Source organism: Pyrgilauda ruficollis, unplaced genomic scaffold, assembly GCF_017590135.1.
Source record: "Pyrgilauda ruficollis isolate IOZ18807 unplaced genomic scaffold, ASM1759013v1 scaffold15, whole genome shotgun sequence".
Lineage (NCBI taxonomy): Eukaryota > Metazoa > Chordata > Aves > Passeriformes > Passeridae > Pyrgilauda > Pyrgilauda ruficollis.
In genome coordinates, this window is record NW_024513654.1 from 4,890,979 (window position 1) to 4,963,067 (window position 72,089).

Below are 72,089 nucleotides of genomic sequence, written 5' to 3' on the forward strand. Positions count from 1 at the left end.
GTTTGGAGATGGGCTCACAGATGTTACAGAAAATGTTACTTAGAATGTTAATTCTTCAGTGCATTTCATAGATCTTGCCTGGCAGCTCATGAATCCAGAGCCAAAAGCCACTTAATTTATTTTTTCTGGTAAAATTACTACATAAGATACATGCCTGTTTTCTTATGTACATTACCAGGTTAATAATGATGAATTATAGTGTAAAAGACCACAAAAAAACCTCCCTCTCCTAGTAGATAAATATAGGTGGGAAAAAATACAATAAGAATTCTTCCGATCTAATTTGACTCAGTTTTGTTTTGCTCCCCAGTTTGGAGATGGGCTCACAGATGTTACAGAAAATGTTACTTAGAATGTTAATTCTTCAGTGCATTTCATAGATCTTGCCTGGCAGCTCATGAATCCAGAGCCAAAAGCCACTTAATTTATTTTTTCTGATAAAATTACTGCATAAGATACATGCCTGTTTTCTTATGTACATTACCAGGTTAATAATGATGAATTATAGTGTAAAAGACCCACAAAAAAACCTCCCTCTCCTAGTAGATAAATATAGGTGGGAAAAAATACAATAAGAATTCTTCCTGATAGCTTTTGTAATTGATATTTAGAAAATTAAACATGTATTTTCAATCATAAAAAAAATCTGTGGGGTGAGAAATCCATATCCAAATCATAAAGCCAGAGGTTGTCTCCTAGTTGACAGTTTAATCACCAACCTATCCAGAGTAATGGATTTTTGACAGGGAAAAATATAATTTTCCTCTAGCCTGATTTCCCATCAACTTGAGATTTAATTGAAGCATATATTTCAGAAAGAAAGAGACCTGATGTCTTCAACTAGTGATGATATTACTTACAATAACAGTAATTAACAATGAGAAAACATTAGGAGTACATCTCTTCACCTTTTTTCCAGTTCAATTATTTGGGTCAGAATTTCCACCAGGAGTTCTTGGTCCAAGTTTGATTTTTACTTTAGAGATGCTTCAGCTTTGGTGTCATATCAGATTTTAGGACTTTCAGCCAGGTTCTACATAGGAAGGGTTAAATATTCAGGGTTAAATATTGACCCCAAATATAATATTAATAATATTTATCAATATAATTATTATTGAATTATTACAATTGTTATTAATTTATTACTATTAATATACTAATATAATATTAGTATGTTATATATTATATAGTATACGTTTTATGTGTTATATAGAATTAATTATAGAATATTGATATTTAGAAATATAATTATAGGTAATATACAGCAGTACTACATATTAATATAATAATTATTATTTTTAAGATTTTAATCCTTTTTTTCAAGCCCGTGGCCAGGTAAGTCTCTCTCTGCCAGCACTGAGGGAGGTGTCAGTGTGTGCTGTGCCAAACATGTGCTATCTGGCAGGAAAGATTTTGGAAAGATCTTCCTGCCAGCAATAACTGAGCTGAAATGCTGCTTAAGCTGCTCTGGAATGCAAGAGCTGCCCCATCACAGTGATTGCTCTGCCACTGGTCATTAAAATTCACCAGTAAATATTACTGTTGGCTACTTAGCCAACTTTTGCAATTAATTGATGGATTTTCTTTCTTGGGTGTTTCCAGACTTGTCACTCTGGGGACTTAATTTTCAGGATATAATCTAGGTTGGATAATTCAGGCCAAATTAATGTAGAGGAAATAAAAGCTGATTGTACATTAACTGCTGGTAAAATCTCCAGAGGTACAGAAGCGCCACTTAGGAAGCCAAAATTTACAGCTCCTGCCAAAACCCAGCTGGTGCTTTTGCTGCCCAGGAGGCAGAGCCCCTGGAGCACAGGATGTCTGTGCCCAGCCTGCCCTGGGGGCTCCAGGCTCCTCAGGGTCTTCACTTTTGCCAACCCTTCCCTCTCCAGAGACACAGCAGAGATCTATTTTCACAGCACCATTCAGGCTTTCTCTGAGTAGAGCTCACACAAGCAGGCCACAAAATGTGCTGCCATGAAAATGCCAGACTTTGAGTAATTAGTTTTGGTTTTATGGAGCGATATTCCCTTTAAAACATTCTGTTCTGGTGGTCACCTGAGAAATACTGATGTCACCTGCAAGGGTTGACTGGAGAAATGGAACATTTGGTTCCATTGGAACCAAATGGCTTGGTTCTGTGAAATTTAATATACAAGAAAAAAATAAATTAGAGATGCCTTATTTCTAGTGCAGAGGTACTCAGCCAGGTACTTCCATTCTGCACTGCCTTGTTTCCTGGTATTTTATTTTATTTTCTCTTCATTTTAGGCTTTGCCAGGTATTTTACAGGTTCAGGGTCAGATTTCCTGCTGCAGTCACGTTGTACAACACTATTTGTACTTCACACATTGCTCTGATTTTAATTTTGGCCAGCAGCTAGAGAGACAAAAAGAAGCCAGCTTCACCATATCCTCAATGGCCTGGAGCTGGGAGCCGGGGAGTCACTGCAGGACATCCATCCAGCCGGGCAGAGACACATCCATTTGCAAATGAGCAGCCCAAACTCAGTCTGCATGGTTTGAGGGATGGAAAAAGTTTGCAGGATAATTTATTCGTGTCATTGTCTGCAGCTTTCCAGATGTTCTTGTCCCGGAGCATACACAGAGGAGAAGCTCCCAAATACATCAATAAAATAGTTTAGAGATGTTTTTCTGCTAGGAGGCATGAAGCTGGAAAAATTAAAGGTGTTCTTCCAGAAGTGATTTAAATTAATGAAGGACTTCAGATCAAGGCCAGAGGGAGGGAAAAATGTCAGCACAGCCCTTCCTGCTTGTATCGAGGTAGAGCAGGTCTCTAACCACTGCTGCATGCAGGGAAATAATAGATAAAAATAATCAGGTAATAAATAAAAATATTTTTAAAATAATAAATATATAATTAATAAATTAGATAGAGAAAATTTAAATTAATTAATTTTAATTTAATTTTGATTAAAATTAAAATTAATAAATAAGATGGATAAAAATAATAATAGATAAAATAATCTTTCCCATGGGATAGGAGATACTTCCCTGAATGCCCAGAGGGATAGTTCTGCAATGCTCAGTGCAAACAAATGCTCTCTAAGCTGATGATATTCATGCAGACGTTGTGTGAAATACTGCCACTCATCCAGCACGACACAAATATTTTCCTTAGAAAGAGGAAAGTGTTTTCACTGGGCTCGTTTAAACAAATAATTGGACAAAGAATGAACCAAAAACCAGCTCCTGCCTGTTGGATTTTAATGCCAGGAGAGTGAAAGGAAAGATGAGAGCTGCTTTCATCCCTCCAGCCCTTTCATGTCCTTTGGATGGTATCAGGAATCAATAAAAATCAGAAAAAATAACCCTCATAGGTAATAAAGGTGATTCAAGGCATGTTCAGCCCAGATGAACATCCATCCCCCACCTGCATTTACTGGGTAGCAGGGAAGAGTGAAAGCCTGTATCAGGCCTTGAGTAGCAGTTTGAATAACTGACATTAAAATTTGTTGAAATGGAACCATTTGACTGACCCACTTTTGTACTTCATGAGAGTTTATCTCACGTAATGAACTATTTTCAGTTTATGCTGATGTTTTTAGGAGCTCTGTCATGCCTGCCAGCTCACCTTCCCACAGACAAAGTCACAGAAAACAATGCACAGTATTAATGCCAGGATCCCCCAACTTGATTTGTCCTCCACTGATTTCAGCAGCGATCAAAGGAAGCTTTTTCCTAATCACCACATCAATTTTAATATAAACTTTTCACTGTCAGGTTTGTAGGCAGATATCTGCATTTGTCCTAATCAGGGATTCACTTGCAGCTGCAGGTTTAAAACTTCCTCTAGAGTAATCTAAGTACAGAGTTGTGTGTTGGCTATAAAAAAACAGCCCCTAAACCTCATCCAAGGGCTGATGTTGACAGAAACCTGGCTCAGACCCCGCTCACATGAGCCAATTCCAGCATCTCTAGGTAGACCCTGAACTGCTCAGCTGTGTGCCCTGCACTGCTGAAAGCAAAAAAAAGAAACCATCATTTAACTGAAAGAGTGAGAGCTTGAGGGAGAATCTCACTCTCCCAAAGAATCACCTTGGGGGGTCACCGTTTAACAACAGGGAGAAATCACTGCACACTAGAGATACTGAGAGCCCATTTTAAAAACCTCACACCTAAAAGCTCAGCTTTCAGACTTTACCGTGTCGCAGCCCCAGCTCACAGAAGTTGCTGGGGGCACTAATGCAAGGGTTTAGAAATGACCCAAAACATAAACAGACAATTTAGCCTGAAGAAAAGCACGGTGTGTTTCCTGAAAGCACATCACCAGACCATAAAACAGGAGTTGTGATGCTACACTGGGGGCAGGGATAGAAGAGAGAAGTGCCTGTGAATCTCTCTCTACTTCCCTGAACGTTGTGTGATTAGCTGCCCCCTTTGGACCTAACCTTTATTCCTTTAACAAATCCAGAGAGTCAATTACACCTCTGCCTCACTTTGAAACTAAGTGAAAATACATCAGGACAGGAAAGTGACAGAAAAGCTTTTAGTCTACTTCAGCTGACAACAAAATGTATTTTTGTCCCTCTCTCTCTCTCAGCAAAGCCATTGAAATTCAAGTCAGGGGATGGTTTTAGATCCTATTGCACCTGTTAGTTCTGGTGTTTAAACAAATTCTTCATGATGCTGATGTACCTGGGTGAATATCAGCAAAGACAGAGCAGAGGAAAGCAAACTCAGCCCCTCGTGTAGGATTTACCTCCGCAGGTTTGGAGAGGGCTGCAGATCAGGCAAAATGCTGTAATATTAATTATTGCACTGACTCTGGCTATTTAGTGCATTATCACAGCCTAACGAGGCACTCCTGCCATGATTTACCTTGTAAGCACATCTCTTCATGGCTGCATTTACTGCTTTGTAAATGCTTCTTATTGCATAGCCATTACCAGTGCCATTAAACCCATCTGACCATGCTCTCGCTGCTGGAGTGTTACAGAAAGATGGCAGTAGAAGTAGTGTAACTTTTCCTCTTTATTTCTGCAAGGACAGCATTATGGATAAACATGTATTTATTTGCATAACAGCTCTTTATAACTCCTGAGAAATCTAAGTATTAAATACTGTAAGTATTAAATAAATGTGTTCAAAAACCCAGTTGGCCTCTTCAGTGTAATCACTTGATAAAAGGATGGAAGAGATTAATAATATTGATTGGTTTTAAGCCACTAAATCTCGAGTTAAAAGCTAGCCCTTTTTAATGGCAGATAGGAGAACACAAACACTGATTTGAAGGAAAAAAAAAGCTGAAAAAGTTTCTTAGGTGATAATTCTGCTTCTCCCTGCTGCAGAAACCTCTGACAAAGTAAGGGCCATACAGAAACAAGGTCGATATTTCTGCTCCCCCCTTTACCCATAGCACAGAAGCTGCTCCACAATTTCTCCACATTAAACCTTGCAGTCCTTAAACTTCACAAATTCCCAGCTGGAATGCACTCACAACTGATTTATTGCTATTTGCTTTGGGAAATCCCAAATACAGCAGAGGCTGCTTTCATCACCCCATAAAAAATGTAAATCCACTTACTGATAATGAGCTCCTGTGGCATCTCTTCCTGCACCACCCACGAGCTCTCTGTGCCCCCCCTGCCAGCTCTCACTCAAAATGTTGCTGCAGCTGGGTTTTTGTGTGCTAATCCTTGTTCTCTTCCTGCACCACCCACGAGCTCTCTGTGCCCCCCCTGCCAGCTCTCACTCAAAATGTTGCTGCAGGAGCTGGGTTTCTGTGTGCTAATCCTTGTATCCCATTAGCCTGAACTGAAAACTTAGATCAGCTGTTCTCACCCCTTTTGGGGCAGTAGCACAGGAGTTTTCTTTCAGGGTTTAAAACGAGGAGACTTCTGCTGATGCTGAAAATAAAGTGGTCAAAAAATCAAAATGAAACTATTTCCCATCAGGACAATTCACAGAAGCGGAGGTGTTGCACTGAAATTCCAAGGAAGGTTATTCAGACCAGAATGGAATTAGGAAAGGGGCAAATTAGGAAGGAGTAATTACCCACTCAAGAATAACCCTGTTTCTCCAGGCATTTCTTGACATGAGAGGGTTGGAAGCCTCAAAAGAGCAAGGGTGAAAATCATTCTCCCACAGGCTGGCAAAAGTCTTTATATACTGAGATGTAACAAGAGATTAAGTTTTTCCATTAGCATGTTCTTAAAATTATGAGTTTTGTTAACACATGAAATTAAAAATATTTCCCAACCTCTGTGAAACGGAATTCCTGTTTCCAAACAAGCCTCAGAAATGTGATCTCTCTCCCTTCACCTTGTGCAAAGATTTGTTTGAAGAAGCCAGCTCCAGCCTTTTCCACACTCAGTGATAGAGGATGTTTAAGCTGCTTTATCTTTGTTGAACAATGCTGCAGATATGAATCCCATTCACTCCCTAGACAAGTTTACACCTCTTAGATTAGAGTGACATTGTGACATTGCTGCAATGTTCTTTTCCCCTTCCTTTTTTACTGTGTTATATTGGTTTCAGCAGGAGCCCACATCTGAAACTTTGATTGTGGCTTCAACCTGTTGGGCTGGGAATGAAGATGAAATGGTTTTTGTATACACAAATGCTCTGTAATGCTGATAAGGGGTGATGTGAACAGAATACAGAATAACACAACAGATTTGTGTATTCAGCCTGCCTGGTAAAGGAGATATTTTTCAACAGTCTGTTAGGTAGCAATAAATGATTTGTAAATATCACCCTCAATACAGTGGGGACTCCTCCTAATAACCCTGACACACACAAAAACAATTAATAAAAAGCTCAAGGAGATTTTTGACAATAATCTGCCTCTTGGGAGCCTTCAGAGCCCCTCCTCTGTGTGTCCAGCAAGGGGCGCTGGGCAATCCTGTTGGAACTAATAAATCAAACTTTCCCTGGCTTAGATCTCTTCCAGCATTATGTAATGGGCTTGGATCTTAATTAGCAGCTCTTCTCTCCTAACCTGAATGGTGTCAGAAGGTCACTGAGAGTGATGCTAACTAGGATGTTTTGAGTTGCTGTATCCAAACCAGACGTGTGTCAGGGCACTCACCAGACCTTCCCAGATCAGGTGAGAGTGTGCTCAGCCTCTAACCTGAGAAATGAAGAACAGAAATCTGCTTTTGCTCCAGCTGTCAGTCAGGGGCAGAATTCACTTAAATTCAGGAGTGAAAGTGCATTTGGAAACTTCCCTTTACTGACTGCCCTTTCTCACTGCAACACTAAGAGCTGTAAAAGCCTTAAAATTCTTTCAATGCCCTTTGGCTTAAAAAGTGAGAAATTCTGTGTATTGGACAATGGCAACCTGAGTTCTCTGGCTGGAGCTTGTCTGGATTCAGTTGGGCAATTCTGCAATGACACCCGGTCTTTTTTGGAACTGCACTCTGTCTTGTGGGTGAATGTTGCTTATATATAAGCGCATTAATTACACTTGGAAATCTAATAAAGATGAAAGGGAAGGAAGGCAGACACCATCCAGAAGGTGTGTACATGTCACCATCAATTCTCTTCCCCAGGAGAGAAGCTGCTCTGCAGTTGGAAAGAACCAGGGACCCAAAGGAGCTCAGAGAGCACAGTGCTGTGGGTTGTAATTGAAAATCACAATTACATCTGTGAGCAAGAGCCCAAATAAAAGCAAACCATAGCTAATCACTGTTCTAAAAAACAGAGTGTCCTTGTGCCCAGCCCCATCTACTCCTAGAAATAAACTTGTTTCAGACCACATTAAAATCCAGTAGAATAATGCATGGCTGCTGCAAATCTGCCAGTGAAATTAAGAGCTTTTTTGGCAAACTAGCAGAGACTCAGTCCAAAGGTTTAAGGCTTCTGGAGCTGCTTCAGTTGTGTTTCATGCTTGACTTTCTGCAGTCCTCCTGAACTGGCTGAAAGCATCTCTCTGTTGTTTTCACCTAGACAAAGCACTGAGAGAGGATTTTCTATTTCATACCTTGCTATTCAGATTATGTAATGTGGGTTATCCTAAATGCCTCTTGCTTTTCCCTTTGGAAAGTTTTTTTTTTCAGAAAATAATAGATCTTCACTTCTGTAACTTCAGCACACATCTGCTGCAGCTCAGATGTTTTTATTATACTTCCCTGGGTTCAAAGTTTGGACCTGTCTGAATGCTGATTTTTTTTTTTAATTATTTCTGCAAGTTTCAGCAAAAATCCTGTAGCATGTGCAAAAAGAATCTCAATTAATTCAGTGCATTTGGAGTTACCTACACAGTCTTGTCATTTTAATTTTATATAGGTTGAGCAAATTTTAATGGCAAAATTATAATGCTTTTTATCTGTTCAGGGCAAGTTCCTGAGCAGGGAGTAATTTGCACACCTGTAGAACAGGAGTTCTCTGTATAATAAACTGAATTAAACTGGGTGCATCCCAGTGGAAACTTCTAATTTAATTTTAGCCTCTTAGGGCAGCAATGCTTATTTCATTCTGCTTATCAGATATGTATGCAGTGTACTCTGATGCAGGTGAGACTATTTATCTTATAAAGATGAGTAAGAGTAATACGAAATTTGATTTCAGATAATGCCTGTGGCTGCTACTCCTAACTGTCCAACAACATGGTCCTGCTTAGCAATTTTAAGACAAAAAATCCATTTAAAGGCTTTATTCCACCTACAGGATGTGATGTGCTCAGTGATCCAGAGCAGTTCTCCCAAAGTCATTAGAATCTCAGTACCACAAAACAAAAATATGGCTTTTTCATAGGTTTGGGGTTTTTTCCCCCCCAGTCCACAGCAAAGTATTTTTTGCCATGGATAGAAAGAAGGAAAATGAGGTTCTCTTTTCACATTAAATATAAATAATTAGTTCTATGCACAGGGAAATAAATAGAGGGCCAAATTAGAGAAAAGCAACAAAATCTGAATGAATCAGCACCAATGCTCTACTCCTAACCCAGTTCCTGAGATTTCAGGCACTGTGGGGACACTTTGCTGGTTGCCAGTCTCGTGGTTTCAGGATATCTCTGCTGTGTTTGATTTGATATTGTCCTCCTGTTCTAGCCTAACCACGTTTGTTATTAAATATGGCACTTGGAGTATTATTTGGGGTATGGAATGGGACCAGGGGAAGGGACCTGTGGGGTTTAGCTGGGTAACAACTGCAGAATTTCAGCCTTGCAGAGTTACACTGCACCTTTGCCTGGAGGAAAGCTGAAGAGCATTATTTTGGTTAAAGGAGGGAGGCTGTTCCATTTTAACAGCACCAGGAATGACTCTTTGTCAGTAACACTGTTTCTTTAGGGCTTTCTTTGTGTGTGATGCTCTACATGCTTTATTAACGAGAAAACAGCACCAGGAATGACTCTTTGTCAGTAACACTGTTTCTTTAGGGCTTTCTTTGGTGTGATGCTCTACATGGTTTATTAATGAGAATAACTGCTAAATTATATTCTTCTCAAAAAAATGATAACATACAGATGTACAAACCCACATTCATGTGTTGTTTTATTGGTGCATTACAACATTACATTTCCTTCACATTGAGAAAGCATGAGATTAAAATACATTGATCCACAAAAATGCCTTCCCTACGCTGACTTTGCACTGGTGATTGTGGCACACACAGATCCCTCCACAAGTTTCGTTCCATTAAGTCTTTCATATTTCTAATTACATTTTAATCAAACCTTTTACATTGTCTACTTTATGACTCTCAATTTAATTATTCCCATTAAAATGTGTTATTCTTTACTGGTCACCAATTACTCCTGCAATTTCAGTTTTTATGCTGTATTACACTTCATGTTCCAATCCTTTAACAGCCACTTGAGGGCTGGATGAGATTTTCCTCATCCCAAAGACAGCCTGCCTGTACCAAAAGCCATTAAAATACTAAGAATGTGTACAGCACAGTTAGAAGGCCCCACTCCATTTTGAGAATAAGCCAGATCTATATAAAAACATGCAAAATGCTCTATGCATCAGTATTAAACTTCTAATTTTGATTGAAGATTTATTCTTTTTTTAACATTTGCATATAAGCTGGAAGACTAGGGTTCCTGCTGAAAGAAAGAGCTAATGGCTAAGCCTCACCCTGGCTCTGGGGCTCTCAGTAATCCTCCCACATGAAGTGATAGAAAACTGTATTTGTTACAGAATTCTGTAGGGTGGTTTAAAAACTTTGTAGGAAGATTAAACCTCGGCATTGAACTCTGTGGATTTCTAGAATAAGATCTCAACCACACCAGAGGAGTGCTCTGTCAAATCCAGTGCAAATGCCAAGTAATTCTGCTTTGCTGATGCTGGTATTGTGAATTACTGTATATTCACCAGGAAAACCACAGCTAAGTTCAACTGCCTCTGTTGTAGAGCTCAGAATTCTGTAAGTGAAACATCTTTCCTCTGATTCAGTTAAACTGTACCAGCTTTGCAAGGCCTGATTTCCACAGAGCCTCCTGGGTTCACTCCTGTTACCTTCTGTTCCTTAATGTCACTTCCTATTTATAGCCATTTCCAAATATCATATAAATTTATACACAGCAAGGTTGCATCCTCTTGTACACAGTTATTAGGTTTATTTTTAAAGGGACCCCAATTTACTTGCTTTTTATAAAAATTCAAGTGTTGCCAATCAGGAAGCAGCTCTTCTCAAAAAAAAATCTACAAAGCTTAGCTTTGAGGAAAGTAAATGACAAGCCTTACATAAAGACATTGAGCTGTTTGAATCACAAAATGTCTACTAGGCTGATGCATATTCCAACAGGAACACAGAAATTATAATCATGGCAGCAGTCTCCTCCAGTCTGAAGCACCGTAATTGTGGGCGTTGATCAACATTATCTTGATTGCTCCAAGAAATGTTCAACTGCCAGGGTGTGGTCTGGAATATTTTGCCTGCATTTCTCACAGGATACCTAAGGAGAAAAAACCTGGAATCTGACATTCTGCCATCCAAAGGTACATCATCTCACAGGAATGTGATGTATACTGCATAGTGCATACGTAACAAACAGAATCCTACTGATAATAAATTAACTTCAGTCACACACTTGTCAACCTTCTCCCCACCAACAGTAGTTTGATTCAGGTGAGTTCCAATTCAGGTACCAACCTTGGCAAGCACCATGACCAAGAGCATGGTGAGCTGAAAATGTGGGATGGGATTGGTGGAAAACTGTCTCCAGCCTTCCTCTGGATATGTTACAGTGCTGGAAACCACCACAAGCATTCGTGGTTGTGTGCCCAAAGTCACGAATGAGAATCTTTGCATTTCCTCAGGTCACCAATGCTGCAGTGAGTCACTACACAAGAATGAACATGGCACAACGAAATCCACAGAAAACTTTGTGTCTCTTTATCCTCCCAGTGTGAGGGGGTTTAAAACATCTGTTTGAAAGACTTCAGCTTGTTAAATGCAATGGGTGTTCTTTTCTTTCAAATTTGTTTTGATGGTAAACATTACAAGAGTTCTCAAAACTTGCTGATGGTGCAATAGCAATTTTCTAATCCATCCTGTATGTTGTTAGTTGGCAATTTTAACAGCATGGAGTTTCTTGAACATGAGAATCATCCTGTGGAACTACAAATGCACAAGGCTTGGATCTCACAAGCACTTCACCAGCCACACCTTTCGCCTTCTTAGTCATTAGTAGCTCAGAACAACCTTGGCAAAACTTGACAATTAATACAAAGTTCCACCAGCATGTGGAGATTTTTGTTAATGTCAGAAGGCAGCAGGATAAACGTAAGGATGATGCCCTAAATTATCAAATTACAGATGTTGAACACCTGATGAAAAGTGCTCTGTGTACTCGCCACCCATCAAAATCAATGAGTGCTGAAGATGACCAGAACTTTGTAGAAGATACTCAGTACTTCAGAACATCTGTTTCCAAATCTAGTATATGCCCAACCACATCTCAAAAGTACTCTCTTAACCATTCTCCACACGAGATTCTTTTTAATAATGTACTTTCCCCTTCCCTTGAGTAGTTCTACCTGCATGCAGTAGACTGAAAACAGATAATTCAGCAAGTGAGTATGAACTGAAAATTTAACTTTAAAAGTATGATGGTACCATGGCATTAAAAATAAAATATTTCAATTCCCTTTATAAAACGGAAAGAAACAAAAGAAAAAAAATGTACATTAAGAACCACCGTTAAGAGACCAGTTTGGAGGAAATGTGAGAAGGCTAAAAGTTCATTCTGCACATTTCTCAAAGTCATACGGGACCTTCAGTTATTCCCTCCAGAGGCAGCCCAGTAGCATTGTCTGCTGTGGGTCTCTCTTCTTTCTTCACTGAGCTCTGATCCAGCAGGCTGACATAAGATTTGTGACAGGCTGTATTGCCCAAAGGAGGGTAGTGCTGTCTGTAGCAAATATAAGCAAAAATGAGGCCAATGACCCCTCCAACGAAAGCATCTGCAGGAAAAAAGCAACAAAACCAGAAGCACGTCACAAGGGGAAGGGCAGCCAGGAGTGAAAACTGCAAATAAAAGACATTTGGTTGATGTAAAAGTGTTTAGCATGGAAAATGTGGATTTTGAATTTTCCTAAAGAATTTGGAACCAAATACCACAATTACACCGGACACACAAAATCCATCCTTGGGGACTTGTGTAATATTTTGAACACCCAAACTGTAGATGGTTGGATCATTTCTGGGAGACAAACACTGGGAACAGAATGGTCTCCACGGGGTATCAAACACTCCTGATGTTCCAGATCACAGATGACCATTTGTGGGTGGGCAACCCATGGACCTTCACCCATTTAAAAAAGCAGACTGACAAGAAAAATGTATCAAACACTCCTGATGTTCCAGATCACAGATGACCATTTGTGGTGGGCAGCCCATGGATCTTCACCCATTTAAAAAAGCAAACTGCTAAGAACAATCTCAAGCTGGATGAATTCTTACCAAAAGCATCTGAGAAGTCAAAGACTAAGCATGCCTGTTAACTTAATACCTTTTGAATACTAAGAACAATCTCAAGCTGGATGAATTCTTACCAAAAGCATCTGAAAGGTCAAAGACTAAGCATGCCTGTTAATACCTTTTGAATATCTTTCTTTGATGTTTTTTACTATCCCATACTCCTATCAGAAAATAAAGTAACATAAGTAAGGCTATTGGATATTTGCAGCACTCACACTTAGGCAATTTAAAGTTTTCTATAGAGGATTCCTTCTGTTTCTGGTTATTAAAATAACCGGAAAATACTCACCTCACTAAAATACTCACCTCATCCTGTGTTTCATTTATAATCAACAAGAGAAAAATTTCACTGAAAATAGAGACTCTGTGAAAGCCTCAGATTTAACATGAAGAATAATGAAGTGAGGCAAAAGGCACTGGTTAAAATGACCTGACAACACATTTTATTTTAACAAGACTGATTCAGCACCACATAATCTGTGTATAAATGTGTTTCCATTCTTTCAATTTGAAAAAACTCAAAGTGTAATAAAAATGGTAAATCATTGAGTTTATTGGCAAAGAAGAGTAAATCAATGCAAATTATTTTTGTCTGAAGTCCTTAAATACAGATTAAATACCCTGGTTTGGCATTGTAATTTTTATTAGAACAAAGACATTGTGGTTCAATTTTCAATGCATAATAGATGGTTTGTAATCATCAGAGAAGTGAGATGCCTTTTATCAGGAATGGCTAGGGCAAGAAAACCTGAAAAATTTAAGAGTGAGGTGGATAAATCTAAGAAATGCGACTGTAAGTCACATTTGAGGAACAGGACTACATGGAATGACCCAGGGGATGCCTTCTAATCCTGATCAGGAATGGCTAGGGCAAGAAAACCTGAAAAATTTAAGAGTGAGGTGGATAAATTTAAGAAATGTGACTGTAAGTCACATTTGAATGACCCAGGAGATGCCTTCTAATCCTATGTTCTCTTCCTCCACACAAAAGGACAAGATGAATCTATCACAAATTAATGTAACAGGGGCTCAAGCGGGAATTTAAAAGGTGATTGTGTGCAGACAGTACCCACACTGGAAGCTGACTGATTTCATCAGCCTGCCTCTACCAAACTATAATGGTATTAAAGGTACTGAGGGCAAGAATTTTCACTGTACAGCATCAATCAAAAACTTAGTTAAACTTGTAAAAAACTTAGTTATTGTGACAAGATAAATTTTCTATAAACCTGTGTTGGGTGCAATTCTCAGATTATACTACTTTGACTGAATAGTGTTCCATCTGCTTTTTTATTCTGCTTAACACTCAGGTCACATCTATGACTATTTAAATTACTATTTTTAATCATGGAGAAACACCAGATTTTTGCCAGTCCTCTTTAAGATCCCTGGATTTTAAGGCTTGCTGAAAACTTGCCCAGATAATTTCTTTCAAAGCCTTTACACAAATTATGCAGCTCTGGACCTCAGCCTGGGCACCACACTAATACAAATTCACTACTTGATTTATGCCAAAGGTCTCTATCTTACTGACCTTGCCTGACTGGGGTTAATAAGCAAAAATCACAGGCAACTTTTTTAAACTCCTGTTTTTGAAAAAAAACAATTCAGTCTTTTGTTTGATTTCATGGTAGAAATAATTATCCTCTTTTTATTCTTTTCCTTTTTTCCCCACTTTGCCCATAAAGGAAAATGAATATTCTTTCATTCTCAGCACTTAACTTTACCTTCTTCCATACAAAATTCTCCTTTATTCCATGAGTAAATTAACATTTTCAGAATTAGAAGCCTATACAGGGAATATATATATATTATATACATAACATATATTATATTACATATAACATTATAGATAGATAGATAGATAGATATGTATATGGAATTGGTATATTCAGGATTCACAGTGAAATATCCTACTATCCACTAATACCAATACTAAGGCCTTGAATATCACTCTCTCCAGCCAAATTGAAGGGAGCTCATGAAGTTCTCATAATATTGATGCTGTAAGCACACTCAATGGATTTTTAATAGAGGGACACTCCACTCCATCTTTCACCTGCTCTGTGCAAAGTCTTGGACTCAGAACTAATGTTCCTTTTTCATTTCCCACAGCATAGTAAAGGCTCCATCACAAAGCCACCACAAATAATTTAGCACAATTAGCTGACTCTGCTGAGCAGAAAAGCCAAAGCCTGAGGTTCTGGGCTGTGCCCAGAGGGAACCAGTCTCTCCCTTGGGAGCACAGCTCTTTCAGGGGAAAGCAGAGGTCACTTGCAGGACAATGTCTGCCAGCACTGCTCTTGGGAGGAGATGAGTTTGTATTGCAGGAAGGTAGAAAAATCATCGAGAAAAGCTTTATAAAATCAGGTCTGCTCTCCTAGAATCAGTGGTTGGCCTTGTCAAAGCTAGCATTTTGAAAGTTCCCATGTGAAAGCAATTCTGTTGGGAGCAATTTGTTAAAAAAGCAAGCTATTCCTGGGGAAAAAGTAACTTGCACCTGTATAAACTGCTTTTACACAGTTAGATAGAAAAATGAAAACTGTCTTTCACAACCAGCTTCCCTGCATGTAGACACTGACAGCTTGAGTGACCAATCAATACAGAATAACAACTTGTTACTGACCAATAAAGGTAATTGGCAAGAAAACTCCTAACCAATTAGAGTACCACACGAAGTCTGTGAATCTGTATAAAAATGAAATATGTGTATAAAGAATGGGCCCTTTCCACCATGAAGAAAATGGAGTGCCATGTAATTTATTCCCGTAAGTTTGCAGCTCCATCTCCTTAAAATTCAAAGGCAGAATAGGAGCAGCTGTGATGAACTGAGTCCCTCCCCCGGGTGCAGTTTTCCTCCACTATGCACAAAGCACACCACCATCACCTGCCTCACCTTTCAGCCCATCAATAATTCTGGCAAGGGACAGTTCACTCTGCAAACACCTGTGCCAAACTCCAGAGCAAACCTGTACTCTCCACATTTCTTCCCACTCCTCCTTTTCTCTTTAACAGGGAGCTCAAGCCAAGTGCCAAATATTTTCTGTGCCTCCTGCCAGCCTGTCCAGGCAGCACCTCAGGCTCAGCAGGTTTGTGCTGGAGGTTCTCTCCAGCCCCAGTGCCACTGAGAAAAGGAGAAATGGGTCCTGAAACACAACAAGGCTCTGCTGGAAAGCAGGAGGCTCCTCAGAGAACATGTCAAGGCTAATGGCTGGTGATTAAGCAGCTGCAGCAGCACAGCAGGGTGAGAGAAAGCATGGCTGAGATGGGTTCTGCTGCTGGGTAGATGAGAAGGAGCTCAGGGGGACAGAGCAATGCAGCAATTAATTGAAATTATGTGAGGAACCAACAGAATGCTGTGTCTTTGTACTGAGATCTGGGGCCAGGTTTTGTAGCAGAGGGAGCTGCAGGGGTGGCTTCTGTGAGAATCTTCTCCATGTGCAACAGAGCCAGCACCAGTCAGCTCCAGGATGGGTCTGCTGCTGGCCAAGGCTGGGCACAGCAGGGATGTGGGAGCACCTCTGGGATAACAGATGTAAAAAACTGGGAAAAAAATCTGGACAACTGCAATAGCAGCTGGAGAGAGGAGTGAGAATATGTGAGAGAAACAGCCCTGCTGACACCCAGGTCATTGAGGAAGGAGGGGCAGGAGCTGTTCCAGGCACTGTGACAGCAGCTGCTGAGTGATCTCTCCCTCAACTTATTTTGACTCATGAACTTTTCTCTGCATTTTCTCTCACCCTTCCAGCTGAGGAGGGGAGTGACAGACCTGGTGTCCAGCCAGGGTCAACCCACCACAGTGCTGGAAAACAGGAAACAGCATGTAACCAGTATGGAACTGAAATTTCAGGTAATTGAAAGGAGCACTCAGGACCTTGAGGGGAGTTCAATTTGCAAGGCCAGCAGTACAGTCCAGGCAATACCACAGAAAGCCAAGGTGACCTACATAACAGCATCAGAAATACCATGCATGGTATTTCTTCTAGGAATTCAGGGACAAATAGGGAAAAAGAAATTACAGGCTGGTTTACTTAGCAGAAGAATGAGTGAAAGCAAGGAAGCTACAAAAGTGGCCATAAAGAAGTCAAGAAATGGTAAAAGAAATAATTGATGGCAGGGTTTCCTGAATTGTCGCACGAATGTGTAATTGATAAATAGCACAACCTTCTCCATCAGTTACAGAATTTTGAAGCACTCTGAGACAGCAGTGACAGATGCAGTGACCTGATGGGTGTTGCACTCCAGAAGTGTCTGCCATGAGGGAGGGGAGGAGCTGTGGCAGAGGTCTGAGGCTCTGAAGGTCAGTGCTAGCTAATCCAGCCTTGCCAGGAAGCCCCAGCATCAATCCAGGAGCAAGGAAAATCTATAGCACAGCATGGTGTTTTAACTCACACCACGTAGTGAAACAGAAAAAATCAAAGAAATACATGGCTAACTAAGAAAAAAAGAGTAGGACAAAAGAGCACGTCCGTGTCTCACCTTGCCAGTGGTGTTTGTAGTCACACATCCGTGACAGGGCGATCATCATGGCGCAGTAGAGGGGCAGGATTGCTGCACAGAGCCTCCAGCTCTTCCCTCGGCCACTCTCCGTGAAGCAGTGCAGCTTTCCAGCCAGGTAGAAGGTGGTGAAGCCAAGGCCTGAAAATGCAACTGATAAAGCAAAGCACATCACTACAGTGAACTGTAATTAGGGCTGGGTCGGTTGGTTGGTTGGAATTTTTTTATTAAAGCAGTCATGATCTTGCAGACTTTAAAATATTACATTTTTGGGGAAGTGAATGAGAAAATACATTCTCCAACAAGATCCACAACAAACATGTATTCTCCACAGCAGTGGTGTTACCTATGGAGCAATGCAAGCAACCAGGCAAGGGAACACTCAGAAGCAATTTGATTTTTTTCTAATATATACACTCAGCTTTCACATAATCTGACATGTCTGCAAACACTGTGCTGCCTCTGACATTCACCTATTCCATAGAAATTTAAATTTTTTCTTCCTTCAGCAATTTACCTTTTTCCTCTGGGGGACATATCAGACACTAAATTAAACATTTAAGCAAATTTTTAACTTGAGTCACAAAAGCTTTTTCATGCTTCAACCTTCAGCACAACTTTCCTGATTTTAGACCTATTCTAAAATGTTAAGGTTCAAAGCAGAAAAGGATTCAGACAGTTTGCACTGTAATTGAATTACATTTAAATGAGATTTTTAGGTTCCATTACCCAGTTTCTATAGAACATGCACAAGTAGCAGTGACAAGAGAACTCAGGCACCAAGTTTCTGCACTGAACTTCTTTCCTGTTGCAGCTCTTACACCTTCCAGAGGGACAGTGGACAAGAAAAGGACTTGTTTGCATCATTTCATCTTCCAGATGAGTAAATGGAGTGATCAGAATGAAATTTGTCTTGGATATGCAACATCAAATGCAATCCTGAAGCAAAAACTTTCGCATCCCAAAAATATTTTTGTCTTCATATTTTTTACTTTTCACCTTGAGTTACTATTTTTTAGGTGAACTAAAAATCTGAAGGCATCATTCCCAGGCAGAAGAATCAATTGCTTTTTGGTTTCATTTTCAGGCAATCTACAATGCCCAGCAATATACTATATATACCACCTATTGTTTTTGGTTTCATTTTCAGGCAATCTACAATGCCCAGCAATTTAGAGGGCTTAAAGGAATACTGCCCAAACTATAAAGTAGGTGTTCAGCTCACACAGATTCATATTTAGGATTACTACCATTTACCAGACAATTTTACCAGCAATTGTCAGCATGGTGCACAGCAGCAGCAGATGTAGCTAAAAGGACTTCAGAGAGAATCTGGTGGTATTTTCAAAATACTATTTCCCCCAAATTTGTGGGGTTCTTTTCAGGGTCTGTCTTCCAGAAGTAGGTGTTCATGGAAGAACATGGAAGTACAGCAGGATCTATATCTGTAATAAACACAAAGGCTGATCTTGCCTTAGGAGGTGGATGTGTTCCCTCAAACTAAAAGGCAGAAAGAAGAGAGTCACAAACATTCCTCTAGGGGAACCCACACCTAATAGAAGAGGGAAAAGAAATATATAATACTCTAAAATACAGTAACATATAATGCTAATATTGTGGCTGTAGAACAATGTGCAGAGAAGCCTTACACTGCAGAATTTCAGATTGACTTTCCTTAACCTGGAGTGTGCAAATCCAGAAAGAGCTGCTTGACCCAAAAGTCCCAGTGCAGGCAGAGTCAGCAGCAAAACCCATGGAATTAACAGCAAAATGCTCTGGGATGTGGGATATCCATTATAAAAGTAACTGCAGAATTCAAGACAGCTCAATTGCTGTGCACCCCATGTGGGCAGCTTTGCCTGATGGCTCTGTTGTGAAGATGTCAGTCAAGAACATAAAGAAAAACAATTCACTCTTCAAGAATCCTGGGCCTAAAGGTGATATTTACACTGAAGAATTGGTCTTCAGTAGAATATATTTGAGCACTTTTTCCTGCACCAGCTGGAGTCAATACAGTACTGAAGCATGAAGGAAATGCAAATCCACACATGCCCTGAAGGGTCACACTCTGCCTACTGTCCTAGTAAAAGTTATTAGAAAGATCCCAAAGATTCAGCAGAACGATACAAAATCACTTCTAAGCTGCCTTTTTCCAGAAAATAAATCAAACTCTCTTTATCTAAAGAAGGGAAAAGCAATATACAATACCAACCAGCCCTTTTTGGAGACATTGATGTAAATGAAGACAATATAAATGAGTCTGATTTAGTTTAAAACAATGTTAACACAAGAAACATGTTGATACAAATTCCAGACACAAAAATGCAATTGATTTTAAATGTTGTAAGAGGAGAAAGGAAGGAGCAAATGAGATATTTTTACCAATTGGTGTAGCTAACTTAAATCAAAATGCTGATGCCACAAGTTGCTGAACTCAGGAAAAAACTCTCATGAGACAAACCACAGGTTCTATCACGGCTTGTTAAAATTCTTTAAAATGCATTCTCATTACTTGAATAAATAAAAATACCATAGACTCAATTGTTCAGTTTGTTTCTATGATGTTCTTTTTAAAAAGTGAGTTCAGAAGGAATGAGGATGACAGCACCTGGAGACACCACAGATCCCATCCTGACACCTGATTCCCTCTAGACAGGGGATTCGGGTGAGCTGGAAAACCTGTCTGTACAGACCAAACCAATTACCAAGCTGAAATGCATAAGGTGAGAAACTGTAAACAAGAATCTGATCTAAAGCACCCCAAATAAATTATTCATTTAAAGATGTAATTGCTTTTGTGAGCATTTTTCTGAAATTTAAACTACCCCAGGAGGATCTTCAGCCTCTCAAGTTTTAATGGATGCTTTGCTAAGCATACAATAAATGACTTTTTTACATTAAGCAGTTTTTGAACTAAAGAAAACCCCTCAACTTACTTAAGTGACATCAAATTACAAAACAACCATCTGAATGGCCTCTTTAAGGATCAGATAAAATGATCCATCCCTTTGTCTGCAATGCTTTATTTTTGCAGTGATAACTGTACATTTCCCAAGTGCAAACACAGACTATTCATCACTGGAATTGCTAAGCAGCCTACTGAGGAATTCCAGCAGCTAGGGCTACTGCTGAATGTTTTCAGTTTCACACTGTTCAAAGACTGAAATATTTATCTTTCTTGAAGGAAAAAGTATGATACCAAATGAGTGCATAAATTTTAATGCTGAAATTCAACTCAAAGAGCATTTTATAGAAGTACAATTCCCAAAGAATGTTATGAGCTTATTATCACAAAATATTTTTAAATTCTTTTTTTCCAAGTGGGACAGTCAATCACCTTCCCGTTGGCTTAGCTTTATTAATTTCTTTTCACAGAGAAAGACAGTTCAGCAGAAGCAACATGAAAAGCACATCACAAACTACAAATGCATGCAGGGGCTTGGGAAACAAAAAAGGGATGTTGGAGACAGAGACATGTTAGAATAAAAATAGACTCATTATCTGAAAAGCAAGAGCATTACTCATTAGATTGTTTTTGCACCACTGTCACAGTGAATTCTTATGAACTTTTTTGGGTTTTTTTGGTGACATGTGTTTTTATGTACCTTTCCAGATACCTCATCTCACCTGAAATTCCTAGGTGGCTTCAGGATTTATCTCATTGCCACCAAAAATGAGAACTAAGTTTTGATTTGTTCAGTTCATGACGCCTTTTACCAAAGTCCTAAAAGCAACATGTTCCACAGCCTACTTTTCCATTTCTGCGGGTAGAAACCTTGAAAATATCCTCCTTCTCTGAGAACATAGTAAAGAGAAGATTAAACCAGCTCAGATCCTGGAATTACTTTTTATTTCTCTTTTTAAGCACAGCCTAGGTACAAGTCTTAGATCACTGCCTTTTCAGCTCTAATACAAATTATGGCCATGGGGGCATTTATGAGATATTTAACAACAAATAATCCCTACCAAGAGCAATTTTGTCTTCCAGGTCAACACTGGGAGATATCAAATTCCAACCAATGGGTAACTTCTTGCTTTCCTGTTTTTCTGTAATCATATCATCAGCAACATCCTGGATAAGGATTACATCCTGCTCAACCTCTTGTCATGCCAAGTATTTGCATCACTCATTCAGGGATAATAATAATAATAAAACATAATTTAAAACTTATTAGAAGGAAATTGGCCCAAGCATACAGACTAGCATGTAAAATTCAGTTAGAAGACAGGCTGAAGAGTTTCTCCATGGATAAAAACTTTTTACAGTGGAGGATCAGAATGCTTCTGTCAAACTCATGATCAGCAGTGTCAAGGAGTTTACTGGAAAATACCAGTTTTAGTGCTGCAAATAATCCCCTTAAATACTTCCAAAAGGAACTGGAGAAACCCCAGGACTGTGCCCAACCTGAGCAGGAAGGGTTATACAGAAAATTACTTCTTCTCTTTTCATGGTGTGACACACAGCGGGAATAGGGAAATGTTATTTATTCCTGGAACACTGCAAAGTGCAAAGCAATGCAGCCTGATCTATCCACCATCTGCAAGAGGAACTTTTCATTGGGATTTTATGGAGAGAAGTAGAGTTTGGACAGAGGAAGACAAATTACTTTGAGCCTTTTTCACCCTCACTTTCAAACTAGGCCGGGACACCAAGGAGGAAGTGGCTGCACAGCAGGATTGTACTGTCACTGAACCCACCGGGCTCCAAACTTGCCAAAAACTCTCGAGAGAGACTTTTAAGTAACTCCCTTGGAAAAATCAGGGACTGGAAAATTGGGCATCTTCATTCCCCATTCAGTCTGGAATGAAGTTTGCTGGCTCAAGACAGCAAAACTAGAGTTGCTCTCTGTTATGGAGCACACAGTAGATTTGGGATTAACACCTTTAAACATACAAAGAAAAGGGAGAAAATATAATTTTTCAAAGTGCTAAATAACTGCATGGAGAAGCATGGAGAAGACAAGGCTTGAGGGCAACTTGGTCTGGTGGGAGGTGTCCCTGCCCATGGGAGGGGGTGGAACTGGATGATCTTTAAGGTCCCTTCCAACCCAAATCCCACAATGGCCCTACATCCTTTGTGTAAAATAAATTCATTAAAATGTTGGCCAGGTATGATAAATCCCAGTGAGTAACCACTTCTCTACACCTCCAGGATTCCTGTATTAAAAACTCACTTTTTTTTTTTTAATTCAAAAAAAAAGGAATATCTTTTTGAGGTATACACATAATGTGAACCTCAAACAGGCTCGAAAGAGTTGATTTATAATTAAGGCTGGAAAACTGAACATTAAGGAGTTCATTTCCCAAGCCCCTCATGAATTCCAACAGCCCTTGCTGTTGAGTATTCACAGGTAATTATGTCAGAGAAGAGGTAGAAGCATTAAACATAACCATTCCTGAGTGCACTCAGAGTTTGAATTAAGAAGCCAATAAACCCCACAGGATTTTTTTTTTTTTTTTGCTTGTGTATCTAAGAAATCTGTTTCATATTTCCCTGGATTCTTTTATAAAAGAATGAAATATTTCAGTGAGACAGTGCCATACAGCTGTTAATTAAGAGATTTATCTTGAAAATAGGAGAGTAGCAGCAATTACTGCCAAAAACCTGTGGCTTGCAGCTCATTTGTTACCTAAAATGTTCATTTTCAAGTGAAGGAAATATGATTATCCTCCATGAAATTGCTAGCTAAAGATAATTAACAGTTCAAATTTAGATACCCAACTATAATTACAAGTACTGAGGTAATATTTTATAAAAACTGTCACAGGATAGCAAACATTTTTATTGAAATTCAATAATTTCTCCATTCTGAAGCACATAAATCACTTTAATTTTTCAAACAAATGGGTGTCTTTTAACATGTAAAAATATTTTTGTTCTTACAACTGACTTTTTAATCATTTAGTGGAAAAGGAGAGGAGGAGCTGCCTGTCCTTTCATTCTAATGACAACATATTTCCCAGTCACCTTTTTTCTTTGTAGTGGCACAGCAAGAAACACCACAAATGCCATGTTAATTTAATTAGTGCTTCATCAGGCAAGGCTAGAGCATAAATGATATAATCAGCTTTAGTATCTCTGATGGTATACAGTGACAAATACTGAGTGGGGCAGTCAATTGTGACGAGATAAGAGACAATAAAATATTAACAACCAGCCAGTCACCAGCAAAGTGCTGGGATGTTCTGAGAGTTCTGCTGTAGAGTCTTTACCTGGCTGAGAATCCACACCCAGGCTGCTGTCACAGAATTTATAACTGGCTCAGAGAAGCAAAAACCAAGAGATTTCTCTCTTCTTCTCCCAAAACTGAGGACGGGGACTAGATAGAAGCCTAATTTAGGAGTAATCCTGAGAATGCTTTGAGCCCAAATCAGCAGAGCACAGCTGGGGGGAATGGGGCACATCCCAATAAAGGCAGCACTGGTCTGTGAAGCAGTTATCAGGACTATAGCTGTTAGGGTAAATCCCATTTCCCAGGAATACCATAGAACAACAGGTATAACCAAGGCCAGATCCATGCATATCCACATCCAAATAATTCTCCTGCTTCTCATATTTAACTCCTACCCCTCACCTGCCCTGCTGCAAGAGGCATTTCTGCACACAGTGATGTTTTTCATTGAGATTCCAGCCTCCTTGCTATAAACAATAAACGATACCAGAAAGTGAGATCATATCCTACTGTGTGACATAAATATCTTTTAAACATTGCCTATTATCAAATTCAGGGTGACCCTAACATCTGGGAATGATGTTCTATTCTCTATTGATTTAGAAGGCTGAACAATTGCTTTATTAAAACTATACTATATTACATTAATACTATATTAAAACTAGACCAAAGAGATAAAAATATACTATATTACATTAATACTATATTATATTATATTAAAGAGATATATACTAAAGAAAAACTCATGATTGTTTCCTAACAGCCAGGACACAGCTTTTTACCCAACAGGCCAATGAATATAAACAACCATCACCAGAATCCAATTAAGAACTCCCTCCAGGTAAACAATCTCCCTAATATATTCTACATGTGCAAAAACAACAGGAGCAGAGAACAGAGATAAGAATTGTTTTCTCTTTCTCTGAGGTTCCTCACTATGATCCCCAGGAAATATCCTTGGGAGGTTGTGCCTGCCTGCTCTCTATGAAGAGAGCTGTGGCTACAGCCTATTGACTTTTTTGATATTTACATCAACTAGTTGTGCAATTTGCTCAGACAGGCTCTTCCTGTGTTCATCCACACAAACCTACTGATTTCAACAAGTAATGAAGGCAGACAGAGCAGGGAACGTGGAGAATAGAACAGAAAAGGGCAGAATATTTCAGTTGGAAGGAACCAACAATTATCATCTATTCCTACTGCCTGACCACTGCAGGGCTGAAAAAGCTTAAAAAATATATTTTTCAATTCTTTTTTAAACCAAATGAAATGAATATTAATTTAAAATTAATTAATTTTAGTTAATTATTTTAAAATTATTTTTTAATTTAAAAAAATTACCAAAAGCCAAAGCAAATTTTTAAGAGCAGTGTCCAAATGCCTTTTAAACAGTGACAGGCTTGAGAAGCACTGCCCAGCTCTCTGGGAAGCCTCTTCCAGTGTTGGACCACCCCCATGGTAAAGAGATTATTCTGATATTGAGTCAGAACCTCCCCTGACACAGCTTCTAATCATTCCCACGTGTCCTGTCACTGGACCCCAGGGTGAAGAGATCAGCAAAGACAGGTCAATAAAATGAAGAATAAAATACCTTATCACATGGTAGAAAACTTCTTGCATGACTAAGCAAGTGATGTTTTAAATATTTAGTGATACTTAAATATTTTTAAATAAGACTTAATACAACTCAGCAGTCATACTAAATCATATTTAGTCCCAAGTGTCTGTGGAAATGCTATGATAGCTTAAACATGGGGTCAATCATTCTGATTGCTATTTTCTCATTAATTCCCTCAGTAAAATCATCCAGAGATTTCTTCCTTCCCCCCACCTCCCCTGCAAGTGATTTTTTTATAAATACTTCCTGTGTTACTTCATCCACAAATGCAACTTGCATTGCCTTCCAACATGATTAGAAACACTCAATATAATCATTCTCCAAAAATTCCCAATTACTTATAAAAAAATGTAGGAACCAGACTGAGAGACTTCTTAGTTCAGGCTGAAACAAAGGAAAACTGAAAGTCTCAACAAAAAAAACCACCAGTCAAATCAGTAATTTTCAACAAAGCAGTATCAGTTTTAAAAATATTTTGCATAAATAATTGTCATGTAGGTTTTCTTTGAGAAAACACTGATGTCATTATTTGCTCAGTCTTCTGCAGAAGGAAGAGGAAATAAATTACCTAATAACTCATGTTTTCTATGTGGAACTGACAGCATTAGCAAAATCCAAATTAGGCTTCTGCAGGTGCTTTTTTTCTTTCTGGCATAAATAGTATACTTGATTTCCTGCATTCATCTCATAGCTTTTATCTCAAGAGCCTTTTAATATCCCCTTGCTTTCAAGAGACCTAAATTAATGTTTTCAGAAAATGTTATGACTGAGATTTCTGCAGTTTGATAAATCAGTCAGCCACCTCTAAAGGAAGCTGCCTGGCATTTTAAGTTTATCATTCAATTTCAAGGGTTTTATTGAGTTATTTTTCTTTTGCTTATAGCAGAATTGTAGTTGGTACTCCTGATTTTAATGAAATTATTCTGGATTCGGAGTTGTTTGCATTAGAAGAACATGATCTTGCACGAGTCAGGTGTATCCCTTTTGCTGCTCAAAGGGGATTTGAGTGTGCAAGGATTTGGAGACTGATCACAAATAATTCTTTTAGGGTGGAAAAGACCCAACCCAGCTTACAAAGGTGAGTGCTCAGTAGGGAGTTTTAAAGTCCTCATGGGCACAGAATATTTGAGTTTACTTGCAAGTAGCTCTAATACAGGTAGAACACTCTCCTGCATATTCTGATTTATGTGCTCCAATGGCAGTTTCAAGGAATCTCAATATTTGCCAGCACTGGAGTGAGATTTCTTCCTTAAAGATGGTCAGAAAGTGAGGTGCCAGCCTCCCCTGAGTTCACAGCCTTCCATTTTCAAACCAAACCTGAGCTTTCTGACCCATTTCACTCAAGAGAAGAGCTGTCACCACAGTTCACAGATGGAAATTGATCTTTAGATCTCTGCTGTGACTCAGAGGCCTTTGAACAGATAAGGTCAGGCAGAAGAGCAATGGTCTTTACTTTAGATACAGCTGAAATCTACAGCAGCACAACAAAGTCTTCTGCAGCCTGTGAAACCAATTCCTTAGGCTTAGCTTACAAAATTTGCCTAAAAAGCTAAAGTTAGGCAAAAAGAAAGGAAGAATTACACTGAAAGGTAATTAACCTCCTTTCCTGCACAGATGAAAGCAAACTGAACAGATATAATAACTAAGAAACAGCAATATAACAACCCAGAACCAGCAGCAGCTGCTGGGAAAACTGGTTTATTGGAGCTAAGATCAGAGATTTACTTACACTTGCAGCTCACTTTTTTAACTTCAGATTTTTCCATATTTCCATTTTGTCTGAAAGTGTAAACTACAGCTCGAAAGGCAAAGAAAATTATTTTCTTCTTCACTTCTAAAGAGCAATTACTTTCTCAAACACACCAAGACACCTTCGTTCATCAAGGAGGTAATTAAAAAACATATGACAACACAAGTCAGTGCTATTGTTCCCACAGCCTCTGATTGCATTCATTTCAGATTTCTGATTGAATTCTCTGATTTCTTCAACAATATTCAACAGTAATCTCTACAAACCTCTTTCAGCAATACAATAAAAAGAAGAAAAACAAAAACACCCACACGAGAAATGAAAGGTCTTGCACAGCTCTATATCAACATTCATTCTGTAAATATAATATTGAGATGCTACCACAAAATCATTTCTTCAAATCTTTTTTCCTTGCAAAAAGGAGTCTCTAGATTCAAGAAAGATTTTTATTAATAAAAAGACACAATTTAGCCAAAAAGCCAATTTTCCAAACTAATTTAAGTAACTAAATTGCAGATCAAAAAATAACAATCATGAGTGTTTTATTTATTTTGCTGCTGATAGCAATTTTATACAGGATATGTTAATTTTTAAATGATTTTGTTCCCATAAATCCATCCAATCCAATGTGAAATTGTATGTTCAATTATCTCTGCAGCCACTATGTTAAAATGGTTAATTTCTAGCAAGTTTAGCTTCCAATCAGTTGATGGGATCTTTCTCTCAGGGATCAATAGCCAGCAGGAATCTCCTGAAGTCCAACACAGGGAAATTCAAATTCCTGGACTGGGGGAAGAACATCCCAGCTCTGCTGGGTGGCAGCCAGTACAAGGTGAAGAGACAACTGGTACCAACTGAAGCACAGGAAATTGCATTTAAATATAACAAACAACATTTTCACTGAGTGGTCAGGCACTGGACCAGCTTCCCTGTGAGATAGGCTGCGGAATCTTCACATTAAATCAAAACTCAACTGGGAATCATCCTCTGGAACCTTCTCACCCTGACTCTGCTTTGTTGTGGCTGGAACTGCACAATTTCCAGAGGCACCTTTATCCTCAGAGTCCTGTGAATCCAACTACAAGTTGATATAAACCAGACTAGCAAGTGATTGTTCATTTATTTCACAGCAGACACATCAGTTTCAGGATGTCTGTGTGGGTTTTGATGGCCACCATGGGCTCCACCTCCCCCTGACCACCAACACCCAGCAGTAAAATCCCCAAGGAGCTTGAATTAACCTCTCACCAAGCCACTATTTTTGCTTCAATAAAAAGGTACCAAAACCAGTTTCATGCAACTTTCTCCAATCTAATTCCTTAGCTGAAAAACACAGCTTCAATAGTTCTGGCCAATTCAGAAATAACACATTTAAAAATAGTCACTAAAAAAAGCTGAAGCCAAAACTGGCAACTGCAATTTGCTTGCAAATGTTTTGAGCAGAATAAGAGCCTAAAGGGAGTTATATCATGAAGAATTAATCACTTCCTCTAAGAAAGAAAACAGGGTCAAGAATCTGGCATTAAATTCACAGAGGATTTTTGGTGTTTCTAAATAAATTGTGTTGTGTTACTATTATTTACCCATATTTGCTTGTACAAGGACTCCATTACTACAATCACAGCAGCATCTCCTTGTCTGGGATTTAATTTTTTCTTTGAAGCTAAACAGCCCATTTTACTGAACAATATTTGAAGCAAGCTGTGATGCTGATTTGCTATTTACTGTTCTGATAAGCAACATATGAACATAAACATTTCAGACGTAACCATGAAGTTGTCTTGGTTTTGGCAATAAGACTCATTTATTATCTATTTTAACATAAACTCATACTACTTTTGCAACACTTCTGTTTGCTGCTGGTGGCCTGTCCTCATTTATACAGGTGAAATCTGGGTCAAAGATTCAGTTAGAATGCAATTATTCCTTTGATTTAGAGCTCTGTATCCAAAACTTGGTCTCACCAACTGGAAAAAGACATGGACAAAACCCAACTCATAAAATTTGGTAGAACCATTTTATATTTGTGCCATTACCAGGATATAAAGTGAAAAGAGAATTTGCCCCTTTATTTTCCCCCTCCTTCCAGCCACATCCTGAGTGGTGATGTGGCAACATCACAGGAAATTTACTGCTCATATTCTTCTGCTCTCTTCTGAGAACTCTTTAGAGGTCCCAGGGCATTGCAACAATTTTTAAGCTGCAGCTCATGAACCCTACGTGCTTTCAGAAATGTGAGCTCTCATATGGAAACCATGCTCAGTATTCCTGTCACCTTAATTAAACGTGTTCTTGACATATGGTCAAGCAGAATCAGCCTTCCTTGTGCATGACCAAACCCTGGTGGCTTCCAGGCTGAACGTGTTCCCTGAAAAAATTAAGATATCTTCTCCAAACAAAGATATTTACCCAATGATAGCAATTTAACCAATTATAGCTAACTGCAATTTAAGACTAACACAGGGTTTAGAAAGCTGGCATTCTCTCTCATGACCCCATGGTAATAATTCGAATTCTCAATTCTCTCACCAAAATAGACTCAGACCTCCCTGTCCACACAAATACCAGACAATGAAATGTTCAGTTCTTGTAGCTTGTATAAAGACTGGCACATTGTAAAACCTTCCTTGAGCTGGCAAATATATAAAGCTACTCCAAGTAACAAAGAACTGTTAATTAAATGAACCCTACTGATTTCTTTTCCATTTTTTATTACTGCCTATCTAGCCTACCTGGAATTGCTTCACTAGATACAAACCTGGATTTACAAGCATTTCTTTCCCATGCACATTGATTTTTAGATAAATAGCATCCTAGGACTCATAAGTTCCTATTTTGTTTGTGGATAGATTTTGTCAGCCTGACACAAGTGTCAAAATGACATCAGATATTAGATGCAAAGGAAGAATTCAATTACAAAAAGCTGTCTATGCATCCCATTAGTACAATGTATGCCTGCAAATTCAGTGATCTTTTCAGGTCCCTGTTGTGCACATGGCTTGTCCAACTAAATGTCCTGTGTTCATTCACCTTAATTTTCCTCTTGCATGTGTTGCATTCAGTTACATTCTCTTTATCCATACATCACATTTTTCATTAAGTGGTATGCTGGGTAATCATTACCAATAAAAGGTTTTCTGCTGATTTCTGCACAATTTGTTCTGTTTGTTTCATTGAATACACTCAATAATTCTGTCTGTATGTCCAGGCATTTGGTTGTTCCTTTTTTGTCTGTAGCTTGCTGCTGCTGTTTCCATCTTGTTGCAAGGAGAGAAAAATACACCTGGAGAGGTGGGGATGCCATGAGGCCTCTCCAGAGCAGGCTGCCCAAAAATCTTCTGCAAGAAAACTCTTCAGAAGGCACACAGAAAGGACACAGGCAGGAAAAAATGCTGCATTTATGATCTTTAAACATCACTGTTTTGATGAAGTATGGGCATAGAGAGGCTGCATAGTTCCATCACAGGTGCTAGCTTTAAATTAGCATAAAATCGCCAATGGATTATACAACCATGGAAATGCTAAATATGGAATAAACAAACGCATATTTTGGAGTTATTTTGGGCCACTCAGGAGCACCTCTGAGCTTCTGAACACAGGCAGGAGTCTGGGCTCCTACAGCCAAAGGTCCATCCCCTCTCACAAGATTGGCAGCACACTGGAAAAGAAGGAAAATGGGTTCCGAACAATCCAAAAGATCCAGAGATTTCTTTGATCCAGTGGAACGTGCAAGTCACTCTTTGGCTTTATGAAACAGTTTGTGCTCCACACATTTTTCTTATTTTATGACATGCTCTCCTTGGCCCAGGGAAGTGAAGCCAAGGAAATCATCTGTGCTCCAAGAAAGGAGAACTCTCCTTCAGGGCACAAGTTGGCTCTGAGAGTGGTAACAGGTTGTTCACAACATTTTTATGGAGTAAGCAAGGTCAGGCCAGGCCATCTGGGAGTGCCAGTGCTGTCACTCTTGACACTCATCCCTGCATTTTACACTCTTACAGCTCCCCATTTACAGCACCATGGATTTTCTTGTTAAAGGCCTCGTCTTGCATGGATGAAGCTTTAGATTCTGGTATAACAAAGCTTGTGATTGACAGCCTATCCTAGAAATGCCTTAAGAAAAACTGTTTTGAAGATGAGAATGGCTCTTGACTGAAGCTTCTAACCCCACTTTATGAGCTGCCTGGCAGCTTTTACTTGTGATTTATTTTCCCCATGGGTTCAAGTGAAGTAGAAAATACCAAATTGTAGTGGGCTACTTGTAAACCATCATACCAAGAGAGGTACTATAGTTTATGTCAACTCTCATCCTCACCACTTACATTTCTGCAGTCATGAAATAGAAAAAATAATCCCCCAAACACTAACAGAAACAAAAAAAACAAGCCACCAAACAACCCTTTTTGGTGCTGTTTCATGAGTTTCACAACACACATTGAAGGATGACAGAAATCTGAAGAGTGGAACTCCTTCAATTTACCTCGTAACAACCTGGTGCTGAAGGAAGGGAGAAAGGTGCCAAGGAAAAATTTTGGATTGAGATTATGGTAGCAAAGTTCATAAATGCTCACACACTAAGAAGACAGGAAGGACAGTTTTTAAAACTGAGCTAAGAAAATGGAAAACTACAGCACAATTTGAAAACATGAATTATTATATCCCAAACATCCTCATTGCTCCATAGGTGTAGGAAAGTAACATAATGGTGTGCTTCCCATAATAATAATAATAATAATAATAATAATAATAATAATAATAATTTGGTTTCCACTCTTTATACTACTGGGAATAAAGTAATAGCAAGAAACTAAATTTGTGATCACAACCATAAACTGTTCTTGATAAAACTGACAATTTTGGTTATGGAAATAATTTTGCTGCAGAGAAGAAGGGTTAGCATTGTATGATTGTCAAATTAAATGGTTTCCTTCTCCAAGACTAAAACATGTATGGATTTTTAAGGCTTGTCAGAGACTTAGATATTATAACATCAGGCTTCAAACAGCTAAGTAGCTCAAGCAGCTGCAGAATTGCCTAACATACACTTACCAAGTGATAAAAATTACTGAATATATAATATCTCTTCATTCTTATCATATTTTAATAAAAAGCTTTGTGGTGGGAAATACAGTCAACTCAGCCACGCTAATCTTATGTCAGTGATGGAGAAAGCTGCTCTTTCTGATCAAAAATAATTTTGATCTAAATACTCTGGGACATCATTCTGCTCCAATAAATTAGGTGTGAGCTGCAGCACCATAACTCAGAGCTTATACAACCAGTGCCAGGTAAAAGGAAAACCCCAAGACTCCTCCTGTGGCTGCCCCATTGGCTTGGAACTGAAGCTTATAACACACCCACCAACATCTACTACTCTCTTATTTATTTCTGTGACTCAGACAAGAAAGAAAGAACAAAATCAGCTCACAATTTCATTCATCTCATCACCCAACCTGTGTGCAATATATACTTCTGTACAATTAGGCAATTTGAAATTCCCACTTTCCAAAAAATTCCATAGCTACAACTCACTGGTTCTCAATTGGCAATTCTTAGAACCGCTGAAAGCAACAAACATTACTGGCCAAAAACCCCAAAGAAGCTTACAGTAATCAAGTTATTTAACAGATTAAAAGAGTTTTGTCAAACATGACATAAAACACACTAGAACTCATCTTCCCAAGACAGAGAAAGGAACCTTCACAAACACCTAAGTTACTACAACTAATTAAATTAGGCAGATGAATTCTCAAAAAGCCATCTAAACACCTGTCAGGATACAGCACAAACTGGGGGTACCTGATCAAACCATGAGACCAAGATTGAGGACCACCTCAAAACCAAAAGAAGAGTGACTGTACTGGAACCTTGAATATTCTTCACTCTTCTGACAGCCCAGCTGTGACTCTGAATGATCTCAGGTGGTTCCCAAGATGAGGAAGGGTCACAGGCTCACAATTTTATTTCCAGAAGGAAATTTCTGACTTTCTGAAAGTCAGAAATTCAGACTCCTCCAGCAAAAATTAGGTTCACAATCCAGAAGAAAAAGAGCAACCCCAAAGCACAGAAAGGACAGCTTTTTACAAAAGAGGCACTGTGTTTAAATGAACTTACAGGAAGAGTGGATGCTTGGAAAGCTTTTTCTGCCTTCAGAGACCAGGTCTGGATCACCTGTGCAGTGCATTTCAGAGTTCATTACTCCATCTGGAAAGCAGCGGTAAAAGAAATCGGGACGCGGTCTACAAAAAACACCATGGATATTAAAAATACAAAAGCTGTAGTAACAAACAAACCTCAGAGTGATTATTACATTTACTGCTTATCACACACATGCAGGTTACTCTTGACTAGAGTGATCAGTTTTGCAAAAAGTGTAATGAATCCCAAATTTTCACAGGTCTTGCCAAAAAGTGCAGCTCAGAATATTCAAAAAACAGCCACCAAAATCTAAACCAGCCTTGATGCTGACTGTCTCAGTGCATTGAGAAAACCTCTGAGTTTCTCCTGACCCTGCTGTGAGCTGGGCCCGTAGGTTTGACTGGTGTCACACTGACCCTGAACTAACAAACCACATGGAGAAGAAAAGATTCAGAGACAAGCTGACAGCAAAATACTTGGCTTGGAGTGCAGGAAAAATGAGCTTATTCCTGTCTAAAGAAGTGGGTGTATTCTTCATTATTTTAAAAGCACCCATCAAATAAAAGTGCCAAGTGCCATTACTGTCAGGGCACCAGTTCTGCAGCAGAGAGGGTTCATCAGAAACCAAACACAAATATTGATTCCTCAATGCTGCAAAACATCCCAGCAACAAAAGCAGCACTGGACTGTCAAACAGTGTATGAACTCAAGTCAAATGTGTATTTTTCAGCTGAAATTATTCAAAATTTTGATAAAGAGGCAAAAAGTACCTAAAACATATTTTCTGAGCCCTTCATTCAAAGTAATGTTTCCCTAAAGAAATGTTCTACCTAGGAATCCATTTACTGCAGCTCCCAGGTTTGTTTTGCTGTGCACGTTGATGTCACCTGGACACAGACCGTGCTTCTCACAAAATGAACTGATTCCTGTTTAATCAGACAAGGGGCACTGGCACCTGAGCTCCCACATGCTGTGACTCTCCCCTCCCATGCTGCCAATTTAATGAACTGATTTCAGCTCCCACCACCCGTGTCAGAGCCCTCACTTGTCTGGGTCTGCCGGCGAGTCAAACAAGAGCAGAACACGGGCACGGATTCCTGCCACAGTGGGGTGTCACCTAATGAAGTTGTACAACACCTGCACCAGGCCAAGGACAGCTCCACAGGGCCCCTCTGACTCCACTGGAACAGCAGCTCTCTATTTATTGGGATTTGCTGTAGCTGTCAGTCTGTCTCCATTCCTCTCAAGTTAAACCCATCATTTAGAACATGACAGGACTTACCTTCCCACTATTAATTTAATAGTATTTGTGCAGACACCATTCAGAGCTAGAGCCAAGGAAACAGCTACAAAACACAATGAACAAAGAGAACAATAATAACCTCAGTACCAAGCAATAAACTGCAGCATTACAGCATTTGATTTACAGACTTAAACCACTACTGGACTGAAAATTGAATGATCTTTCTTTTCAGCCTATTGTTTTTGTTGTTACCCAGACTAAGGACAGACCTCAGAGCATTGTAACAATCATGACTTACTTTGTTCTTATTTCCCTACACAAAGCCAGTTTTCCTACCATGCCAACTCTCATGCTCTTTCTTTATGTCAAGCAGAATTTCTTTATAGACCAATACACAAGATATAGAAATATATGTACACACACAGGTGTATATGTGTGTGTGTGTGATGCACGATTAAACACTTCACTTTCACGCTGAAGCATTGTCTTTTGGCCAAAATTACAATTAGATGACTTTATTTCTCTTTCAAGAGGATTTGGATGTTTTGATTAAGTATTTCAGTGTTTTCCCTTTACATTTGCACCCATGATTAACAATTTTTTTCTGATAAAATTGGACAACAAGAAGGAACTGTCATACTAGGTGAGAATTAATCATCTCTTCTATTTGTGTTTGCATGCCAAGTCCCCAGACTTTGCAAAGAACCTCACCTCAAGCCTGTGGAGATCTTTGCCTTGATTTTACTGGCACTTGGATCCTGCACATACACACATTTTAGATTAAAACTGATTTAATTTTGCAGTCCACACTGTAGCCCCCTGTTGCAAACCAGGAGCCAATGAATTTTATTTCCCACCAGAAAAAAAAATTATCAGGCAAATGTCTGATTTCAGCAGCACTCATCCTGTCTCCATAAAACCTTTGCCTGAGGATATTACAGACCATAAAAATGTATTATAGTGTTGTGTGTTGTATTTTTTAAAGTTAAAAAAAAAAGTGGGACCTTCATCAAAGCAAAAATAAGGGTTTTCTCAGAATATAACAATAGCTGCCAGCAAAAAATGAAAGAACAAGTCAATCCTAGAGTCATCCCTACTGTTAAAAAAATTCTTCCTCTTTCAACACCTGTGATCACAGTGACCACTCAATTCTATGCTCTGTTTTTCCCCTCCATTGTTTTGTCTCAGTTCTAATGGAAATTGCATGGGGAAATTTTCCATGAAGTCAAATGCAGATGAACAGCAATGCCACAGCACTACACTGCCCTTCTTAAAAAACTTGCCTGCTTTTGAAGACAGGCAGCAAAATTCAGTCTTTTTGTTGAGTTTTGTCTTAGTTGCTCCTTGCACACCTGACAGAGATGTGCCTTCACTGTTGCACATTCATTACACTGGCAAGCCAAGCATCAATTGAGAGTGTGACTTTATAGGTGTGATTATATGACTTTAGATGGGCAGTATGAATCTTTCCATTTGTTCTGCTGTTGTTTCCCTTAAGAAAGATTCATACTGCCCTTCTAAAGTCATATAATTGAGTCAGTGAGAGATTCAGGCACTCCCAGGGAAAGGCTTAAGGACACCTAAATTAACTCCTCCTTACTCCAGGTGCATTGAATCCCCTTCTCTTCACTAATGGCTACATGAGGGGCAAAGAATTTTCATCTATTTTTCATCTTTTCTCTCCTCTATGCATCATGCTTAAAGAAATCTACCTTTTGGGGAACTCCCTGATCATTCTTTATGAACATTCTGTGATAGATCTCACAAATCAGAGGCTCACCACACCAAATGAACCCTCACATCACCAGACACTGAACTTTATTAGAGTACAGTGTACTTGAACTAGTAAGTAAGTGGCAAATAAGCCAAAAGAAGTTCCACAGTTATGGCACAAACTGAACAGAACATCAGGTTTGGTGTTTCCTTAGTCTGGGCAGCAAGGGGAATGCTGGGGAAGTTGGCAACTTTTCTCCTAATGTTATAGAGGGAATAACAACAGAAGGCAAAACACCAGGAAAAAAATAATGTCTTTTTAGAAAAAAAAGGTGAAAGTAAATGATGGAGAAACTGAGCCTAAGCTCCTCTCCTGCTTACACAACAGGAGAGGAGGCTCAGAGCTGACTGTGTGTGTTTCATGAATGAGGAGTTATTTCCACTGAATGGCCTTGTCAGTAAAGTATCACTCTCAGACATTTCAGAACTTACAACAAATGACTGACAGCAGTCAAAACAAACCTAGGATCACTTCACACTTGTGTGAGAGCAACTAAAGAATAATCTGTGGGAATTAAGTCTTGTCTAAATTTTTTTTTTCCAATTACACAGTGCCATTTACATCCTATCTAGTTAAAGCAAGGTTAAGTATTGCTTTGATTGTACCATGTAAGGGGCAATAAATAAAGTGTAAATTAGCCAGTAAAGCAGAATTTCAGAATTATGAATGTTTTAAACGTAAGGCAAACAAAAACATTTGCATTCCTTAGTGTTTCAAGGTATCCCTTGCCAGTGAAAGTGCTTGAATCAATATTGGTCTCTGGCAATATCTGTAAATAAAAAGGATCTGAGCACATATTACTGTAAGATTTCAAGAGATAGGCACAGCCAGAATTAGTTGGAACAGCTTAAAACTTACCCTCTCCATTGTCCTCTGCTCCGTTTTCCTGCCTACAACTGTAATCAGACCTCACCCAGAGCACAGTCACTACAGCTCACAGCCCAGGATTAAGTGCACACCTAATTCAATTGGCAGTTAAGGATGAAACAACAGCTTCTAATTAGAAAAACTGAGCCAAGAGCATGGATTTTGCAATGGGTAACAGTAAATTGCAGGAGAAGATCAGAGAAAACAATGAGAGGAGTAATTTCCTACACTAAACAGCTAAGTTGCAGAGGACTTTCCAGTCAAAGCTTTGATTTAGAATAGCTGCAAGTACAAATAAGAGGTAAGTAAAGATTGGGTGTGACAGAAAAAATATACATCTGAACAGCCTCTCAGATGGACTTGTCTTTGCTGATCAAATTCCAGTCCTTGCTGGCTAGATTGTGGAATTAAGGCACAGAATCCGTACATCTACAAACACACATAAACCCAAAGGCTTCTGTGAGATGCCCTGAGACTGCACTGAAAATGACTATAATGGGCTGTAATGGAAACAGGTTTTCTTCAAGGCTTGAAGTACACTTGGAATCAATCTCTGAGAGCCATCAGACATTTTTCCACCTTGAAGTATGACACACATTACCTAAGAAAGCCTCTTTAATTTCGGTCTTGTCTGTTCGACGGATTATTTTCACCACAAAAATGACTGCCAGTGGCGTGAGGAACGAAATTGCCTGTGAGAGATAACAAACACCATGTGTGAGAGCATCAATTCCTTCTCAGTCCCACTGATTAATAATTAGCTGCAGCCAGCTCCATTTAAACTGAAAGGCTGAACGATCTTTATCAGACTCCTGACCTTAAGCAAAGTGGGATCATTTGTCTTTGCAACTCCAGGGTGACAAGCACATTAATATTCCAATATAGCCCTCAACTATAATTGATGTGTAATTGCCCAGAGATGCATTTAAAATGTCAGCTCCTCCAATGAAAAGGTAACCATAAGGTCCACAAAATTCCCAAACACAGATTTTGGACATTTTTTTCTCAGGGTGCATTGCTGAGGAAGGCAGCCCACCCACCCAGGCTGAGTGCTCAGTAAGCCCCTACTCAACACAACAGCCTGCAGCACCTGGCATTTTAAAATGTTCTTTTTCTTACTTTTTGTTTTCTTTTCAACTGTCATGCTTGAATGCATTGGGAAGATTTTGTCTTTATGATTCTTTTATTTACAAGTGTTCAGATGTGGAGCGAGCTGCTTTGTTTTGTTCAAACTCAGAAAAACAACACCTGAGCATCTACAGGTTTAGTCACTGGTTAAACAGAATATCCTGGAATTGTCAGTGCTGGAGGACAGGAATCCTCCTACAAGGAACCTGAAATGGCATCTATGCCTCAGTGTACACACTTTATTCTCTTTTAAAAAAGTGAAAGCTACTGGCTGAGGTTTGGGTTTGGTTTTTATTTTTTTTTAACAAGGCAAAAATTAAGCTGTAAATGGCAAAAGGGATGCCAGGTCTTAAGTAAGATTATGCTTTCTTTACTGAAGCTGAATTGGGCCTTACTTCTTAAATAGCCCCAGTGATAGAAAAACCAGACCAGACAGATATATTATGGCAAAAGACACGTGATTCAATCTTCTTTTTAAACTGTAGATTTAAATAGAATTTAATTTTTTATTTAATTAATTTAAATTTTAAATTAATCCCGGCCCTCACTTTATGATTTCAGACAATCTGAGTAGGAAACAACACGACAGTGGGCTATGTTTGTAATTTTGGCTGTGCATCTTGTACCAGATTGTCCTTGCCTGCATCTCCAAAATACTAACTCAGTGAACCATGCAGATTAAAACACAGGCTGCAGTCTGTTCCCCTTTTCTACATTTAGGAAGGCAGGCACCAGAATTTGTGCAAAAAGAGGAGTCACTTCCACTTAAAATCTCCCCCTGTCTAAGTATGTGTGAAATTCAAGTTTGGATGCCAATGCCACTTTACTGCTCCAGAAATATTCACTTCTCTCTCTCCTCATCAACAATTTAATTTCTGCTTTCAGAGACAGTGTGAAATTAAAAATAAATAAAGAGAAAAAGTTGAGGCAAATCCTAGAATTTCTAGTTTCATTCTTAAAAATAAGGATTGCCACCAGGAAAAAAAAGATGAAAAATATCTGCATTCCAGGACTGAAGAACATGTAGAAATATAGCCAAGGCTGACAGGCTTATAGTGGTGGTTTAATGGAGTCAGAAATCTTTTGAACAAGCAGGAGCATCAAAAATTATCAACAAAGAATAGCATTCAGATGGCAGCTTGTTCCAAACCGCTTCCCCATCCATCTTCAGAAATCTGGTAAAACTGCAGATTTCCTCATATTTCACAAGCATGTGAATTTTTTAGGGAGATGAACTATTCATGTTCGTGGTGTATTGCTGCTCCTTACACAAATGCATTAGCTGGAAGGTGCTTTTTATTCTGCAGCAAAATGCACACACACATAAATTTTGGCTTGTGACAGACTCCTTTTATTTATTTTGCAAAAAAGTTTCTCTATGGCTCATATCTAAAACAGATTTGGCAACATTCTAATGAGCAATACTCTCCTCAGATGCATCTCAGCTATGTTTCCTTTCCCTGCAGTGAAATATTCCAGCATTGCCAGGCTTTTGTGAAACACAGACAAAATCTGTCATTTATTATCCATCCTGGCAAGCCAGAGAGATGCTGAAGTCACAGGGACACAATTCCACTTTTCCAAGGGAAAGCTGGCAGTTACCTGCACTTTCCAAGACGAGGAATATCCTTTGATAGAGAGACAGAACCAGGCTCAGCTCATTCCAGTTTTTGCTACCCATGCAGAAGTCAGCTTTGTCTAATTTGGATGTGCAATCACAACATTTCTCTTGAATTCAAGTCTCTCATAGCAAATAAAATAATCCAGCAATTCATAAAGTCTTAGAGATTGCTTTCTGATAAGCCATGGCCATAATTTCAATATCAGAGTACAGTGGTGGCAACAAATTCTTTCCACGATGAGAGATTATGAGCAATGCTAGAGCCAGATTTTTCTTCTTTTAATTAAAAAAAAAAAGAAAGTAATATAGAAACTACCCATGTTTCTTAATGTAAGAAGCTGTTGACTGTTTAAAATCTGAGCCAGAAAGAAAACACAGGCCATACAAATGTTAGTGACACAGAGTTGCCTCAAAGTTCCACCCACCACAAACTCTGCCAAAATCTGGGCCTATGGGAACATATTAAATGGGAATACATTATAATTATATCCCAGAATTGTGCTTCCCAGTGCCTATTGCCTGGGGAATAAGAGGATGGACTAATGATTATCCCAACTGGTTCCAAAAATCGTTTCAGCCCTTCGGCAAAACCCTGTACCATGATTCACTCTTGGTTCTTGAACTCCTCAGTTACAAACACATTAGAGAAACCATGAGCAAAGTAATGCTGAGCAGGAGGAAAAACCACACAATTAAAGTCAGTCCTTCCCAGCACAACAGTTTAATGTTTGGCTTGGGGGTTATTTTGTTTGTTGTTTGATTTTTCGTTTTGGTGTTTTTTACACAGCTGCCTTCCATTTCAGGAAAAACATATATTTTCTTCCATCCAAGATTAAAAAGTCCAAAATAGAGCTGCTTCTTAGTGCAATATAAACAACATATTTCTTGTTCATAAAGGCAAATTTAAAAATCAGGCCTTCAGCATCTGTCTTAGAAGGTTGAGATAAATGGTTGCCTCATACACAGGAGATACCTTTAAACTGTTCCTTAATTTAAAAAATTTTATAAATTAAGCATTAAGCATTTATAAAGAAAGCTGAATAGAAATTACGTAGCTGATTTGCATTTAATCTGAATTCAAGTTTGAAAAATAAAACCCTGGCATCACTGAAGACTCAGGAAAAGATGACTTTGAGACAGCTGTTGGGAAGACTGAACTACCACTTTTACAGCCTGAACTACAGTCATAATGTCAGCATTTCTGAGGTGGTCTGTTTTACTGCAGTCATATATAGAGATTATCGTGATTATTAATCATTGCTGGTGAAGTTTATCAAAATTATGAAGTTTGATAACCAAATTCAGCCATCCAGTCTGTATCTGCTGAGCAGGGAAGAGCCAGAAGAGCAGCGACAGCAGGGCAGCTCTGTGATATATTTAGTGTTGGCAGAAGCTAAAACAAAGGTTTTGCCTCTAGGGAAAAGAAAAAGATTATTCAGAGTCCAGTATCTCAGTGCCTAACATGACTAAAACAAATTGGATCTCCAAATTTAAGCACTTAACCTTCTAAGAGCACGGCAAGGTTTTGCCAGGTCACCCAACCAGCTAATTGAAAAAACTTCTCTACTCATTTCTCTCACATCCCTCTCAGCTAACACTGCTCTCAATACTAAACTGAAAAATCAACACTCATAAATTCAATCAACTGATAATGCTGCTTTTTAAAGACTTCCCATAATTTGCTACATTTTGGACAACATTGGCTTGGAAAAGGATTGTCTTTAGCATTAAAGGAACATCCTCTACTTGTCAGATATTTCCTGCTGCTTATCAAAGGAACATTTAGTCAGTTTGCAGCCATCAAGTGGCCTTTAGTACTTACAAACATGAGCCGTGTGGGGATGTTGTCTGATTGCACCAAGGGATTTTTGTACAGCCAGATCTCCTCTGGCTGGATCACTCGCTGGAATGGATCCAAAAATTCCGTAAAACTGAAAAAAATAATGAAAGGTACAGATGTTTCACAATTTGAAGTGATGACCAAAAAAAACCCAGAAGAGTTCTGGTCATTTAGAATTTCCCCCAAATTTGACTATGACATAGCATGCATGAATTATCCTTATTAATAAATTGTTACCTTGCCATCCTACCTCATTGCATTTTCGTAAGACAAACTTTATAAATACACCCTTCAGAAAATGGGTTTTAAAAGCCTACACCTTTGAAGTTGTTCTACAACTTTGTAAAAGTTACATAAACACTGCTGTGGAAAACAATTTTATTTTTTTTCTTGGGAAAAGTGTGCAAATAAGACTGAGATTAAATAAATCATGTAGTCATTTATTATCAATTTACAATCATGTAATCCAGTATTTTATAATTATTGTTTATAATTCCTGAAAAAATTATACAAGCAATGTAAAATATTAAATGTCTTTCAAATGCCAAGATTCAGACTTTGAAGCCTGACAGCTGCATTTGCAGGATCACAAAGCAAAAGAAAGAAGAAGCCCGGAAAATTTCTTCTACTGATAAAAAGAGATAACTTTAGTGGATATCTCCAAAAGAGACTTACACCTAAAACAGGATGGACTGTCAAGCTGAAGAACAATCTAAGTCTAGCTGAAATATCTCATTCTACCAAAATAATTTTAATTTCATTATTATGTCTATTAGCCATCTTATAAAGCAAAAACACAAAAAAAACAAAAACGGCAAAAAAAAAAAAAACCAACCCAGAAAAAAATCCAAAAAAAGCAACCACAAAAACAAAAAAAAAAAAAAAAAAAACCCAAAAAAAAAAAAAAAAAAAAAAACACCGAAAAAAACCAAAAAAAGCAACCACAAAAACAGTAAAATCCACCCAAACACATGAAAAACTTAATCATTCTGTAAATACATTATTTTACAATTAAGAGCATCAAAATAAAATGTTGAAGCTCCATTGTTCTGTAGAAAGCAATTTGTGTGGGTATCTTTTGTCATGCACTGAAAGAAAAAGCAGGAACTGTGGTCTGTGGCTGCAGCAGCAAATTTCAGAAGCTTTTCATGGCTACTTAAATTATCTCACTTCATTTGAACCATACTCCTCTTTCCACAGAGTCCTTCAGTGCTCTTCAACTTTTCTTGGCTTTGAATTAATACCAGACAACCTGAGAAGTTTGGCCTTTGTTTTCCACTGCTCATTTCAGTTTATTAGTTTATTAGGGCTCGAGGAATGGGTGCTGAGGGAGGACACAGGGACAGTTTCTTGTAGGTTGGTATCACCTGATAAACCAGAGCCAGAACTCAGAGGTGTAGCAGTCCAAATCTTTATTTACTGGAAGTTTTCCAAAGCCAAGGGCTTTAAACCTCTCCAAACACAGGTTTTACATCAGTAGCAGGCACACCAAGTGACTTTGTAAAGAGAAAAAGCCCAAAGCAATTTGCAGAGCAGAGTGAAATTAAACCATACTCACACATGCAGCTCTCCCCAGGGAAGACAAACCTCAAAAAACCCAGCTGGGTCAGCAATTTCCTCAAGAGAAGCAAGCCACTGCCCCTGCCCATGGCAGGGGGTGGAACTAGGGCATCTTCAAAGGTCTCCTCCACCCCAAACCCTTCTCTGACCCCTTTACCTGGGCACACTCAGACTCCCTGACCTCTTCTTCCTCTCCTTTCCTGTAGTAATTACATACCCTCTGAAAAGAGAGAGACATGGTTCTACCAAGAAAATCCTGGGAAGCTGTGTAGAACTGTGGGAAACTTAGAGGAAAGAATTCAATTATTATTATCTCCCTTTCTGTAACCATTGTTTACAGATATGTTTCTCCAGAGTGTGGTATTCACCAATGGTGTGAGAGGAGATTCCTAAATGCCAATCAGGTCTTAGGTCCACCATGGTTTCCATAAGAAATGTAGATTTCTAATAATAAAGTGTCTTTTCATGCCTTCTGATGATGGAGTCTCTGTATCACCTCTGGCTGTCCCCAACACCCCTCCAGTGATTTTTTCCTAAATGAAAACAACCAAATTTAAGGACCAAAGAAGGTCAAACACAGCCTTGTCACTTGTAACAATATTTCAGTTTCTATACTGGCCTACATGCACAAGAAGATTGTTCTGGGAGCTTAAGGAGTCTGGTTTTGCAAGGGGAATATTTACTGTTGTACTCAGCCTCTCCAAACCCAGAGTCTGAGCCTGCTCTCCCAAGAAAGTGAACTTCAGGAGTGTCAAAACAATTTGTTTCGGTGTTTTCAAAATCTTTTTTAAGTTTAAAAGACAATGACTTACACAAGACATGAAAACAGGAAACATTTCTAAAGAACAGCTCCATATCACCCATATGAAAAATTCATTTTCTAGTTTTCAACTAGAAAAATAAAGGTCAACTCCTAGACAATGCAAGCAGGTTTGGTTCCAAATTTCAACTAAGAGAGTCCTAAAGTACATTATTTGAAGTATTTCTGGTAACTGCAGAGTGCAAACCACAGACAAACATCTGTGCTTCAAGGTGATCAAGACAGATCCCTGCACCAGTGCACTTCTGGAAAATTTGTCACTGTGGATCAGAAGTGTAATTAATTTGATGTTAAGACATTTGACATTATGAACAAATGCCAACAGAGTTAAAGGTTTGGGGCTCTTCTTGATCTTTTGTTTCCTGCCCCTTGTGATGTAAGAAAGCTGAAATTATTTTTGTTTAAATCTGAGGAATTTTTTAAAAATCAAACTCGGTTCTCACAGGAAACACACTGCAGATACATACTGTCATAAGATTTAATGCCTTTAAGAGCAAAATAACACATGCTAAAGAGATGAAATGTAATAAATAACATAAATAGTATCTGATTTCAGATGAGGACTGATTTTTTGATTAATATATACTCATCTGTACTCATATAAAGAATGAGTAATTTCAACAAATCCATCAATGACTGTAATTATTATTATTTTATGCAACAGCAGCAGTTTTGTAACCACTATATATTAAATCTGATTAGGTTTTCATCTATTTCTTTGACTTGTGTTCTGAATATCTTCCCAAAATTGTGTTCAAACTTAGTGCAACATAGTGCAAAAAAAACCCCCCAGAAAACAAACAAACAAAAAAGTTTTCTGAAACTAGGCAAAATAATTTCAGAATCACTGTTGAAGGAGGAAAAAAAATATCTGCAGAAGGCAGCAGATGTCACTGTGAACAATACAGAAATAGAAAGTAAACAGTTAAAGGAAAGAGACTGTAAAAAAAGAAATAACTTTTTTTTTTTTTTAAGCTTCCAAAAGAGCTCAACTGCTAATTAAATTTTTATGCCAAGACTCATAAGAGAACAATTCTCTTCTTTTTTGAAGCATCACCAATGGGTGAGTGGATATGAGATTTCACTAGCTTGAAGGCAATTCCCTTTGTACTCCATTAAACAATCATGAGGACATACTGGCTTCTAAGCTGCCTGACACTTGCATTTATGTCCCTTTGTCCCAACCAAAAGTGCAGTCTATCACTATTCAAAAGTCAGCTCAAGCTTGTTTAAAGGACTAGATGTGATGAGAAATGAATGCAGGCCTTGGACAGAGAAAACTGGTTTTGATCCTTTTGTGTTATGGCCCAAAGTACAACCTCAGCCACGGAAGTGTCCCCAAAAAAACTTCCTTTGTTTTAGTACAGAAAAATTTAGTCTTAGCTTTTTGGCCTTTTTTCATTTTTACATATTCACCCAACGTTTTTAACAGCTTAGCAAGCAAGATTTCAAACACTTCAGCCTGATGACAAGTCTTTAAGGCATAAAAGCATTTCCATTAACTTCGAGAGCCTTTAACTGTGACTTTCAAAGCAACCCAAGGGAAAGAGGAGCCCAAACTCCATTAAAAACATCAGTGAGCAACAGGTGCCCCAGTCCCTGGGGTTGCTTTGGCCATGCCAGCTCTGCTGCTTACAGCTCCACACTGAGTAAAAACGCTGCTCTTTTCCCAGGTCTTCGAGGTACATTAACTTCATTTCCATTTCACAGCATGCAGCCCTTTAGGATCATTTCATGCCAGCACCACAGCACAGCCAGAGCCAGGTAACAGCTCACTAAAAGCAGTTTTGTGATGTTATGGACTAATAACTTGGGGTTATCTTTTTATGAAACCATTCACTGGTAGTGGAGGAATCAAACAGAGCATAAATATCTTCATAGATGTTTTGACCTGAGTTTCCACAGTGGTTTTCATGCCCCATAAGCAGCAGCAGGATATTGTTTGGCATTTCACTCTGGTATTTTTGGGGTCCCCAGGACAAAGGAGGAATGATTGAATCCATGTTCTTAGAAGGCTAATTTATTATTTTATGATACTGTATTATATTAAAGAATGCTATACTAAACTATACTAAAGAATAGAGAAAGGATACAGACAGAAGGCTACAAAGAATGATAATGAACAACTCTTGACTTCTTCCAGAGTCCTGACACAGCTGGCCTGTAATTGGCCAATAACTAAAAACAATTCACATGCACCCAATGAAACAATCACCTACCACATTCCAAAGAAGCAAAACACAGGAGAAGCGACTCAGATAATTATTGTTTACATTTTTCTCTGAGGCTTCTCAGCTTCCCAGGAGAAGAAATCCTGGCAAAGGGATTTTTCAGAAAATATGACAGTGACACCTCACCTTATTGTTTCCACCACTGCCTGGCCCTCAGCTGCATAAATCACACAGCAAAGCTGAAATTTCTGCCTGGTCCTGAGCATCAGCTAAAGGGTGGTTGGTTGGTTGGTTGGCTGGCTGGCAGGAGAAAGGGGAAATTGGGTTTTTTTTGCCTTTTAGTTTTCCTCTCACAGACAAATCTTGTCCCAAATACCAAGTGACAATAGCTGAGAGGATAGAGCAGTACACTCGGGATGGCAAAGCACCAGGAGAGAATGAAAGAAACGTGGGATTGTGACACCCAGACTTTCATCCCAGACACCTCATGAATGCCCCTCCTCTTTTCTAAGTTTCATCTGTTGATAAGCAGATTTTATCCTCAAATGGCTCTGTCTGCATGTCCCCACTGGGGCAAACAACAAAAACATGGCATGTTCATCAACTTCTCTTATAAATCACCTCTGGAGGCTTGTGGGGAATACATTTGGCTCTGACCACCATTCCCTGACTGCAGAACTCTGTGTCAGCAAACACTGCTGCCTCTCCCAAAACCACAGATTAACTGGGACTCTTGGAACTCCATTTTTCATGTTTCTACATGGATATTTCCTCTAGTATACCCCAAGCTGGGTCTCAAAGCTAGTAGTAAAAGCTTTTCTGGTGTGCCTGCCATGTTAAATTGTGCAATCAGCTGTTCTGCAAAGTTGAGAGTGGTGTCAGTGGTGCTGAAGTTGGTAATAGTTGCCCTAATTGCAGAGGATGTGCACAATTCATAACTCAGGATTTGCTTTAGGGGCTTCACACAAGTGATCCAGGCTGAGAGAGAGAGCCCCAGAGTTTGCATCAGCATTGAACACTCTTCACATCACCTTGGCTCACATTTGAATTCAAGTTTACTCTTTCTGAAACACACTAATAGAGGGGAAAACATTCATGTCGTGTTACTTGATGTACCTGGAGAGAATCACTGATTCTCAAGCCATGAGAAAACCTAAATTTGTTTACTGCCTACAAATAACGTCATGGGAAGAAAAGAAAAAAAAAAACCAACCAAAACCTTAACTTCTTAGAGGTTATTTTACAAATTCCTGCGAAAACTGACAAAATTTGAAAAGCTTGAAAAGTTCTGTGTCTGGCACGTAAAATTAACAAAACTGAAGGACAGGGGATGGATATGAGGGGAGATAAGAAGCAAAGAAGCAAAGCCTGTGGTTTATCACCATGATTCTGCCCTCCAAGGAGCTGGAGCAATTCAGACTCTGAAATGCTGCTGCCTGTGTGTATCAGCACGATGAGATAGCTTTGTGTCAGCTCAGGTTAGCACAAGCAAAGAGATCTGAGACATTTAATATCTAAAGTAATTTGGGAAATCCATAGCTCCTCAGCCATCAAGAAGGGTTACAATATATCTGGCCAAGACTCAATTATGAATGATGAGCAAGGAAGAAGCTGGCATGAATTAAAAATATAACTTCAATAATATAAACTCTACTTTGATAGAAATGTTCTCTGTAGTTAAGGCACAACACTGGGTGTCAAGAGATTTGATCTTTCCTGACATGGTTTTACAAAGCAAGGTTGGGAAAACCATTCCAGTATCAGTAACTCTGAATTCTGCAGTTTGTTTATTAACTGGACTTTATTAGCTCCACATGCCAAGTATGCACTGCTGACAAACACCCAGCAACAGCTTTAACTTCTCCAGAGAAACCAAAAGCAAATAGTTAATTTTAAATACATATCCTCATTTATATTGCAGTAGGTACTGAATGCAAATGAGGTGTTCCCATCAGAACAGACCTAATGTTTTATTGGTTCCTCATAGACTTTTATGGAAACATGTTACTGTAAATATCATTTTTAACTGCACTAAAACCAGTTAAGTACTGTACACTCACACTGACACAGAAACACCAGTAACAATAAATTAACCCTTTTTAACAGCTAAAAACTTTTTATTTCCTAGTACTATGCCATGCAGTGTTTACACCTGATTAACAATTTGAAAACCCCATATAGAGCAGTGTTTACACCTGATTAACAATTTGAAAACCCCATATAGAGCAGTGTTTACACCTGATTAACAATTTGAAATCCCCACGTAGAGCTTTATTGGGACTGATAAAGACAAAGGACATGGGCAATATTTTTGGGGTTTTTATTTAATGTCACTGGCAAGTAGAGGACTGGTTCTGGAGGGTAGCTTTGGCTTCAGATGAGTCAGTATGACTTGATGGAAAATATTTCTGAATACTTTAAATTAGCTAGCAATTGCAGTGTGACATTTAATTAGCACATATGCCTCCATTAGCCCTTCAGATATACAAGAAATCATTTTGATTAAGAAAAGATGGAAAATAAATTCTGATGTGGTTTTAAAACACACACATATTACCACAGCTGTCATATCTCCCTGAAGTGCTAAATAAGAAGAGTTTCCAGTATTTTCCTTCAGCCTTACTGACAGGTTTCCCAGATTTGCCTGACATATCCACTGATTTTACAGATTTACATCACGGTAGAACTTCTTCCAAAGATGAATGGCCTCTCCTCCTTGCAGCCAACACTGCACCCAGCAAGGAGGCAACAGCTGTGGAGCCTGGGTTCACGTAAAATCTCAGATCTCAAACTAAAAACAATACAGGCTCACCACAGGAGTTCTGCAGCTTATGAAATCACATATCAATGAGATATATACTTAGAATACATAATATGAAAGAGCAAACCAACAATCTTTTCACAATGCTGAAAAAGAAAGAACGGCCTGGATAGGAGTTTTAGAACTTAATGTTAGGTTTCTTTGCACTTAAATTATATTATCTCTGTTTTCCCAGCCCCTAGCATTTGAACTCTAAGTAAAAAAATTTCCTTCCTGTGATACAGAGGAAAGGGAAAGGATTATCTGAGCATGCATAAACAGCACAAGAACAAGAGGTTAACATAGCTAGGAAGTTGTTCTTGGACACCTGAAAGATTCCAAAAACTTCCAGTCCATGCATTCTCCTTGTTAGGGGCTGAGCCTTTGATAGCAAGTAGAGCTAAATATCACTGAGCATCATTATCGTAAATCTAGAAAACTCACATTCCATGGGAATAAAATGGGTTTCCAGGCCTTAAAGCACTTAATTAGCTTCAATACAGCATTTTCACCATCATATCTTCCTCAGAGGAGTGGGATATTTGGAAGTGGAAGGAACAAAGAGGGAATAGTTGGTCATGCAGCATTGCAGCTTTGATCAAAAGAGCAGAAGACAAGAGTGACTATACTGAACCATGAAAAAAACTACTGCAAAATGAGTCTAAGTCATATTAGTTTTTTAATTTTCACAACTTTCCTTGACCTAATATTGAAAGCAATTTTTGCAGCTTTGCTTTCTGGTCAGCAGAGTATAAAATAAACCATTCTGAAACAAAAACAACTTTGTTTTGGCTGCTCCTGGGGTGAAACAGCCATTCAGCCCTTGTGATCCCTGCTGACATGGAGCAGTGCTGCCCTTGGAAAACAAGGCAAGGAGGTCAGAGCTGCTGCTTATTGTCAAGGTGCAACTCTTCAGGCCATCCAGAAATAATCAACAGTGGTAGTTTTAAACAGAAATAGAAATAACCAATTTAAATAGAAATAACCAATATCGGTCAAATGAAAACTATTGGCTCCTGCTTTCATTGCATTACCTCCTGTTTTATTTACTAAAAAAAATTATTTATGGTATTATTTGTTGCCTCTATCCTCTATATTTATAAATATACCCTATGATACAAGATATTTCACAAAAGCCATTTTAATGTGGTTTTGGGGAGGAGAAAGTAGAGGAAAACAAAATAATGAGTTTTGCAGCCATTAGAAGTGTCAAAGCTGGCAGCTGAGCATCATCCTAAAGTGAAAAACAGAATTCATATTACAGGCTTAAATTAACTAAGCACATGCCTGAATAATGAACCCAAACACACTGCAGACAGTCAAAATTTTCCTCTTGATGTTTTTAATGTTTATTTTGATTACATCTCAAACTGTTTTCAGTCAAACTCTCCACAGTTCCCTGCACAACTACACAGCTTCACAGCAAATTGATGGAGATGAGTCTAGTTAAATTTCTTTTTTTCATATCTGCATATCACACACTATTGATTATGTTTGGACCTGAAGTGAAAGTTGGGGTAAACTCACAACCATGCTGAGTTTTCTCTCTGTGACAACAGCTCCCCCTCTCAGTTATCTCTGTCCCTCCCTCACTCCTCCTCCTAATGATATTCCAAATAAAATCCAACTGTGTTAAAATCATTCAGTCCAAAAACATTTATGTGAAACCTACATGTTTCAGAGTATCAGTAATGATTAAAACAAATAATGATATTAAGAGAAGAAGATCTAGTAATGGGGAATAGGAACATCACTTGTTGCAGTTTGTAGCACTTGCTGAGGTGCAATAGCAATAGTTCTACTCCTGGAAAGCACCTTGGACAGAGACAAACACAATTATAAATTATTGATTATTAATTATTAATGGCCTCTGCAGGCTGTGAGAGCTCAGACAGGCTGTTAGATCTGTTCTCCCATTAGTGAGAATTAGCAGTTAATGAAAATAGAAGATTTCTATCTGGTGGTACTCCCCTCTGTTCTCCCTTTTCAAGGCTTCACAACACTTGGCAGGGAGACACAAACCCTTCACAGCTGAAACATTTCTGAGCTCCATTATACATGCTAAAGAGGTAGTAAAACTCACCCAAAAAAGCCTAAAATGCCAGATTGTGGAGTAAAACATTGTGCCTAATCTAGGATATCATTTGTCCCACAATCTGGTTAATGCAGAATATTTAGCACACAAACTTTGGCAGGGCACTGCCCTGCAGAAGGGACCATCAGCTTCTGTTCAGGGTTTGCTGAAGTATTCTCCAAGTAATTTCAAATTGCTGTCTCTGTTTCCTTTCCCACCCACCAAAATGAGTCAAAAATCTCTTACAAGAAATTTCATTTCAAACTTTCACCCACTCTCTCAGGCAATGGAAACCTCAGTCCACCCAGTGCCAGCTTACAGGAGCAGCCAGTCTGTCTCCTCACAGCAAAGCAAAATTTGATGTAAAATACTCCTAAAACACTTCAGTGTAACTTGCATTTTAAAACTTCCCTTGGTGGAGACTCTCCCTGTCCTTGGCAGTCCATCACAGTGCTCCACGTCCTTAACATTAGAATATATTTCCCCACACTCAACCTGAGTTTCCTTTGCTACAAATTTAAAAATCTTTCCTTCCTGTCTAATTCCCAGAGGATGTGAAGAGCAGCTTGTTATCTTCATACACCTTTATGGAGCTGCTTACCTGTGAAGATCACTGCCATGTCTCTTCAGATCTTCAGATAAAACAACTGAATTATTTCTACCTTTGCCAGGAATAAAAAAAAAAAATAGTTTTCTATATCTCTCTTACAATCTTCCTCATAATCTCAATCTTCCTAAATAATTAATCTCCATCAACTACTTACTATGAAAACAGCAATTGTCACTCTGTTACCTACCCTACAGCAAAACAATTTCCACTTATTGCATTCTTATGCAATTTTAATTCAAATTCAGCAGTATTTTAACAAGGAAAATATTTAGCCAGTCAGATAGTAAAACTAGAAGCATTTTGTAATGCAGAGAAACAAACAAATACAATACACAGTGACTGCAGCAATCTGATTTAAAATGAAGAAAAAAACCCCAATCTAGTTTTCTACAGAATCATATCAATCAATCACAAGAGTTTTTATATATCAATGATTTGTTGTCCAATGATGACAAATTTAACATTTAAAGGCAAGGGAAAAATGGGGATGGAAGGTACTTTAAATTCCATATAGCCATGAAAACCTTAGTTCAAGTCCTAGAACTGGTGACAGCTTTGTCTCTCCATGCAGTCAGTGAGATTGGATCCACTGTAAAGGAGTTGTTCTGACCCAGAAACAAGTGAAGCTTTCCTGAACCATCCAAGACTAAGTCCCTGCTGCTCATTAGTGGATCACAACCAATACTTTAATTAGGGACACGAGTGCTGTGTGTAGCTTTCTGTCCTTTTCCACTAATTCTTGCCAATACAAATGCAGCACTCAGGCATCCCCTGTTCAGTTCCAGCACAGTCCTCACTACACAAAAGAGTTACAAGACACACTAAGTTTTACCCTTAATTCATTTTTAGCATCAATAATTCTGCCAGCTATTTCCAAATACTGGCTTTTCAAAGTCACTGACAGATTGGGAGACCATAAAGATCTTGATTTACTGTGCCAGATATGAGTACATTCTCAGCAGTAAGACTATAATTTTTATTAAATTCTTTCCCATAAGAATCACAGTTGTGCCCTATCTTGACTATGCTTAGATCAAAGTATAAGACTCAATTTATTAAAGAAAAATTTTCCCCCCCGGAACCCTATCAGTAGCATTCTCCCTATAAAACATCCTCAATCAGGCTAGAAGCAAATAAACACAAAGTGCCAAAGCCTGTGAGTAAATGGGATTCAACAACAAGATTCAACAAGAGACACAAAGTCACCATTTACTCCTCAAAAAATCTGGAGCAGATGCTTTGGCATTTACAATAGCATCCTCTTTTAGCATGTATTCATTCAGCTGTGAGTTTAGCCATGGAGATCAACTGTAAATCCTATCCTATTAGCAGGACAACTAGAATTCCTACCATTAAATCCCCTTCCCATCCTTTCCCCCAGTCTCAGGGAAGACAAAATAAATAATTCAGTTCCACAATCTAAAAGTATTGATACAACAGTCCGTACAAACAGTCTGTCTTTTGCTCAGACCAGAGTCTGCACAAAAAAACAGGCAGGTACAATTTTTCCCGAATAACTGTTATCAAAGTTAGTAAAATCCTATCCTACTCCAATAAATAAAATACAGAAACAATGAAATCAGAAGATTCAGCTAGCTGAAACACCAAGCAGCTGAACAGCAGGATGGCACTGAGTGGATGCTGCTTCATCACTCCCCTCCTCAGCTGGATGGGGGAGAGGAAATTCCCTGAAAGGCACCCGGGTTGAGGTGAGAACAGGCAGAGATCACTCAGCAGTTACTGTCATGGGAAAAACAGACTTGACTGAGGGAAACTATTCCAATCATAGAGGAAAATGAGAAAATAAAACCTAAGCCTTAAAACAGCTTCCCACCGTTCTCCCCAGGTTTAATGTGGAATTTTTTCTCCTTCTTCCCCTGCAATGGTACAGGGGGTGGGGAATGCAGACTGAGATCAGATCACCACAGCCACTCCTGCAGCACCCCAGCCACCAAAACCTGGCCATAAACCCAAAAGTTTCCTGTGAACTCCCTGGTACTTCACACACAGGGCAGGCACACAGTCATTTTGTTCTGTGCCTCATATAACACCAGGTATTATTGGTATTTGGGGCCTTTTGATTTCATAGTAACCTGTCCAGGAGACAGAGAAAAGTTAAAATTCAGGTTACTTTGTGGTATATCAGGGAGTTACAGGAGCTCCATTCCAGCTCTCCCATCCCTTCAAAGGTGTGATTGACTCTGCTGAGCACTGGAACAAGTCTGCTGCTCAATATGCAACCTCTGATAGGTGCTCTCAGATCCCAAGCACCAGAAAAGCTCTTTTCTACAACAGGTCTTGCCCTCACCGCTTCATTAACACTACTCAGTGAATTAGACTTCAACCTGCACCACAAAACAAATCTTTCCCTCACTTTAATCACATGTAAATTACAGTTTACAATGATGCAGCTATTTTTAAGCAGGTTAGCAAACATATTGATGTTTTCATTTCCTGTTGTATTACTGTTTGTGAAACTAACACTGAAAAAGCTCCAAGACTGTTCAATGTGTTTGGCTACCTCATGACAAAGAATTTATCAATTAACTGAAGGGTTAGGGTGAGGAAAAGAAGGATTGCCCTTGCTTTCTTGATGAGAAATTAGGATACACAGAAATGAAGTCCAAGACTTTGAGGATCAGAAGCCAAAGATCAGGTTCCAAAGAAAGTCAGAATGATGGGATATTCAAATCAAGAACAGAGGACATAAAACCACTAAGAAGTGGCCAAATACCAACTTTGAAACATTCAATAGAGAGCCAAGGCTTAAGAGGTGCTTTGAATTCTTGGTCCAACAGATTTGTGTAAATTCACAGCACCTGAGTCAGAATAAGAAAATAAATCTTAATGTCTCATTCTGGTGATTTCTTCTCAATACCATCTTGCTTTTGCCACCTACAGTCACAATTTTCAGCTCAGTCTATCCTCCAAAAATCCCATCCATAGGAGAGATAAAAGGCAAACCCAGTCTGGGAGAAGAGCAATGCAAAAGTGCAGCATTGTAGAATTTCCTCGGGTAATTGATTTTCTGTCTGTGTTAACAAGACAATACACAGTATCATTTATAAAGGCAACATATGCAGGATATCCAGAAGACAACATCCCCTGACAAAGAAAGCTACTTGAAAGAGCTTTGCACACCAAATTATTTCATGCATATTCATAACTCGATTAAAATATTAATACTGTAAACTTGTAAGAAACACAACAGGCACAGAAACAGCTTTTATTTACTTACACCAGAAACTGAACATGGCACACACACAAAGGATGTCAGCATTACTCAGTGCTGGAAACTCACACATGTGCAATATATATCTGTATATTAGCCTGCAGATAAACATTTATTCCCAAGGGAGGCTGCTAATGAGACTCTGCTGTGGGGAAGATATCCAATTAATCCAAATGACATTTATATTTTAATCACATCACATGCACTGAAGAGCTCGAGGTTTGATGAAGCAATCCTTGAAAGACTTTGCGTTTTTAATCAATTAGCTCTCTAAACATCAGTGACGTGCTGTTGACAAGTCCTTGGGTTAAGTATACAACAACACACACAAATCCTCTCTCCCTGCCAGGAGCAAACAGTGTGGTCTTCCAAAACTCCTGAAACAGGAGCAAAAAGTTTTCCTAATAGAACACACCTAAAACAGAGCACTAAGAAATAAAGACATCCCTCAGGCTCACTCTGAGCTACTCAGAGAATTCATTTTAGATGAAAAACTTTCTTTTAAGGGCATCACTCCTGTGTAAAACTATCAGACTTGCTCACAAATCCTTTTATAATTGGCTTATCTGAATAAAACCAAGTCAGGCAAAACAATTTGCTTTCTTCAAGCAACCTGTGACAAATCCCACTGCACACATGGAGACGAAAGTTTGGTCATTTTTAACATGTTTTAGCACTAATCAGGCATTTTAACATGTTCCAAGTCATGGAAATAAGTACAAAAATGAAAAAAAAAACCAGAGGTGCAAGACCTTAATTCAATCATTCTTCAAATTAGCAAATTAGCATTGGATTTTTCCTGTAAACAGTACATCCTCATGGCTGCTAAATAGACCATTCCTACTTCTGAGGGCTTACATGAAAACCTCACTTTAAAAATTAAACTCAGTTCTGTACTCACAAATATTCCTTAATAAGTAAAAACCTAAACAAAAATATGAAGTGAGAATTGATCAAAGTCAGGATTTGACTGGAAAATATTTGAAACTTCATAATGTAATAATCAAATTATAGCATGAGAATTTTCTTCACCCTGGAATTCACAAACCACCCGTGTTCCATCAGATCAGGTCAGCCCAATCAAAAGGTGCAAGGATAAATATTTTGAATGGTAAAAATCAATTTGATCATTAGAAACTGGGAGAAACTGTGGAGCAGAACAGAAATATCACTATCCTTGCAGTTTGTAACTCCCAGCTTGAGAGCTATTTTGCTGAAGGTACTCAAAGAATACCTATTTAACTTTGCAGTAAAGTTTGTATTTAGGTTTGTCTTTTTTTACTGCAGCCACTTGTTTTTGAGTTTTGACTCTGTTGTTTGGAGTCTGGGTTTGTTGTCTTTTTTTTAAACTCCTGCTTCTCAATTTCAGACCAACACAGTCCTTCTAATAAATCTCTTCTAACTAATCCCTCCTTCAATACCCCTAAATCCTGAGGGCTAAAATGCCCTTTAGCACAGATCTCTGTAAAGGCAGAGAAGCTTGAGTTGCTAAATTTCAATACCTAATCTGGTCTTTAATTGCTAAGTGAGCTCTCAGCAATTGCCATGAACACAACACCTAGAACTGAGTCAGTTGTTATCATTATCCTCCCTAAATGGCTGCTGAATTCAACCAAATCAATACCCAACTACCAGAAACGTGCATTGCTTCTAAGGGTGCCCATCTGCAGGATAGAAGAGATCTTATATAACAAGTACAGGTTTCTGCCTTTGATGGAATGACTGACGTTGATAATTATGGCAACTGGAGGAAAAAAAAAAAAAAAAAAGCCAGCCTTAAACATAGAAAACATGGTTGTTCTTGATCTAAAATACATTCAAATTGGCAATACATTCAATTTCAGCAATCACCAACAGAAGTTTTCACACCTCCATTTTTATGAGATGACATTTATTACCAAGCAAAGCACCAGAGTGGAATGTGCACTTTTTTTCTTTTGCATTCTGTGGTACAAAATATGCCAGTCATTATTGCTGTGAGTGACATGAACTGTTAGGTTGAAGCCCAAAGACATCTGGGAGGCACAGATGGTTCAGAACTCTCAAATAGCTGCGGAGCCATTCCCTTCAAGGTCAGGCTTCTGACACTGCAAGGGCTGGTAATGACACAAAGCCATCAAGACCTTTACAGAAAGAGCTCCTTCTCTTCTGTCCAGCTCCTCATTTCTGGCACTCAGCACAGAGAAGAGCTCAGACACAGCCTCAACTAATTTCTGTTAATGGCACTCCTCTCCAAGGGAGGTGGAACCTGCCTTTCCATTCCTAGAAATCTCTTCTGCAGTAGAGCTCAAGTTGCTGCTGCCTGGATTCCAGTCCCAGGGCTTCCAAATTCACCAGTGAATTTTCACTTCTGAAAAGATATTCCACTGACCTCAATGCTCCATAAAGATCTTTGCACTGGTTCTCTACAAAACCACAGGAAACAGAGTTTAAACCTCTGCAACATAAAAGTTTCAAAATGTGAGTAACTGCCACTTTAGAAAACTGAGAGAACTACTGAATCCTATTGCAACAGCAAAAGATCACTTCTGTTAGGCTAATATTATCTGAATAGGAAAGCTCTTCCATTGGTCTACCTAGAGATTGTATTCTTGCAACCATTACCAGCAAATAAAGCGCAGTTCTTCACAAAACTAAACACTGACCTGAATTTGGAACACTACCATGCCCATCACTTTCAGATGTCAATGAATACTCTGAATGACCTATTGAAATAGCAGAATTATTCCCCAGAATCCAATGAGGCAGGAGCTGAGCTGTGTGAAAATATGAGGAATTCTTCCATAGGCATTTGCCATTATGGTGACTCCACCAAGAGCTTTTCTGTTAGCTACCCCTCCTCAGAGAATTTTGGAACCAAGGCAAAAAGAATGGTGAAAATAATGGAATCTTTTAGAGAGGAAATCTAGACAGAAGAAAAGCACAACCAAGAAATGACTGATTATGATGGATCATGATTTCCATATCATAGTAATAAGCTACATGAAGAGATCTCCTACAGGGGTGATGTAGGTGATGAATTACACACACAATCATAAAAAATTGGAAGGTTCTGATGTAGCATCAGCCTCTGAGGTCTTTGCTCACCCTGTAATTCCATGTATTCCAGAAAGGAATTCTGTTGACAGGAACAGGTCTACTTTCAAAGTGAGATGCAACTGAACTGACAGATATCAAAGGCACCTCACAGGGTTTTGTTGCAAATCAAAAGATTTGCATCAATATTCAAGAGAAATGAGCACCGAGGAAAAAATCAAACACCAGTAAATTGGAGAAGTTATTAATTAACCATGAGAGGTTGAGAAAGGACTCATCAAAGCATTCAGCGTCACCGGGTCTAAGTCAATATCACAGCTTTACAGATGTCCTACACTGCCTGCACCTGTGACCAGCAGCATCCATCCTCAGGAAAACAAACGAGCAAACCCCAGAATCTGATCCCGGTTCTGTGATACTCCTGAGAGATCACAAACACTGAAAACACTCATCTTTAAACATTAAGCAGTGGAAATGCAAACTTATATAGAGTGGAACTTTTCATTGTTCAAATGCACGCAGAACACAAACTGCATGAAAGAAAGGGCTGAAATACACAAAGCAAAACGATGCATAACTGCTTTTTCTCCTAAAAAAAGGCTGAGGGAAAGAATGGTCCTGCAGCGACAGCTGCACATCTTTCAACAACCAGATTTTCATGACTTTCCTCCCTGCCCAACAGCGTGAGGAGAAGCTTCCCAAACCCTTTCTCACGCGTTCCACCTCCCGCTCAGCCCCAGCACCGGCGCTGCAGCTCCCCGGCCCCGGGGCTCCGCTGCTGCCGAACCTGCTGCGGGAGCGCATTCACAGCCCGCCAGGTGAGACCTTACCCCACACGCTGCAACCAACCCACCAGCACCTTTGAGGCTGCGTTGTTTTGGCTAGTCGCTTTTTGGATACTTCTCTCACAAACAGCAGCCTCTCCCAGAGAAATTCCACTCGGCTCTTCGGCAAACCCCGGGGCTGGGAGAGTTCCCTCAAAGACTCACACGGGGGAAATATTCCACCCCCGAGCACCCCGGCGGCAGCTCGGGCATCCCGAGGGAGATGCCCCGGCGAGCCCCGCACCTCCATCCCGCACTGCCCGCACTGCGAGCGGCACTCGCTTGTCAGACAGCACCGAGCAAAGTTGCCGCGGTGCCGCCGGCGGCCGCCGCCCGGCGCTACTCACACGAAGACCCCGAAGAGCAGCACGCGTATGCCGATCTCGATCGCCAGCTCCCGCATGGTGGGTCCGGCGCTCCCGCAGCCCCGCGCCGCCGCCTCTCACGCCCGGGGGCAGCGGGGCCGCCTCAGGCCGCCGGTCCCGCGGAGCCGAGCGCCGGGGGAGGGTCCCGGTGACTAACGCGGTGTCCCTGATCGGGGGGAGGGTCCCGGTGACTAACGCGGTGTCCCCGCTCGGGGGGAGGGGGCCGGCGATCCTGGGGATTTCCCCTGCCCGCCTTCCCGCCCGCCCCCGCGGCGCTGCCGAGCGGAGCCGCAGCCGGGGCCGTCCCGCCCGCCCCTCGGGGCCGCCCTGCGCCACCGCCCGCGGCTCCCCGGCACCGGGGTGATGTTCCTGCCTAACGCGGGGAAGGGGAGCGGTGGGAGCGCTTTCTCTGCCCCTTTCAGCGCAGCGCTCCCCGTCCTTCCCTGGAGGGCCATGGACCCATCGGTGTGAGGGGCTGACACCCCAGGGCACCGCCGCCACACGCTGGATTGCAGCCCCGGCCGTGGGCTGGCGTTCCGGTGCTCATCTCTGGCTCATAATGAAGCCCCGCGCTTAGAAAAGATGAAGAACAATAATAAATGGGGCCGGCGGGAGGGAGCATCGCCGCACACAGATAACGGCGGGTGTTCATAAAATCTCGAATTGCCGGCCCCTTGCTCAAAGGGCAATCCCACACCAGCCGTGCTGAGCTTGGCCTGTTCGCTTTATGTCTGCGTGAAGGATTAACAGCGTTCGGACACGTTCTACTGGATGTATTTATGTAACAGGCTTTTCACCTGCTCGCACATCCGTGCCGTTTTAAACCCTACTCCTCATTGTTAATGCAGATAACCCAGTGCGGCACGCCGGTTCAGATTCTGCATAATATGTGGTATTATAGCCTAAAGATGTCATTAATTCAGCGCCTGTTCTTTTAGAGATGAGTTTAGCTAAATATGCAGAGGTTGTAGTTATATGGGACCCCAAATTGCTGAGATGGGAGAAAGGCAGCAAAACAACCGATTACTTGGTTTACTCCTGTGACTCCAATCCATGCACCATTCCTCTTAATGGAATTCTCTGAACTGCCCAAATCCTTATATTGCCTTAGTCTACTTTTGCACAGAGTTCATTTAAGTTCCTCTTCCTTTAACTTCCTAAGCATGGAGAGACTCCTGAACATCTTTAGTGTAAGAGAGTTTCAGCCTTAAGTCATGAAATGCAGCAAACTAATTCACATTTAAATGTATTTAATTATCTGCTTTCTTGGGGCATTTGAAGGGGATGTCCTTCAGGAAAGTGTTCATAGCTATTAACACTGCACATAGCTACAGAACAGCCATCAGGACTGCAGCAGGAATCCAATCCACTTTGCTACATGATTATTACTGGAGAATTAATGCCAGAGATGCTTTGTTAAACCTATCTGCCTAATAGATGCACTGTGCATTAAAGGGAAGCTTTGAACTCTGAACTAACTACTAAATGGTAAAACTTTTATTGACCATGTTTGTGGAAGAACAGAGACATAAGACTGTGCTGAACTCATCTACACCAGTGCTAGAGAAGTACACCAGTGCTAGATTTGTTGCAAGGACTGAAACCCAGAAAACCCAGATTGTGACTGGCATCAGAGAGAACACTAAAAATGTTACTTAAAAGAGATCCCTCTCCCTTGTACACCTTATTTCATTAATTTCCAGACAAAGCTCAGTCAACTACTTATAGTCAGGATTTTAAAAAATGTGATTCACCCTCAGGAAGCAAAGCTAAATTGTGAAATCTCTGTATTCAACTGGTGGTGATGGTAAAGGACAGGCCACCTTCCTTTGAGGATGCTCAGCCCTCATTGACTGAAAGTGTACCTACATTCCTGATAGGTGTGCACTGGAATAATCTTTATTTTTATCAATAGACAGAAATAGCCTCATAATTAAAGCTCAGTCAACTACTTATAGTCAGGATTTTAAAAAATGTGATTCACCCTCAGGAAGCAAAGCTAAATTGTGAAATCTCTGTATTCAACTGGTGGTGATGGTAAAGGACAGGCCACCTTCCTTTGAGGATGCTCAGCCCTCATTGACTGAAAGTGTACCTACATTCCTGATAGGTGTGCACTGGAATAATCTTTATTAATAGACAGAAATAGCCTCATAATCTGTGTGAATCAAACCACTCATGAAACAAGGGGTTCTCATTACAAGTGAAACAAGATTTTCTTGATTTTTCATCTGCTTGCAGTGTTCTGGCTCTCCAACATGTATCAGCTGATGGTGATTTATGAAGCATAAATACTTCAGACTGATTTTGCTTTTAAACTAGACCCAGCTTGCAGCTGGCTGCTGAACAAAAACTTGCTTTGACTTTTAAACTGAATATGGGCTATAGTGGTAAATAGCAAGGAAAAGATTTTAGGCTACATTGTGGAATTAAGCTACAAGGCAACAGGAGGTACAGCACATTCCTAGAGCAAACCACAGTGGCCCTGGGAACATCCCAGATTTTTATCCATCCCTACCTCAGGCACAGCAGCTACCCTCAATGCTGTTTATGTTTTTAAGAGTGACTGCAGAGGAGAGAGGACTGATCCCACCCTGATGGAGGCAGCTATTGATCCTTTTAGGGGGCTAACTCGGGTTCTCTGTACTTTTCTCTCACAAAGATTAGTTTCTCTTTGAGCTACCTGCAGCCAACTTTCAGTCCTCAAAGAGATGTTCATAGCCAGAACGAGCAGCACAGCTGACCTGGCTTTTCTGGAGATTACAGCCTTTTGCATGCTTCTTACCTGCCCTGGGGCAAAATCTTACAGCTCATGGTAAGCTGAGCTAAAAAAAAAGTTGATTTTCCCATCAAAGCAGGTAAACTTCATCCTGCCAAAAGGCTGTGGAAAATAGCAAGCTTGCAGCAGAAGCGACATGGCAAAAACACAGGTGGTAGTAACACCTGAAACTCTGAAACCAGGCAGGAATCTGAACACAAAACAAAAAAGTGAAGTAATTTTCCATGTTCTAAGAAGGATTCAAAGGATGTTGAATAAAGTTTTCATACCTTTCATAGTTTTGACCCAAAACCAGGAACAGCTTGGCAGACAAGTTTCCTTTTGGAGTGATATACTCTCAGATTTGTCACAGGACATAAAACTGATGAGGGTTCAGATCCACTGAGATAGCATATTAAGACATGTCTGGATGAACAACATTTCCAGTTTTCCATTACCTGAGTCTGTAGGCAACCAGATGTTTAAGCAAAAGCTGCTGGTCAAAGAAACACTAAAATCCAGCCTGACATGACACCAGGGCAGCTTTTTATTCTTTAGCAATTACAGTCCACTAAACAACCTACTTATTCTTTCAAAGATATAAATGAAGGGTTATTTTAGTTGTTTCTTACATTGCCTTTACTTCTGTCAGTATTTTTGTTTTTTTACCTTTAACCACTTCTTTTCCTGCCCGTTTGAGTATTTAAATCTAGGTCACAATAGGGAAAAGCCCTTTTTTCCCTTCTTTTCCTGCATATGCATTCCCTGTGCAGGGTCTGATCTGTCTGCACACCTAGATGCAGTGCACAGCCCTTGGCTGGAGATTCAGCTCTAGAGGAACTCCAAAGTCATGGAGGGTTTGATAAAAAAAAAACAAACAAAACAGAGTGAAGACAAATAATTTTATTTATTCTGCACATAAAAAAAAAAAAAAAAACAAAACAGAGTGAAGACAGATAATTTTATTTATTCTGCACATGTCTACACAGATGCATATGGCAGTGGGAATTTCCCATTATCATTGGATTTGGCTGCTATTCCACATACATTGCTGCTGGTCTCTTTCCTAAGTAGTTATTGGTACTCTGGTGGACAAAAGAAACTTCAGGCAATAAAACTCCAAAGGAATTAAAAACCTCAATCAGCCTGATGCAGCCATGCACATCTTAATTGCCCTGGATATCATATTTAAATCATTTATAAAAGCAAACCTTTAATGCTTCTGTTTAGTTACTGTGCAGGTGCCTCCAACTGGCTCCTGATTGTGCCTAATTAAACAGTTCTAAACATTAATGCATCAGCGAGCTTCAGCAGTTGCCGTTTAATGAAGTTGTGTCGAATGTTTCATCTGGGAGTTTTTTGGGGGGTGAATGTATGTGCTTGGGGCCATCTGGTGGAGCAGAACTACAATGCACTGAACGTGCTGCTGCCCAGCCCGGGCGGACTCACCTGGCCACTCCCGGGCATCCCAGATATCCCAACCCTGCTAGGACATCCAGCCCTGGGTGCTTTCCTTTATGGACTCACCTGGCCACTCCCGGGCATCCCAGATATCCCATCCCTCCAGGACAGCCAGCCCTGGGTGGTCTCCTTTATGGACTCACCTGGACACTCCCGGGCATGAGGAACCCCTGAGGGAGCTGGGGGTGCTCCTCTGGAGAAAAGGAGACTCAGGGGTGCCCTCCTCACTCTGCACAGCTCCTGAAAGGTGCCTGTGCTCAGCTGGGGCTGGGCTCTTTCTCCAGACAGCACTGACACAACCAGAGCACACAGTCTTCAGCTGGGCCAAGGGAAATACAGGTTGGATATTAGAAGAAAGTTTTTCATAGAAAGGGTGATAAAGTTCTGGAATGGCTGCCCGGGGAGGTGGTGCAGTCACCATCCCTGGGTGTGTTTAACAAAGCCTGGATGTGGCACTGGGGGCCAGGGTTTAGTTGAGGTGTTGGGGCTAGGTTGGACTCGATGATCTTGAAGGTCTCTTCCAAGCTGGTCGTTCTGTGAATTTTGTGACATCCCAGACATCCCACTCTGCCAAGACATCCAGCCCTGACTCAGCTGGCCACTCCCTGGCATCCCAGACATCCCACCCTACGAAACAGCCAGCCCTCTGCACTCTCCTCTGTCTGCTGTCCATGGAATTTCTCTACTAAACACTGACTCGTTTCAAAATGTGTCCTTTATAACTCTTCTAGACCAAGAACTGACATATTTTCAGCCAGCACACCACTGCCCCTAATAATCAGCATCCTGGGAAAATTTGATCAGTCTAAACAATTAAATTCATTTATACATGGAACTGAGATAAATTATTTATGAGCCAATTGACATTTACAGCACTGGTGCTGTTAGTGCTCAATATACTGTGTATATTGTTATGGGGTTACTGTTGTAAAAGTATTCATGCTTTATAATGAACTTGTGATAAATTCAAGTCTTTAACCTTTACAATATTTAGGGCTCTTGAGCAGTGTTTAACAGGAGACTGTGACTTAAAGCAGACATCTGCTGTCTTTAATCTTGAGTAACACTTCATGCCAAGAATGGCCTTATTGACTTCAGCGAAATTGTTGTGTAATTACTTTCTTCTCTTTTTCTCTTTATTTTTTTTTTTTGGTCTTCTAAATGTAGTAGAAACTTGCCAACCATTTCTGCAGTCATTTTAAATTGCTCATGACTTGAAAGGGAGCACAGTGATGCGGGATAATTAAATAGAAGAGGTAAATGGAAGAACAAGATCTACATGAGTAGAGGAAAACAAAATAAAATGGCCAATTGTCTTGGACAGGAGGGAGCTGCAAAACAAACACTCCAGAGTTTGAACATGGCCTCATGGTTTGGTACTGGTAACAATAAAGGGCTGTTTGTTCATCTTTCATTTGGATTCTTGGAAACCACCAGCCATTTCTCCCGGATTCTGTGTAATAAAGAAGCCACAATTTTGAAGCTGCTCACAGCAGGAATTTGTTCTAACCCAAATTTAGTGGAAATAGCTCCAGGAAGGGTAAAGTGGGGTGAGACAGTGTATTAATACACTTTGAGGCTGCACTCCCCTTTAAGTATGCCATTAGTTGCTCTGCCCCAGGAATCCCACACTGTGACTGCACAGGATCTGCATCCCCAGCCTGGGAAACACTGAATTCTGGGGACTGTGCTCTCTGCAGTGCTGCCTGAGGGCTTCAGGAGCAATGTGCCAGGAGTTTCCCAGCAGGAATCACATCTTGCTGCTGTTCTAAGGGCTTCCTCAGCCACTGATCATGTCAGTGATTTGTAGGAGCAGAAAAACAGGATTTTCTGCTCAATGTGAATGAGACCAATCTCTAAGTTGTAGCTCTGAGCGATTGCAAAAGCGATTTCCTAACCCAGGAAACAACATCAGGGACCCAATTCCTCTTTAAATTCTGTGATGCTGTGAGACTGGGTGCATTGTGGCAAAAGGAGCATTTTACTTTTTCCTCACATCAGTTGCAGGCTGCAGTGCCTGGTCAGTAAGTGCAGAAGTGGAAGCACCCTTAATTCCATGGCTAATTGGGATACATTGATGATGTTTTGTCAGACTCATAGCACAGGTCAGAGAAGAACTGGAAACATCCTTGAATGCCACTGAAGGCACATTAAAATTAGACATGAACCCTTTGTGCTGTTTGGAACTGAGGTGGCAAAACTTTGTTTCCCAATTTGAACCCCGGAATTCATTCTTCTCAGCACTTATTAAGTCATAATTTATGTGCTTATTTAAATACCAAAGTCATTTCTGTCCGGCCCATCTAGCATGATGTAGGCTACTGTCAAATGAAGATACTTAGTTTAATTTGTATCATTTTCAATATATATTAGAGGGTATATTTTACCAGTGCTCAAGAAGATGAAGGACAGAGAAAGCATTGAGAAGTATTAACTTCTGGATGCCTGGAAAATGCATTCACAATTTCATTATTTGCTGAAAGATAAGCTTGGTGCTTATTTTTGCACTGTGACAGCCTCATTTTCTTTGCCTTCTATATTATCTATATTTAAAAAATCAGCAGCTCTGCAACTTGAGTAGGCTAAGGAGCTGATTGAGTCTGTGTGTATGTGTGTGACTGCTAATTTTGCACATTTTGCTGCAGTTCCTCAAAGTAAAGACTACTAATTAATTAAAGGGTGATTGAATCCCAAGCAGTCAGTGTTCCAAGACAGTTTTGTCATTAATGTTGCCTAGCAGGGGAAGTGTACAGCATTCCTGTAATAATCCTACAATTTTGGACACCAGCAGCTCTCTGAGCTGGCACATCCAAATGCATGTCTCCAGGTGAGCCAGAAATCCCTGACCATATCTAAGTGGGAAATTGTAACATCTGTTGATAATGATGAAATACAATCACAGGCAGCTGATTTAGATTATCTCCCCTGAGCTTGGTGCCACCAGTGTGGATTCTGGTCACTGGTTATGTCACCAATATTTAGGTTTCATTTTATGAGGCAACTTTATCTCCTCTCAGAAGTAGAAATAAGGAATTTCTGTCACTGGGCAACTTCCCCTTAGAAAGCCAAAGGCAACTATTAAATATTTATTTGCCTTTTAAGACATATTATGCAATTTTTTTACATTGATTTATAAATAGAGATAATTGAACAAACTCAAGTAAAATCAGTTCATGCATATTTTACTTTTTGAGACTGCAGACACATTTTAATCAACTGGTTTTAAATAATGAGCTTTTATGCTGTTTGGGGGTAGAAAGGAAGCTGTTTAACATCATGCTACACCAACACTGCTGTGTGTAAACATTCAACTGAATTCTACTTTTGGTAAAACGATGCCTTTCTGCTGGGAAAGTACCCACAAAAGGTTCCTGCTGTGGATTCAGCCACAAATTACAAAGTTTGAAAAGGATTTTGACTCAAACTAAATGAAAATATGCAATTACTACAGAATTCCTTACTGACCAAAATTGGTTCTCTGCATTTATCATAATCAATGTGGAGTCACAAGGGCATTAATGATTAGCTAATTATTATTGGGGTTTAGGGAAGAACCTAATATTTCCCTTAATGCCTCATTTCTGCAGACAGAAAAGAACAGGGCATCTCTGTTGGCCATTCAGCCCTCAAGTAAAACAGAATTTCTGTTGAAGTTTCCAAGGCTTTTAGTGGAAGGCTTGACATGTTCTGTGCTCTAATTTGTTCTAGAGGGAATTTTTAACTCGACCTCAGTGGCAGTGGGCTACAGGAGAGCAGTAGGTTCTTGTCAGAGTTGAGGTAGAGGTTCTTTAACTGGGTTGGCAGTGAAATTGCAAAGATATACATGAGCTAAAGTGCTTTAAAATCTTCAGGAAGGCATTTAATTAGGCACACTGAAAAATAGGAATAAAACTTTTCTTTTTTCCTATAGATTGACTACCCTGAGTATTCTGAGGTATATTTTTTTCCATTTCCTACTGATTCTTTTTCTTTAAAAGAATCGTACAAATAAAAGAGAATTGCTACTTTTAGAGAAAGACATGAGAAAACCCAATATCTTCAAGCATCTATTTATACACTTTTTTTCTTGAATAATTCATCCTACTTTGGTCCCCAGTGTAGTTAATGATAATTTCTAAATGTGGTGAGTAATCAGTTTTGCTAGATTTGTGTTGCATATGACAAAAAAGGCAAAAAATAAAAAACCCCATGAACACATTTGACTAGTTTCTAAGCATTAAAATGTTTAAAAGAATTCCCTTTTTAGGATCCTCAGTCTTCTCATTTTGTCTACCAGTCTTGTAATTTTTGACTCTTAGGATTCATATTTTCATATCTTGTTTTCTGCTAGTAAAAAATACTGAGTGTTTTCTGATTAGTGGACTATCCATTATTTGTACATGGAAATGGAATGTTACCTTTGGTAAAATAATGAAAAAAATGAAAAAAATAACTTTATAATTTTTAGGTGGTTCCAAAACTGTGGATCCCTATTTTGCACAACAATCATTAAATGTGGACATGTTTTTTTAGAAACTGGCATTCCATCCAAGTTTCCTATATTCAGGTGGAATAAATTGAATTAATAAAAAGTTAAATAAAAAGTTCATTTATCCTTACTTTTCATCCTCTGTAATTTTTTTTAAATCTCTTTTATCACATTTCTTCTTTTTCTTCTTCTTTCCTTCTTCTTTCTTCCTCTTCCTCCTCAATCTACTTTGCTTTTTTCTTACTTCAAAGAGTGAACATCTTCCCCCAGCCCCATTTTCTTGCTGTGGATAATCAAAACATATTTATTGAACTGCATTTTAGGTCTTGGTGGAGAAAGGGGATAAATTGCCAGCTGATGTTTCAATGCTGGCATTACCATAGTTAATGGGAGTGATCCTCTTCAAACTCAAACACTGGAATTGAGACAAGTTGAGATTTACAGTGGTACAAAATATCAAAGCATTCTCCCATCAATATAATCCCAAAATAACCTCAATTTCTCCTTATTCCTGGAGGGACTATGACTTGCTCTCATTTGTAATTTTCTGCAACTGTAAAGAGCAGTTGAAAGGCTCTGTCTCTAATTCCTGCTAGAGGAAGGGAAAAAGGAGATCTTGAGATTTAGAGTTGCAAACAGAGGTTTTAGCAGTGGAGTGGAGAAGGCCACTTTTGAATAAGGGAATAATCTTGTGATTTGTTTTAATGCTGCTTTCAATCCATGGATTTGGGCTGGAAATTCCCATCCATGCTTTCAGGACTAGGTCCTTTAGATCCTGGCCCAGAAAACTTGTTTGGGTTTATTATTTCCTTGCTTTTGAAGGAAACATCTGGGTATATCAGGAAGAAAATATCACATGGTATATTTGTTATGGTGTAGGGGTATAAATATTTATTTTTAATGAAATCTGCAGTCTTTAACTGCAGTTTGACAAGCTGCTCATAGGCACACCACTGAATCATCAGCGGACTCTGAAGTATTGGAATGTTTCCACCTATTAGTGCAGTTTTATGACAAAACAATTGTAAATTTTAATTAGTGACTTTTGAGAATGGCTCTAAGATCTGAGTTTCCAAGTTTAAATTTAAATGTACATAGATGGAGAGATAAAAGAAGCATGATCTCATCTGACTTTAAACTGTGAAAATATAGTGATGGAACTTTAAATATAGTGATGGAAAGATTTACCAAATATTGTAGAATAAATACCTGATTTTATAGGCATAAAAGGTACATTTTTTTTCATCTGCAAGTACTTACAGGTCAGGAGCACTGGATATTTGCTCAGAATTTTCCTTTCAGTCAATGAGGACACAATAGTTTTCTGCAATTGTATGATCTTAACAGACCTGGCAGAAAGAGAAATTTGTAACTTTGGTTTACCAGGAATAATTTGAAGGGGAAATTCTGTGCTGGGGGACTTAAAAAAATTGGGAGTGTGCTACCTGTTGTAGCAATGGTGATCCAAACCATGGAATCACAGAATCTTTTAGGCTGGAAAAGATCATTGAACCCAAAAATTAACCCAGCACTGACCCCTGTCTGAGACTCAGGATGGAAAGGAGTCCAAGCACAAGTTCCTGCAAGGGAGAAATCCATATTTCCTAACTGTGGCACAGAGCTGCACCTCCTTTTGAATTTTCTGTGCCTTTGAAGCCATCCAAAGAATCAGAGCAATATTAAATTGCATTCCTGTCAAGAGAATGGAAAAGTAAGGCTAAAGCTTCAGGAGTTTTCCTTGACAATAAACCTATTACAGTAACTTATTTTGTTTCTAGAGATGGCAAATAAGGCTCAGGAAATGTATGAGCAGCCAGCCTGGTTGTTTAAAGTGTCTGATTCACTCTCTGAAGTGTAAAGTACTTGGATAAAGAAATGCCAACAGAAAAATACAAAGGAATCAAAATCGGGTATTTCTTGAAAAACCGTAGCTCTGTATAGATGATAATGATACAAGCAGATAAAAATGAGAGTGAGGGAGTAAAAAAGGCTTAAGTTCAGCTCCTGAGCTGTAACTAGATGTTGCCATTATGCTTTATTACTTTAATTGTCTCATCCAGCTCCTTTATAAAGCCCCTTCTGCAGCAGTCTGATACTTTTGATGTTCGAGAGATTAGACACAGACAAAACCAGTCCTGTGCACAGTGGGCACCTCTGTTACACCAACACTTTGCATCAATATTTTAAAATTTAGAATGCTTTCTTTACTCAAAATAGGCTTTTTTTTCAAAACAGCTACAAGATGAAAGGGACAAAAAAAAACCCGAAAAACCTCTTTTTCCTTTGAAGAAAATATTGATTTCAAAGCACAAAAAGCCATCACAGTCTAAAGTGAGATGAAGATAACAGTTCCTAACCAAAGCACCACAGCCTGAGAACAGCAGTTCTTAGGGATCATTAAAAGAATTGCATAAATATTATAGGGCCTGAATATTACAGAATGTATCATAACACTCCTTTGCATATATTTTTGTTGTGAAAGTATTAGCTCAAATTGTTGAATGAATCAAACCTTGTCATGCCACATGGTAAAGCTACCAATTATTTCATTTACTGTTATTTCCCGCAACATATCTGAAGGAGAACCCTTTCCTAGTGGAGAAGAGCCAAGAAGCAGACCAGGAAATGGGATATTTCAGTGTTATATACAGATTAATACCTATTTTCCATCTAACCTTATGCAAACATCTTGGATAGTGTCTGGCATTGTATCTGCACCAAAAACTGAGCTGAACAGCACAAGAGGAAGGAGTTCTGAAGGATTTATACAGACCTTTTTGATCATCTAGTTAAAAAAAAAAAAAAAAAAACAAAAAAAAAAAACCAAAACACACAGAAAAATCAAACAAACAAACAAACAACCAAAAAAACAGGAGTGTTGGGCCAGAGACCTGTTTGAGAATGGCATAAACAACAACCATCATTATCTCTTCTGCAAAAGGGAAAATCCCACTTAAGTGCAGAGAGAGGTTAAAGTGACAGGTCAGAAGTGGCTCAGGAGACAAGAGGGAATCTTTCAGAGAGGTTTAGCTAAAGCCCTGGGATTTGGAGTCCAAATCCCAGAAAGAAGATGAGAGCAAATGCTGCTCTAATGAGCTCTAATGCCAATTATAAATGGCATCTTCTGCTTGGCCATGAAACTGCATGTGGCAGCTGCAAGCAACACGTGGGCTTTTTAAATCATCTGGATTTCTTCCACAGAGAAAAAAAAAATACATTCCTATTACTTCTTTTTATGAGATCCACCTCTGGTGCCTTCTGCTTAATGATCAGTGCAGTATGAAACATCAGTCAACAAAAAGCAGCACAAACAAGCCGTGTTCCTTGGCTGATTTATCTCCTGTGTGGCTGCAGGAGGGAATGTGGGAAATGCCTCATCCTTGCCCTGTTAGGGGCTGCAGATTACAGCAAGCACATTTTCAATATTTACTCAGTGCCCCTGGGCTCAGGGCTGTTGGTGTTTTCAGAGAAAAGCCTCTTGCAGGTGTTCATAATTTAATTCCTTACTGAGACCCCTCAGAGCTGTGTCAATGAATGGCTTTTTAAGAGGCTGACACTATTTTTAAAATAGTGTGTTCCTATTTGATTTTTCAAATAGGAATCAATTTATTTAATACACTGAAGAATGTTTTCATTTCACATTCATGGGACTCAGGGAAAGGGGAGGAGAAAAGTTATGTAGGTGTTTTCTCCTCAGAGCTTCCAACCTTTAACATGTTTGAAAATGTACCAGTAAACAAAGCAACCTACCTAAAGTGCTTTAAAACAGCTGATAAAACATTTTTTGTCCCCTCCTGCACTAACCCCCACACATTTTAGGGATCTTTGTGAAAAAGCTCACATTTGACAGCAAATTATGTCCCTTTTATGCTCTCTCACAAGTTGGATTTCGCAGGAAATTCTGTGGAGTCTCTTCCCCTTGCAACTTCTGCTACTTTATAAATTATATTTGGCCAAACCTACTCCATTTCTGTGCTACAGAAGTCCAGAGTAAAACCACTTAAACATTTATTCAGTTTTTGTTGGTTTGTTTTGTTGTTTTTTTTTTTTTTTGCATTTCCATACTGTAGCAGATCAGAGACTGTACAGCAGTTAATAAGCTAATAAGTACAACATGAAAATTTGCCATGCACTCTATTTATCACAATTTATAAATCCTAATGCAAACAGCTTTTGGAGAATAAAAATTAAATCAATGGTTTTGTCTTATATAGTGTTGATATAAAAAAGAACAGTGCTGGTCCAAAAATTTTATGTCTATATTGGCAGGTCAGAGTACAAATAAGGAAGAATTAATTAATGATGTCAGGTATAAAAAAAGTCTTTCTAAAAATAATTTTTCACTTAAGCCCAGCTGACTTTCCTAGA

General features: G+C 39.3%; 1 protein-coding gene across 1 annotated transcript; it reads right to left on the reverse strand.

The window, feature by feature from the left end:
• Nucleotides 1-12,082: 12,082 nt before the first annotated feature.
• PLPP4 (phospholipid phosphatase 4) lies at nucleotides 12,083-59,081 on the reverse strand. The gene is made up of 7 exons (XM_041461418.1): nucleotides 59,017-59,081; nucleotides 41,525-41,633; nucleotides 37,555-37,645; nucleotides 34,352-34,415; nucleotides 33,046-33,170; nucleotides 17,376-17,546; nucleotides 12,083-12,379 (listed from the first exon to the last, which is right to left on the reverse strand). The coding sequence occupies exons 1-7, from the start codon at nucleotides 59,070-59,072 to the stop codon at nucleotides 12,180-12,182; spliced, it is 816 nt and encodes a 271-aa protein (XP_041317352.1). The 5' UTR covers nucleotides 59,073-59,081; the 3' UTR covers nucleotides 12,083-12,179.
• Nucleotides 59,082-72,089: the final 13,008 nt, after the last annotated feature.

Bases quoted from the DNA above. Each gene is read 5' to 3' on its own strand.
- PLPP4 (XM_041461418.1), bottom strand. From the start codon at position 59,072: ATGCGGGAGCTGGCGATCGAGATCGGCATACGCGTGCTGCTCTTCGGG. The intron at 34,416-37,554 runs GTAATGTGTGTC...TGTGTTTTGTAG, and splicing joins AATTAAAGAGGCTTTCTTAG to CTGTTTCCTTGGCTCTAGCT. The intron at 12,380-17,375 runs GTGAGACACGGA...TTTTTCCTGCAG, and splicing joins CTACAAACACCACTGGCAAG to ATGCTTTCGTTGGAGGGGTC.